Source organism: Crassostrea angulata, chromosome 10, assembly GCF_025612915.1.
Source record: "Crassostrea angulata isolate pt1a10 chromosome 10, ASM2561291v2, whole genome shotgun sequence".
Lineage (NCBI taxonomy): Eukaryota > Metazoa > Mollusca > Bivalvia > Ostreida > Ostreidae > Magallana > Magallana angulata.
In genome coordinates this window covers 50,337,434-50,402,194 of record NC_069120.1, presented here as the reverse complement: position 1 = coordinate 50,402,194, position 64,761 = coordinate 50,337,434, and the positions used below count along the sequence as shown (strand labels likewise).

Genomic DNA, 64,761 nt, shown 5'->3' with positions numbered 1-64,761 from the left:
TTCAGAGAAAATTGTCAAACTGCAAGAGTAAAAAATAACAGGGTGTATGACTTCAACAGTCCGGCCTGATGCACAACGTTTCCCATGCAATTAATCTAAGACTTTATCCAATTCCAATTAATCGTTTCAAACCACCTGAATGCTACAGATGTCATAAGCACTGAATACATGTAAGGAACTATGTACATTATTTACATTTTTGTCAACCGGTTTCTGCAAAATATACTTACTACATGATCGTGTTCATCTGCTAAAATGCATATGAAAAGAAAGACAAAGATTTTTGGAACACTTTTCAGCATGTTGAAGATCTGACCAACACTGGATGGTCTCCAATTGATCAGATATTTAACGATGTTGCCAACGAAGTTGACAATCGCTATTTTCCAATATGGCTACTACGGAAGAGCCACGTCATGTGAAAAGGGAGATAATTCGATTTCATAGAATCAAAGTACCGAAAGTACTGATAAGCAGGGATCATTTGAGTATGGACATGTGCGCGTGTAAAATTATCTTAGACATTCCAAGTTAAGGAGGCGGACTTAAGTTTTCATTACGCATATTTTTGCTCTTTCTAGTAAAATAAAGTGTATTTATACATTTCATGCATTTTTTTCCGATACCATTTATATTATTAAACTGAACACAATAAACAAAAATACGGTACATATAATATTTTTTAGGGTTTTAACGAAAATTTATTTTTTGAAACAATTTTTCCGTTGTTCTGTAGGTTGCTATTGTGCTTTTATGACGTTATGATAAAATGAAACTTTGTAGGAGTACGTTTATAACTTATAAGAAATTATAAAGTAAGTAAATAAGAGAAAAAGTAAAATGTGTACGACTTTTAATTTTTTTTTACATAGAATAATGCCATCCCCAGGGTTATTTTCCTTAGTTTTTGATGAATCTACTGTAACAATCTACATTTGTAGGTCTCCAAATATATAACAAAATTTGGTGCATTTTGATATTTTGAAATGACCCATATTAAAAACCAGACGGTAGATTATATATATATATATATATATATATATATATATATATATATATATATATATATATATATATATATATATATATATATATATATATATATATATATAGGGGAGAAAGGGATATGTACTAATCACATATTGCAATCTAAGGAAAATCGCTATTATTACATTTTTTAAATCTGCTTAATTAGAAGTACGAAAATGACAATTTCCTATCTATACTCCTATATTAAAGTAATAGATAATAGACTTGAATTTTTGGGCTTTAATCGAGAAATCTGAAGAGTACTGTCTTTTGTTTTATATATTTTAAACATCATTGGTACTTGAAGATTACCAATTTGTTATTATTTTTCTCAATCAAGCTTCGCCAATTAATAATCAACGAAAATTCCTTTAAAAAATCTGGAAATTATCTGGAATTATTTTTATTGTTATTATTTAACGGCTTAACTAAAGAGTTACAAATTTAATTTTTTGGTAAATTGTATTGTCGATTTTATTTCCAATCATGAGAAATGAAAAAAACCCAAACAAAACCAACCGATGTTTTTAAAATAAGTAAATTTAAATTTATCTGATTTTTGGAACTAAACTTAAACAGACTGATTATCCAAACATTGTTTAATGAACTGATCAATTTACTGATATTTATTAAAGAATGACAGAAAAAAAGAAATGATAATTATGTTTCTGATATATATGACGACAGAAGCGTCCGCTAATCGACCTGACCGCATACATGTCTCAAAATCTAAACCTTTAAAAATATTCGCTGTTTTATATTTAAGGAATGAATTTAATTTCTACTTTATATGTTATACGGTGTAACATAACTTGGGACAATTAATTTACACTTCATAAACCAATGCGGTTTATAAAAAAGCGGCAACTGTTTCAAGCCACGTTATACTTTATGACGTAGGTAGAAATAAAATTTATTCCTGTAAATTTAATTTCTACGACTGAAATCAGAAAATAAGGCCCATTATTTAAAAAAGGACTTCAATTTAAATGTATCGTAAAGCCGATTTAAAATACGTTTTCCACACTACTCTTAATGTAATGTAGAATATAAATGAATTTGTTTAGCCAATCAAACAAGGCGTTACAACCAAGGTACTTCTCCCTGGACTAAAAATTAACAACCGGCACACCTTACTAATCATAACACTCTAAATCATGAATTTTCCCTCGAGTGACTATTTTTTAAGGTTACATATTTTTAACATCAATTATTCTACACAGCTGCCATACCGTTACCTCTTACATTAATCGATAAGATATATTGTTATACTTTCATGTTAAATACTGAAATCTGATTGGTTAAGACGCAGTTAATAATATTTTCTATTACCCTCAGCGTTAGCAACGCACTTAGCAACGGGTAACATTAAAAAATGTTACATGCGCGAAAATTATGCGCGTACGGTTCGCTGTAGAATTCACGTTATTCCTATATAAAAGCAGTAAAATTTTCTTAAAAATTAAGACATTCAGTATAACAAAATAAATAGTGCCTGTTTGGGAGGATAACAGTATATAAATAGTGCCTGTTTGGGAGGGTAACAGTTGAAATTGACACCCCGAGATTTTTAAGAAAATTTTACTGCTTTTATATAGGAATAACGTGAATTCTACAGCGAACCGTACGCGCATAATTTTCGCGCATGTAACATTTTTTAATGTTACCCGTTGCCAAGTGCGTTGCTTACACTGAGGGTAATAGTAAATATTATTAACTGCGTCTTAACCAATCATATTTCAGTATTTAACATGAAAGTATAACAATTGAAATTGACACCCCGAGAAAACCATTGTCAACCTCCGCTTCGCGTCGGTTGACAATGGTTTTCTCGGGGTGTCAATTTCAACTGTTACCCTCCCAAACAGGCACTATTTATATACTGCCACATCGTAAAACATACATATGTATATATTGTATAGATAACAAGCATAAAAATATAAGTAAAAAATGTTTTTTCAATAAGAATAATATACTAGTATGTTCGATTCTTCTTTGACTTTATTTTTGCTGAATGCTTCTCTTCCTTCATATGCATCATTTATCATTTTCTTGATATAACGTTTAAGCTCTAGTGTTTGATTTGCAAACAAAATTTTTATTTTCTTTGAAAATGATTCAAAAAATGTCATTTCGCACGATATATAATGGTTGCTAACATGAAGAAAAATTACATAACACAGTTGTTTAGTGACTGAATTTGTAGAAAAAAGTTACAGAATGTATACAAATTATCGTCGAAAATATTCGAAATGTCATGCAACTTTCCATAAAAGGCTCCATGTTAGTCAACCATTCTCTCTCTCTCTCTCTCTCTCTCTCTCTCTCTCTCTCTCTCTCTCTCTCTCTCTGTGTGAGGTTATCTTTCATCCATATATCGTATGGTTACATGGAAATGTTGTTATTCATGTAGTATAATATAATGTTTTTATCTCATCAAAATATCAAACGTTATCGTTGATGACGATGCGGAAAAAAGGAGGAGAGGAAAAACATATTAAAACATAAGTTCAAAACACGGACGTTTAATTCTAAATGTGATGTTAAGGAAGTATTGACTATCGAGGATCTTTAGCAAATTGTGGAATTATTTCACAGTTAAAATCTAGTTTCCTTGTTCATACAATTATTTATTCATTCACCCACTTGCGCATAAACTAAGCATTCCAATATATCCATACATGGCTGTATGTAAATGAATTATATAATTTATTCAATTATAATCTTAACATCATTGTTTCAATATGTAATACAAATAATTCATTGACGACTACAAATATTAGTTCACGCAAGGTAAATGTTTTGCACAAAGCGGCTATTGATTTAAAAATCACCGGTACAACGACTTACTTGGAACAGTAAGCATTGAAGATGGAATAAATAATGATGCTTCGAATGTTTCATAATCACAACTCTTTAAATACACAAGCATTTGTTTCTACCAATTGCACCCTTTAAGTCAAATGGTCAACGAAAACTACACGTTGCATTGAATTGTCGAACACTCTTATCCGTCTTGCATTGAGTTGTCAAAAACTCTTATCCGTCAGTAGTTGACGTAAATATCCCCCTTCCCCTGGGCGTTGACGTACAAATCTTCCTCGCTTTCGTCGTCCTTCGTTTCCTCGGCAGCTCCATCCTGATTTGGTGAGAATCCAACCTTAAGCGCACGCAGGAGAAATTGGTGTTCCTTCTGCAATCAAATACAATGTGACTCATGCATGTAATAAACTGTACCTTATCGATCACGAGTTATATAACTACTAGTTAATAAATGTACTGTTCTCAAAGAGTGATACTTGAGCCAGGGCTCAAATGCAGACCTGTAGATCTACCTTGAACCATGGAAAATTTAAACAAACCAACGTAAATTGGACATTCATTTGCTGAGTATATGTTTTAAAACAATTTTGAAAAATTTTACCCATTGTCATTTGTTCAGAAAAAACGACACAAGAAAAAGCTTGATATGAATAAAAGCATATTGTAAACAAAAACATGGCCCGAGATTTGTTTCTGAACTCCAAAGTTTCCTTGGAAATCGACTCGTGACACTCAAATTGTGGTAAGTTATTAGAAATTCCAATTAATGATGGTATTTAAAATGAAAAGTAAATACTTTAAAAAATTTTGAAGTAAAATCAAATCAATTTCCTTTAAAGAAATGAGTGACCTTATAAGTAGCGTGTATTTTTATTTATTTAATATGTATTTTGGCTCAGCTACTTGTCTTTAACTGAGATTTTCCATACAGATACAATTTGCTGTTGACTAGAGCCGTACCCTGGCGTTAAGGATGTACGCCCGTTGAGATCTCATCTTGACGACTGTGTCGATAATATCAATGATATTGTCCCCGGACCCCTGCCTCAGTAAAATGTCCAGTGAAATGTAAGTACCAATCCGACTGATACCGGGTCTGAAAGAAAACACAGCAACAGACATCACTCGTATTCATATACTAGTATACCGACATTTTTGTATTTTTCGCATTATATTGATACTATTACTGATAAAAACGTCACCAATACATCTAGTGCATGATACATTATCATTGTTATCGCAAATCAACAATTGCTTTGACACAAAATCCAACGCCCCTTATTTTTGGTTAGTTTTTCTTTTATATGATATTATTTGTATTCGAAAATGATTTGTACAGACAATTGCCATTTGGGGGTAACAATTTTATTCAATTTGATATCTATTTGTTTACTAAACCCTCAAACGACTTTGAAAAATGATTAACATACCCAGAGTGAATGATGATAGGTGCAGCGTCTTCAAATGTGATCGAGTTAACACTGGTCCGGAGTTGAAGTAAGGTGTCGATTTTCATGTGTCGTTTGGCATCTCCCCATGAAGTCATCTGGAAATGGACCAATCTTCGTGTTTCTTCCTTCTGTGAAATTAACAAACAAAATTTAAGAAGTCTGACACTCTGTACTGAATGAATTGATCTAATTATTGAGATATAAAGCAGTCATGTCATTGTATGTATTGTAATTGGGTAGAACCTATGAAAAAGAAAAAAAATATATTATTGCTTTGAGGAAAGACAATGTTGGGTCATAAATTCAAAATTTTAACGCAGGGTTCTTTGTTTTGTCTCAAAATTGATCATGGAATGACAATTACTAATTTTGATGAAATTTGAAGAACTTAACATATACTCCAAGCCACGTATAAAACTATAAAATTCTTTTATAACAAAGAATACAATGCTATGTTAATAATGTACTAGTATTTTGACTTGAAAATGATACAATATTATACCAACCTTTATACATATGTATGTTTAGAATTTAAAGACAAAAAAGATTAAATATTTCTTTCTTGAACAATGATTGTACAGTCCAAGCAGAGTGTTTGGATCCCATTAGAAATTGAGAACTGTAGTTGCTTTGACGATTGACTTAGTTTCTTATATGTTTCATTAGAGACCATGTTATGCTTGCTATTAGTTGTACAAACCTTCCGTATTATCATCTGTCTGACAACGTAGTTATTACACTGTTCAGTGTGCCTTATTATGATAAAGAAAGGGCCACATTCCCCTGACTCCTCGGGCCAGTATTGCATACATTTTTTCTGAAAAAAATAAAAAAAAGTTTCAGCGTGGAAAAACAATGACGATATCATATATAATACGAACTGTTTCTTAAATCTGCAATTGGACACGGAAAGGAATGAGAAGGAATCATCACAGTATTGCGATTTAATGACATTTTCAATTTGATATGCTAGTCTGTGTTGTTTACTGGATATTTACAAAACTTGAGATGATAATCCTAACGTGTACATTGAGTACTAGTATGTAGAGATATAAATTCAGTTTTGTTTTATTTAAACTTGATCCTTAAATAAATGTGTTTTGTTTTTTGTGTGCACAACACAAAACAAACTGTGTTTATACATATAGCTGTTGTCTTTAATGTTTTTATCATTTGAATTCTTTTTAAAATTCACCAGCTTTATTATCGTATTTTTTACCATGAAGTAAAATGCACGTGTTTCTGCTTTTTGGTGTGGCTTTTCTGCATAGTTGACTATTTAATATTATAAGTCACATTCATTTTTACATGAGAACACATCTTGTATGCATTTGTTTTGAATTTATTTTTATTTGGTCATGTGGTGGAGACGTTCTTTTTGTTAACTTTTATTCTGATTTTTTACAAAGACACATTTTTTTTAATGTTTTTGTTGAAAAATCATTTTTCTTTTGTAATGTTCTTGGTAACATTATTTGACACGTGACCTACCTTATCCCCCTCTCTCAGGGCTGTTAGCATGACCACACACTTACAGTTGGACTGCCACACCATTCTCCAGAAATCTAGCTGAGTGTCGTTGGAGAACGGGCCTGTAAACAGATAAGGTCATTGAATCCTTTACACAATGCTTTATATAAACACGAGCTATTTTTTCGGTAAAAGAAAAAAAAGACACAATGTAAGACACACACAAAATAAGACCCCTAAAAAACCCTAATGACCACATTTCGTTTTTATGTTTTAAGCATTTCATACTGCTATGTTAATAAAAGCCATATTTTATTTTCACAAACACCTACTTATATATTAAGTAATACTACATTGATCTTTCTTGGAATAACTTGAATTGTATAAAAAATGGCACAGTGTCTCATAGTTTTTGAAGAGGAAAAATGTGTTCGCAGCCGTCGTCTACAACGAAATTGATATATTTTATGTGATACTACATGATAAAGTTATAATGTGAGTTTCATCGTGGGCGACAGCTCCGGACATAGTTTTCTATTTAAGATAAAAAGAACACTGAAGATTTGGTATCGTCTGCTCAGTTTTATGAAAATACAGAAAAATGTACTGTTTATGACGTCACAAATACCCTTGTGAAAGTTTAATCAGGTACCTCTTTATATATTCTTAGTTTATGAGTATTGTTTTGTAAATATATATTACATTTTAATTGTTCTTGAGATATTTTTAATAATCAATCTGAAACATGGCAAAATATGACTGAAACTTACCTAGATTATTTACAATTATATATTTTGAATGATATTCATTACATCCATATCATTAAACAATTTTGAAAGAGTTGCGGTTTAAAAAATCATATTGTTTTTATTTGAAAACAACCCCACATTCTAACAGTCCCCTGTAAACAGAGCAATTACAGCAATGAAAATAGTGAACAAAATAAACGCTGCTGCGTTTGACTACATACCTAACGTGAGAATGTAGGCTCTTTCATTTTGGTGTCCCTAGCAATGAACAATGAGAAATATGAAGAAATGAATTTTCAATACTGTATATTGATATCCATTGTCATTTTCCTGCTATAGGCGATACCAAGGCTTACCGATATATAGCTTGCATTTATATAATCCCCGCGGTCATCTCCATTTTCTAAGGGCTCCAGAACGAAGCGATTCCGATCATCTACAGATGGTCATTGAAATCCATTAACTTTTATTATGTTAATCATATATCTAATCATATATCTATATAGGTCAAGGTAGAATGCAAAAGTCATGTATAGTTCGATGGAAATATGATAATATATTAAAAAGAAAATTTTGACCTTTATTATTTTGAGTGATTATCTTAGTACATGTAATGACAATAGTTTCCGTACATGGCAGAAGAGTCGACGATCTATTTTTAGCTCTATTTTCTGCCCTTTCTGCCTCAAAACACCTGCCCATAAGCCACCCCGGAAGACTCTGTAAAACAGAATAATGTTTTCTATAGATAACAAGTACATTCACTCGTTTATACCGCATATCCTTTTTTTTTCGCTTGTCACAAAATTTGCGAAAATAGGAAAAAGTGTGCAGCATTTTTAATTTGCGTCAGTAGTTTTTTACAATTTGAATGCTTTCTTTAGAAAATAAAACAGATTATAATTACTGCGTATTCAATAGTTTGCGATTTAAAAGAGATCGCAGAAAAAGCGAAAATTAGATAATCACAAAAATTACTGGATATACGGTAAAATGTACAAAAGAAATGAAGGCATTTACAGTAAAGATAGGAAAAAACCCTAGAGATTAAAGCTGTAAAATAAGCCCCACCACTAGACTCTTTAACAGGAGCTCTTCATTTTGTTTTTGGTCAATGTATCTGAGGAATTCAACGGGTGACATTTTGACAGTGAATTGTCCATCAATCATATGGATATACTCCACTGGACAGTTGCTGAGGGGAGAGGTGGGCATCTGGGGGTCCGCGGTACCCTCTTGATAACGATTGCTTGTTGAATACGTCATTATAACATCGTTCCCAGTTTCCAAATGGAGAGGTTGCAATGGGGTTTTGAATAATTTAAATAACTTCTTTCGCCTAATACAAAAATGTAATATATATGAATAGCAGAAATATAATGTGTCCTGACTGATTTTCTTCGAATTTATTACACATTTGTATGTATGATTTAAAAAAGAAACACATAATTCAAACAAGCTATTAGAACAAAATCTCTGCAAACATTCATCAAACACTCATTTTGTCTGTTAATTGTTGTTTGGTTTAGATTTTAAGTCAGTACCAAAAATTGTATTTAAAAAATTCTTACCGCTTGATTAGAAAACCTATGACGCTTACAACAATGAACACCAAACAGAGAGAGAAAACAACAGCTATTATCACATTTTCTAAAAAATTAAAAACAAGGGTTTAATGTATAGTATGACAATTTGATTAATCTTGAAAGTTTTAGAAACAAATATCACTTTTATCTTAATTAAGTTTTCTCTAACTTGAAATGAATTTTGATAAATTGCAAACAAATAACTGTCATTAGAAAATTTAATACATCATTGCACTGTTATGAAATAATGTATTGAATAAGCTTACAGTCCATTAGAAGCTGCGTTATTCAACATGACATAACATAACACAACGTTACGTAACGTAATGTAATATAATAAACACACCTTGTGAGCACCTTCCCTCATGTCTATCACAAGTACCATCTGAGCAGACGTGATGACAATCTCTATGACACATTCGTCCAAATTTACCCCTTTTGCAATCATTTTTGCAAGTCCCATCAACAGCAGAGCATCCGTTTACGCAGTTGGGAGGACAACTGATACAGGAAAAGCTGTGAGTGTTCTCTGGACATTCTGTAATAAGGTACACATAGGTGCTAGGCAAATGTAGCATAAAAAAGAGAGTTCTACTGGAGAATCAAATAAGACAGCAAGTAATGAGATGTTAGAAAAAAGAAGGAAGCAAAATGATAAAGATAAGCAGCTCGATGACATAGATGTCAATTGATGAGGTGTAATAATTGTGTTTACACATAGAGGCACATAAGGGAATTAAATAAAACTGAAACATTGAGAAAACTATACCAAACACACAGAAGAAGATTTCTATCACACAATTTGATAACACTAAACGTGTATATATAGGATGGTCAATTTGAATAAAAAAAACCCTCCCAATCACAGAATAAAAAAAGGAAAGAAAAAAGAAGGATGTTAATAAAAGCATAAATCAAAACACGTAAACAGGAAACTGGACCAAACTGTACCAGAGGATTCAATAAGCAAAGCAATTATGAAGTTATAAAATTAGATGAGATAAAATTAAAATAAAAGAGCAATAAAAGTTGAACGACACAAAATGCATTAAAACAAGGACTTGTAAGTATGCAACAGTTTGGGATAAATTTAAAAAATGCAGAAATGGGCTTTAATCTAATCACAGATGTAATGCAGAAATGTTTTGATCCAAATATATCTTGTTACCCTTGAACACCTTTGATTTACCGATTGGGATAATTTCATTAAGAACCAAGGATCCGTTACCAACTTTCCTCACAGTCACCGTATCACCCTCCAGTGTTTGCTTACACGTTACATTCATATTGATGAAATCATAACCTGATGGTGTTACGATTTCTACACACATATGCATGGGGCTATTGGTGATCCCATAGCTGACAAAGATACGTTGTCTGCCTGTAATTAAACAGTGGAAGGTGTCAAATAAATATGCACAAAAAACCCTATAACATCATGTTTTGATAGATAGTTCATTTTCTTGTGTAATTTACCGATGATACAAAATGAAGAAGAAAGACTATAGATCTTTAGATATGAAATCATTCGTTTTATTCTCATCAAATTGTCGAAAACCTTAGTTAACAAAATATGATATAAAATAAAATAATATAAAAATACCTTTACCAACGACGACAAACATTGAGCTTATTTTGTGGGGTCTGTCAAACTCTCCCAACCAAAACTCATTTAATCCAATAGTAGTTATTGATGAGGTTAATACATTCCCGTCCACAGCTTTTTTTGGGCCATCGCTAATGCTATACAAGGAGCTTTGATTATAAGTGGTAAAGTTGACTTTTAACCCTACAAAGAAATATTGTCAATTCTTTTGTTTTACATTTTAAATTTTGTTGAAAGTATATTATTACTCAGTCGACACAAACTATATTTTCAACGAATATAGCTGGTAAGCTAAAATTAAATTTTGATGGCAAAATAAATGAAATACAAAATGTTATGTTATTTTATAAGTTATTTTATCTATTTCGATTTTTTTTTTATTTTAGCATCTACGTGTAAATAAATAAGAAGTACTGTTTTTCAAAGTAGATGGCAGACAGGACATACCATACAAACACTAATTTAAGTTACATTACAGCTCATTCATTAATATATTTTAAGCAAGGTCCCCATATTTTTCAAATGAAAATAACATACTGGAATCTTTTGATTTATCTCTTTTATCCGTACAATCATTTATATGATATTATGACCATTGTCTTCATACAAATGATTAGATCGTACAGCAGACCCAATCATCATTTGATTTGAAATTTCTATTGTGTATCTTAAATAAAAGTGATGTTTTGAAGATTGTTGGGAAATAACGAATGTGTAGATACATGTTTTGGTATGAAACATAAAACAACAAATATGTGTTGTTGTGTAAAAAAAAAAATTGATGCCTTGTTTTACTATTAATGAAAAAATGACAATCACAAACCGTGAATCATCTCAAAAATCCATAAAACGAAATAAAAATTCAAAGCAGAGCAACACGGACCTCCAAATAGATAGAGGTAGGACCATGTGCCTAGGAGGAGTAAGCATCCTCTGCTGACCGGTCGCACCCGCCGTGTGCTCCTTTTCACAATTGGGCATGTCATAATCGAGGTTAATGTCAAATCGGGAATGTGTCATATAATAGGGAAAAAACAAAACATCAGTTAATTTGGTTTGTTTGTGATGGTCAAAATACAAACATATGAGCAAAAAAGGACCTCCATATGTTTGGAGGTAGGAACAAGTGCCTAGGAGGAGTGAGCATCCTCTGCTGACCGGAGGTGATTAACTATGGTCTAACAATTAGTATGAAAAACTTCCACAGGGTCAGCATGCGACCCAGAGGAAGATTGTATTTGCTGACAAATGTCTTACTATTAAATGATATAAAATCAAGAGAACCATCTATTTATTTGTTTGTAATTTTATATACTTTATGCTATGAATTTTAATTCCACTCACCATGTACAGAAAAAAGTAAACCAAGAAGAAAACAGACGGCCACATCCATTCTGATAGGAAATATTATAACAATTCAGGGAACAGGAAATGTTTCTAAATATATTATGAATCGTGAAATTAACAACAAAACAAAACGATTTTACTCATCATGTGTGTGATGCACATGAACTCTGTCTTTGGATAACAAGTTCTTGGTATAATATTTACGACACTTCTATTTCGAAAAGTGAATTATATACTGGTTTTACAATCATTATCGTGTAATTTTTAAGCAGCTCCTAATTCTATTTTTAAGTTAAACAAATTCATTTGAATTAATATTTCCTTATTGTACTTAAATACAGAATAAATCACAGTTTTAACTCTATGTATATATGAAAAAAGTGCTTGTATTCTTATTTGAATAACAGCAAATTATTTTTATCTTGTAGTAAGTTGTAAGAATTTAACCTGTTGTGTTGTTGATACAGTGTGTGTTCATATGATTACTTGCAAATAGTTTTATCGTTACCATTTTTATAACGCTAAAATATTCTTGGAAACCTTTACGTTCACCCTTGGACAAAACCGGAAGCAGGAAACAGCTGTTATAAGTCGGTTGGGATGAATTTCAGAATCATATGTAATTGTGTTTTCAGAAAATCATATGAATATCAATAGATAATTTTATTGTTATCATGAAACGTCTGGCGCAAATATAAAAAAATGCCAAAAACTATAGTAGATTTTAGCGCAACAATAAAATTTATTGGCTAGGTCAATGATAGCAACAGAAATTATTTACCGGTAAATATACTGGTCAAAAAATCTAACGCCCCACTTTTATATTTTTCATTATTTACAAAACTTTAACATCAATCTTTGCAACTATCGAACTTTCGACTGCTGTTTATAATGTTGAACTGTTAATGTAAAAAAAATGTAATCGAGTAAGTAATTACTCGACCATGACCGTATTTGTTGAAATGCGTGGAACGCGAGTTCGATATGTTTCTCGGATGTGTATTTCTAAACGATTTAATTTGATCAATTCCCTTCTTTTAATTGATTACAAAAAACATAAAATCAGTTAGATAAAATGCAGTGCATGTCTGCCCAAGAACCTTCAAGATCAGTTGGTGTGGTCCAAGCAGAGCGCGATTCAAAATTAGTTTGTTTCCTTTCACAATTTTTTGATTCATTAATATTTACTTTAAACTTTTCAAACTGAAGTCATAAACAATAAAGCAGCTTTTTTAATTCATAAGTTTATCATAGTTCGCTAGATTTTTTTAAAGTCACCACTTATTCTAAGGATTGACTGGAAATTCATTGCAACACGTCAATATGACCGCTACATTTGAGTTACTCACCTTTCTGATAGACACCACACAGCAAGCCCAACTGCACGACACATTTTAGTCCACATCATTAGCCTTTTATGGACGGGACGATATAAATCCAAGAGAAGGTTTTTTTTTCAATCCTGGAATATCTATGAGATGCTGTAATTTGGGGGAATGGGGAACGCATGAGATATTAATGTTGCGATTTTATATTGTAGGGTACCTGTATCTTCTAGATTTTTTCATAAAGCCCTTCAATAAATTGTGGTTGGGTTTTTAATAAAATGCTTTGTTATTCTATATTTTTTGGTTGAATCATTGTCATGTTAACATAGAATTAGAATTACGAACAGTGTGATACAAACACTTGCCTGGGCGTTAGAAATTTTAACTAGTATATATAAAGTTGAAACGGTGGTTCACTCTATCAAATCAAATGAATTTAAATACTTTTAAATAGAAGTAGAAGATTATTAAAAATCAACCAATCAAGATTGCAAATACTTATAAATGTACCTTATTCACTTTTTAAATTAGAAGTGCCGTAAATATGATACTAAGGATAAGAAAGCCAAAGACAGAATTCAGGTGTATCACATACATGACGAATTAAATTTGTTTGTTTGTTTTTGTTGTTGTTGTTGTTTTTTTTTTTGGGGGGGGGATTGTTGTTGTTGTTAATTTCATGATTTATGATATATTTAGAAACATTTCCTGTTCCCTGAATTGTTATAATATTTCCTATCAGAATGGATGTGGCCGTCTGTTTTCTTCTTGGTTTACTTTTTTCTGTACAGGGTGAGTGGAAAAAAATTTCATAAAATAAAGTATCTAAAAGTACAAACAAATAAATTATTTTCTTGAGTTTATATCCTTTAATAGTAAGACTGTAAGGCATTAACAAATTATATTTATTTTACACTAAAACACATATTTGCTGTTCTATTTTTCCAATTTAATACTAGTATTAAGTATGTTATCTAACCAAAATATTATTCTAAACATTTGTTATTTACCGACAACCTATATTATATGACTTTTAATTGAGATACAAAACTGATGGTAATTGGGTCTGCTGTACGATGTTATCATTCGAATGAAGACAATGTTCATAATATAAAAAAAAAGAATGCACAGATTATTGCGATTAATTAAAGAATTACTGTGCATAATCATTATTTTTAAAATAAGTGAAGGTCTTGCCTAAAATAAATAAATAATGTTAGTTAATGAGCTGTATTGTAAATCAAATTAGTGTTTGAAGGTCTGTCATCTGATTTGAAACACGGCAAATCTGAAGCTAGCCTGTCTTATTTATTTACACGTAAAGGCTTCAAATTAAAAAAGACAAACTGGAATAGATCAAATAAGTTGTTTTAAAACATTTTTTGTTTCTGTTTTTTAGCCATCACAATATAATGAGCATAATGTACTTTCAGCAAAATTTAAAAAGCATAACAAACAATTTGACAATATTTCTTTGTAGGGCTAAATGTCGACTTTAGCACGCGTAATCAAAGCTCCTTGTATGACGTTTAATTATTCAACAAGGCTCTTTAAAACGAAAACGTTTAAAACGCGCCTAAATACAGACGGTATTTATGTGTACTTCGTCGACAGTTTCAGAGGGTGTCTTCCCACTTAGCCTACATTTTGAAAAAATACAGGTAAAATACAGGTAGATTTGTGTTGGCTAAGTGGGAATGGGGCGCAGGTGGAGAACAAAAGAATTTAATTACAGGTAAGCTATAGTCTGTTTTCAGTAAAAGTAGGAGAAATAATATATATTTGTTAGCCTACAGAAGAATACATATGAATTGAGCTTCTATCCCAGTAGTTTATTTTATTCTATTAACTCAGATGAAAATGTTAATTTTTAAAAATGAATTGTTACATATTCCCCAATAATTCATGCCCTTAAATAGGGTACAAATATCATGTTTGTCTATTTTCATCATAAATTGAGAAAATTATATAAGCTGACTTAACTTAAACTTTGCATTGTAAAAATTTTGTAATTATAAGAAACACGTTTGAAATTTTAATTATACATCATATATGGGTCATATTTCAATTTTTTTTCAATTTTCTTTGGTTTCTATGATTATTTTGATTAATTCCGATCTACAGAATATGTAATTAAAAAATCACAAAAACGCTATAGTAAAGTGCTTATATTTTTAATCGTGTATGATGATCAATACATTATATAAATAGTGTTTAGATATCTATTGGCAACAGTTGTCTTTAAATCTTAGTTTTGTAATTTAAATAAGACATAATTCATGAATTATAAAAAGGTGGTGTTAAGAAATGATTTATCGAAAGTAAGATACATTGTATGAACTTATGTCAGTTTTTAAGGATGTTCTGTATGGAGAGCAGTTTGTGTCAGAACATTAATTTGGTTTTCTATATTCATTATAGATTTTTACCACGCACACACGCGTTTCAACTACTTTCAACACAACTGCAACTGTGTATGACGTCACACCCCGGTGAACAAGCAGCTGTGTACACTGTGTACAAGTACTTTGTGTTGAATATATTATTGATGGTTATCTATCTGTCAATAAACTTCCAAACGGAGCTGATAACACTCACTTCTAAGTTTTCACAAGGTATAATGTATTCACGAAAAAAAAATCAGCATTTTTAATTGTGATCGGTTTGACTGATTTCCACTTAACTTTCAAATAGTTAATAACGATGCATTGACCTAGGCCTGGTTGCGACCCGAGACTTTGACCTAAGCTAAATATCACAAACTCTTCCGGTTTAGGTGAATTTTCCTCAGAGCTTTTAGATCTTCTTTTTAATTTGCAAATGGAAATAACATTACACTTATGGAAGAGAAAAAAACGTATATCGAAGTAACGTTTCCTCAGATCGTTTAATATTTTAACAATGTCGAGGGTAAAATAAACAACAAATTTAATGTTATAAGTGGCGTATGTGGAGTAAAGTTTTTGACATGAGTTTGAGTAAAAATATAGATCATATTTCTTATAATTAGACGTTTCACCAACTCTAGGTCCATAAAATATGTTCTCTCTTTAGTTATTTGTCTCTAAACTTTGATACACGTCTGATGAATAATAGTATGATATTAATGTGATCCGCCATTTATAACGCCACTGCGCATGAGTGCGGAAAAACTCCGCATTGAAAAAAAATTGGAAGAACAGCTTGTTTATAACATAAAATCACGTTTTTAATGTCTTAAATTAGATAATTCTTAATACACATGATACTCGAAGCATTATTTTTCCGATACTCATTAATGTAGAACAATTTAAATTGTTAATTATGTGTAATAAAGGTGAAACATGATTTTAGCGTCATTGACACGGTAAATGGAGTAAATACCCCTCTCCTTGAGGGATGCATCTACTGAAAGTGTTTATTTATTCTATATTCAAACTTTCCTCTAAACAAAAATCCACTTGTGGTTCATAACTTATAAATTCATATAGTAAAGACAAGGTACACATGGAACACGAACCTGTCTCGCAGACCTCTACAATTTTGTGATGGAAACTTAAGTTCAATTCGGCTTTAATTTCATCAATGTACATCGCCTCCGATGACAATCTTTCCTAAAAAGTTCTTATCCTTGTCAGTGTGTCTCTGATGGATGTCACGTGACCTATTTAAGGCTGACAAATAAAAAAAATCTCATATCTTTGGTATGTTATTGACTTGGACAGCGTAATTTATGTGAAAGTACTATCTTTAAATAAAGTAATAAAGCACAAAATCAGATTTTACTAACTAATGTTTTTCACTAAGAAAAACGCCACATATATCTTTAATGTGATTACAACGAGTCGTAGAAAAAAAGCAAACGCTAATGTTCTAACAGTGGCTTTGGTTGTTTTCACAATGGTTAATTTGACCATGTTAAGTGTTTTTCTTTTTAAACTATCACCAAAGAGTAATATCAATCATATTATGCACGCGCAGAAAAAAATCCAATTTAATGTTCTGATGTTTCGTCAATGGTAATTGATTTCAATCGTTGTCGTCTTATTTTATCTGTGCTATTGATGAAAAGACACATCAGTTACGAAATGTTGAAAATTTCACATTATTTTATTTTGTGATTTTCAAATCATTCTATTTATCAAGGTGAACGCTGTTGAGTGTAGTCATCCAAACTGCATAAACCGGTCATCTGCTGTTGATGTGACTTGTAATGATTGCAAGAATGGTAACTTTGGATGAATGTGTCATAGAATATGCCATCAGGTCTGTTTAGATTACACTTGTGATAGAAATGAGGGAATGTGTTCAAATGGAAAATCCCCTCAAAGTCAAATGAACAAATGTGACAATTTTAAAATGTGTATATGTATAAAATATGTATACAAATGTATATGCCATATATACCTGTGTGAAATGTCAAAGAAATAAATAACTGATGGAATTATTTCTCCAAAAAGGTTTTCGACTTTCTTGTAACTTGGGCGACTTCTGTGAAATCAAAAAGAGTATCAAATTAATTAATTTGAGCTATTGAATCACTAAAAGCTGATAGTGCAAATGCAGTAAGTTTAAGTGGATAATTTTGACCCTCTGATACGAGAAATAACTTCTGTCGAGAAAAAAAACACATCAGAAATCCGTTTCATCAGGTTTTAATTTTAAAGAACTATAAGTGATTTTTTGGTATGATAATATTAATTATATGCTGTTGTTGATAATGACACTTAGTTTTGTACATTTTAAGGCAGTGATGTAACATATTAAAACAACATTAAGAACATTTTTACTTTGTAAGATTTTTTTTATACACGAACCTATACAAATGCATGCTACACATTGGGTTGAGAACCTCAAAGGCACAATATTGTACACCAATACGTCAAAATAATACGCATCGTTGAATTTAAAAATAACATCTTATTTCAAATGATTTTTGATATAAAATCTATACTTATAAATGAAGACATTTCGCTAATAAACTACGAAACACCTATACCAGAGTTAGTGTTTGCACATTTGGTATTTCAATACGTCTGATATCATGTCCGTAAACTATAATTTAATTTCACCTGATAAATGATTTTTGAGAATTAAATCAAAAACTTCTATCATTTTCGGTAAATAAGCCCGAAATAGCAAACATGAGAGTAAGGTGGTGGACACGCTTTGGTGGATCCAAGTCAGCGGGAGTTTGCATCAAAACATATGTTTGCAATGAAGTAATATTAGATGTTTACGCAAAGAGTTAATATGTTTTAAAAAACTAATTAGGGTATACAAAAAAATTAAAGTTTGACAAATGTTAGATAAATAAAACGGGTCAATTTGTTTTTTGAATGCACAATCTTAGTTTTGATGGATAAACGCGTGCGAAGCACGACCTTTGGTGAGAAAAATTGAATAGAACTTTCCACAACGGGGTAATGAAGAACACAGGAAGACTTCATCAGGCTTTGCAGACAGTTTCCTTCATTATCAAACATTTTAATTTAGATTTTTCATTCCTGCTGGCCCCTTTAAGAATCCAGCTATGCAGTTATTTATTTCAATTTTAAAGAATATGTCGGGAATGCAATTGATAAAATTTGTGGACACAGTATATACAAAAATGTCACAAAAACTATGGTTTACATTATAAGTAGCATAGCCTCTTGTTTAAAAATAAAAACACAAATGCTGTGTATGATTCTGCTATGTCACATAATTATTGATAACATTTTATATCATAAATAATTGAAAACAAGATTTTTTTCAATTTAGATTATGTGCATTTGACGTATTGTTCTATTGTACTGTGCCTTTGAGATGCTTGATCTAATATGTGACATTCATTTGTATAGATTCGTGTATGGAAACGTCTACATAGTAGACATGTTCTAAAACTAATGTGTTTTTTACACCAATGCTTAAAATGTACATAGATTAGTGCCCCCCTCCCCCCCCCCCCCAAAAAAAAACAACCTAGTTTGTTAAGCAAGTTTTGGGAATGTGAATGGTTAAATTATTATTTCTTATAAAAGTGATGATTTCCTGTTATATGTGATGAACTAGCATGAGTTTTTTGCATTCTAGAAAGAAAAAAAAACTGGCTAACTTTAGAAAAAATAAAACTTTAATACAGCATAATATCAGTTAAAACAAAACAGAGTTTTAAGACATCAAATTGTGTCAGAATCTCAAAATATTGTAAAACAACCATAAAACATGTCAAAAAACTGTAAATATATGTACATTGATAAGAATATTTAGGATCACATATGTTATTTTCAATCAATGACTAAACAAGTTTGAATATACAATATGAAATGAAAAAAAATCTCAGCAAATAAAACAATAAGGAGTGTAAGTTTTAATTCCAAACTCATCGCAGACAATGTGAGTAATCATTTACGTCAGATAAATACATTTTTGTCCTTTCCCAAATTGGCATTTTGATTAAGATTAGTAGGTGTTTAAACGTTAGTCATTTGTCAGAAACTGTGTTTTTGGAAGATGTTATACTCAAATATGTACATTGTTAAGAGAACAATTTCTGGCTGTGAGAATTATATCCAGTTATCGTTCTAATATACATTATTATATGCAATGTTGAATAGTTAAGAAAAGGAAATAAAACAATTTCATTTTCATGAAATACGTAAATAGCATTAACTACAAAAAGTAATGATACATGTTAATGAAAACGCACCACTGATTGAATTGCGAATGGCCTCTGCTGTCGTAATGAGATGACGCAAGTTTTGACATCGACAGATCCTTCTTTGAACCCCTTCTCCAACAGATAGTCAAGGGCGATAAAAGTTCCTGTTCGACCAATTCCAGCGCTGTTAAAATAACGAATAAACTTTAAACAAACAATTTATACATATGACTTAATATTGCACATATAGTTTTCTCACTATTCTGCAAAACGCTGTACTCATCCCTTATAACCAATTTTAATTCCTCATCACAGTAATACATAAGCATACACAATAATACGATAAAAAAAACCACATCAAAATTCGGTAATAAAATTAGTAATATCTATTGACCTTAGAATATGAATATTTTTTTTCAGTAAGAACTTTTATAACAATATAAGACCTTATTTGTGATATATTGTGCTATATTTGGAGCTCAATATTTTTAGTAGTGATGAATCTTAATATTGATTTTGCCTTTCCAGTACATATTTGACAGAGACAATTGGAGCCCTCTTTTTGTTTTTTTAAGACCAATTTCAACTTTTTATAGAATTCTGGGCTAGGAGGGATGCCCTTTGCTTAAATAGTTAGTTTGATTGAATCATATGGTTGACGTACAGTTAGTGTATGTCAGAGTTCTATGACTTTAGGCAATTCTTGCATGTGTTATCTTTAAATAGTGATAACTCGTAAAGTGAATTGAATGAATAGTGTGGAATTATCATATTATAACTATTTAAGGATGTTTGACATAAACATTCGCTGTATTTAATTAATTTTTAAAGATTCTCGTTTAAAACTGTATTTCCAACTTTAAAAGACCAATTAAAGCCTTACATTTTTTTAAGAGGAAAAAAATTAAACAAAATCAGTTGCTAACATTTTAGCAATAAACCTTTGCTATTACATTTAATCTATTACACACACAGAGCCAGAAATATATGTCAAGAGGAATAACTGTTATATTTTAAATTTATTTTTATTTTTAAAATTTTTTTTGTTCTAATTCTAAACATTATTTCTCTATTTCATGAAAGTACTCCATTGATCTGAAAAACCTTAAGGACAGAATTGACATTGTTATACCTGTTTTCTATATTTGCTATTTTTGTGCTGTTTGATATATTTAAAAATTGCCATCTTCATATTGTATATAATATATGTGTCTGTCGATACTCTTAGTGTAATTATGCTACATAAAATGTCAATGACATGATAACATTAAACGAGAATAAATAAAACAAAAGCGATGTCATATCGTAGATCTGACCATACCTTCCATGTACAATCATTGGCCCTTCATCAGACCGTAAGGAATTCTTAGTGAGGTTTCGGAAACAGAGAAGACCCTCTAAGCTCTCTGGGACCTTTGTGTCTGGCCAGACAGTAAACTGGTAGTGATTCACTCGTTTAGTTTCTTCTCCCTAAGTATAATACACTGTATATCAAATTGTGTATAGAGAGAGAGAGAGAGAGAGAGAGAGAGAGAGAAAGAGAGAGAGAGAGAGTGAGAGAGAGATGTTTTGGACAGTAGCTCTCCCGTCATACGTCGTGTTTGATGTTTGTCTACAATCATTTTGTATTTACATGAAACTTCCCACCTGAAACGTGTATTTTATGACCGCATTTTGCGATGTTCAATGTCTAAAAGTTTCTATTTCAGTCAATATTTTGAGTACTAAATGATGTGTACTTAGACGGTGCCAAGCTGTTCTTGTGTAAAATAATTTCAATGCATTCATTTTCAGTACAATGTACTCGACAATATTAACCGATCCTTTCCTTTTGGCGTAGTTTATTGGTAACAATATTTTCTGTTATTTGGAAACATTTAGTGCCATCAATAAGCATTTCCGTTAGAACTGAGTCTAATTTGATTGAAGAGGAAATAAATACATCATGTAGCCAAATTATTTCGTGGGAAAGTCTAAGCGTTCATAGGAGAAATCAGCATGCACCTGAATCAATCAGAAATAGAAGATTTTAGATACATAACCATAACTACCTTTTTTTTGTATGTAACATTTAAAATTGATGTTGAGCTAATTTTCGGATACCTTTCTTACAATAAACTTTCGATTTGTAAACGTGTCGAACACTTCTCATTTTGAATAATCACATGAAACGGACCATATAAGCCTACGTCGTCGCACCAATACTGCATGCATGTTTCCTAAAATTGGAAAAAAATAACTGGGTTGTTGTAAACCGTAATTCCTTTTCTGTAACGAAATATCTAGACAAACATTATAGTCATTACATAATTTTGCAATATCAGGTATTACTCGCGTTTGTCACCCGCGTTTGTTACACAAATGCAGGTAAATCATGCATACATACCTTACTGTCTTCCGTCAGACAAGTAAGCATGACAACCCGTCTGCTTTTTACCTGCAAAACTATTCTCCAGAAATCAACAACAGTTTGCTCAGTGAAGGGACCTGTGCAAAGAAGAAGCACAGTTAACTATCATAAGAATCATACCTTTTCTTGAAAAGAATATTCAATAACTTTTTAGATATATACGTCACAATACTGTAAATTCCTAATTAAACGCAAGGAATTAATATCCGCGTAAAATCGCGAGAAGGCCGAAGAATTTTAAAATCTCGCTTTTAATTTTCGAACATATGTAAACTACATGAAACTATGATAAAATTTCGACATTCGCGATTTTATGTTCTTGCGATTTGATGGAAAACCGTTGAATCGTGGAATGAAGTACTTGCGTAAAATAAGGAATCTACAGTACGCATTAGGCAAGTTCATACCTTGAGCTGCAATGTATGCATCTTCTTTGCAAACTCCCTAGGAAAAAGTAAATTGATATGAAAAAGAATGTAAGTATTACCTAAGAGCATGATAGGATGGTCCTGAAACGTTTATTCATTATTGTAGAATGCTTATGTTGTTATCAAAGGTTAAAGCTGTTGGTCACTAAATAATTACTTTATCATTGAATAATTTCAATTCCTTACATCTAAAAGTTACGTTACCTGGATATAGCTGGCGTTTATATAGTCTCCAGAATATGAACCTCCAGATGACATTAGAATGACTGAATTTGCATCAAATAGAATAAAAATGGAGGCAAATAGCACAAGCATTAGATATTAACTGCAAAACATATAGAAACTGCGTCTTTTTAAATACGTACATGGATATATTTTCTTTAAAAATTAAGCTCCAAGGAAGATAAATACCGAGTCATGCATAAATAAGATGTCTCCGCATGACCTGGTATCTAGATTTTATGATTTTTTCCGAAGACTTAAGTACTTAAAAAATCTTCACATCAAACATTGTTTACTTGTATAATTTCTGTTTTACAAACAGATGCCAAACAACATTTGTAATAATTTATCAGCACTTTTCAATAGTAACTTTTTCTGTGAAATGCTTGTAAATCATCTAATTTGACCGGCAAATTAATTAAACCAGTTAATTAACCTTAAATTCGGACCGGAACTCGGTAGTCATCATTTTCTGGCGTGTTTCTTTAACAAACTGTTCTATTGGTTTAGGCTTTGCATTTATACTGTTAAACGTCACCAAAACTTGTATAGCCTGGTTATACGGATCGTCTGAATTCCATATGTCTCCCTCGGGTTCGAGAATCACCCTGCTACTGCTTAAGCTGAACCTGGTCCTCTCAGTGCCGTGCTCAGAGAGATTGGTTCGGGGTTCGAAAAACGCCTGGATAGTCTTGCTACACCGGAATCGTTTATAAAACCTACATTTAAGACAAAACTTTATATTCACAGATACTAACAATTATTCAGATTAATATTATCTCTTATGTAATCAGTTAAAATCAGCGTATTACATTTTTAATTTCAAATGATAATAAAAAAAAAAATAAAACGACAAATTATAACTATGTAATTCGGACGAGTAAGTTATACCATATCATTTTAAATCAAGTTTACAAACATTACATTTATAAGTCACTACTTTTTTAGATAACTCAAAATAATTTTTTTTTTATTCTTTATACCTTTCCACTTGAAAGGGAGTAGAAATCCAAGGGAACACAAAACCCAAAACTCTATCTTTCTATCTTTGCTGTTATCTAAATCAAATTGAGATAAAGAGGTAAAGGAACTTTTTTTCAGACAAAGAATATACTCATACCTGTACAATTCACATAAACATTAAACAATAAGCGTATCTACTGGTGTCTCAATCTCTCACAAAGCACTTCAATTAATTTCATAATCAACAGCTTAAATAACAGAATGATATAAGGGCTATGGTTGCAACAATATGGAACATAAACTAAATCTATCTATCTATCTATCTATCTATCTATCTATCTATCTATCTATCTATCTATCTATCTATCTATCTATCTATCTATCTATCTGTCTAATTGTAAATACTATTTATTGTTGGATGACGGTGTGTCTCAGTTGCATTGAAGCTTCTGGTAGAGTTACACTCCTCGGTCAGTTCATCACAAGAACCAGGTACACACCCTTCAGAACAATTGTGTTCACACGAGGCTCCATAGTTGGATTGATTAAGTTTGAGTTTAAAGTTTAAAATCACACAAGTTAAAAGATCCGATGTCGGTTCTATTTACGATGATAATATATCCATGAAATGCTGTTTTACAGGCGACATATTTTGAATATATAACAGATCAAGATGTATCGAAGCACATAGAAGTCGTTCTGAGTGCTCTTTGGAGAAATTCCTCACTTCTATTTTAAAGTTCCCTGTACCAAGTAAAATTTAAAAATTGGCTTAAACGTCTAAGGTGTACATATGACAACGATTTTATATAGACATTCTTTTCAAACAAAATAACTATTCTAAACATGAACCTCCTTTCAATCTTAGTTCTAAACTCTTCACAGTAAGTGTTTGATTAAACTGTATTTTTCAGTAGTTACCAGCACCATATTTTGTTATTGCACACGTGAATTCATTGTAATCCACAGCATTTTCGGCTCCAAATTGAACAGCTGTAAGAGAACTTTGCGAGACTTTGTCTCCAACAAAAGTAGACACCCCTGAAAAAATGCCTTAAACAATTACTGGGTATACAATCATGTACTGGGTGCTCTTCATCAGACAAATTTTCATATAAGTAGGAATTTAACATTTCAATACTTACCTTCAGTAAAATGCGTCAAAAGAATGACCAATACTTCCAAGAATACCCACTTAAACTCCATTTATATACAGGTGTCCATCGTTTAGTAGTATTGTAAACATTTCAGCAATTTTCATTCACTTTTTTATAGATGAGACAGTCTAGCCATTGACACCATTATCAACACTTGCAACAATATAAAACATGTTTCACATGGTTTTGTTTATTTCAAACTTATCTTACATTAAAATTATTTATTTCGTTTTTGCATTAGTTCTCAAATGTTCAGTTTCTCCTTAAGGTAATGATCAATACCTCACAACATAGATAAAATACGTGCATAATTTTTTCATGTTTCTCAAACGTGTATTTGGGGATATGTCCTTAATAAAGTTCACTTGTCTTTTGGTATTATGAAAGCTAGGGCCATTGTTCAAAAATAGAAACGGCCTTTTTCATACATTAAGGATATTAGCTTAAGCCTATAATTTGACATTCAGAAAATATTTTTTGATATCGTATGTAAATTAATTTTTTTTCAAAGCAAATGCCTTCATGCTTTATGTACTTTTTAAAAAAACAAGTTAAACATGTGTGATACGTATGTGACCTCACGTACGTTCAACGTGATTTAAGTACCACGTGTGTTTAACGTACGTTAATGAACATACGTGAAACGTATGTTACACGTGTGTTAGACATATGTGATACGTTCCGTACGTTTTACATAGGTGGATCCTGAAAAGGCCGGTATTTTTTATTAAAATATATTGAAATATATTTTTACAAAAGTTCCCTAAAATAGAAATTTGCATAGATATATCATTTCAACACTCAAAAAAATATGCATAGCTTTCTTGTAAATAGAAAACATGATTTTAACAAACAGTTGATCAACCCTGATTATTTAAACGTATGCGGAACATTTTGCTGTGTATCTGATTTGTCTTAAAGATAAAACCTCTATTCAACTATGTTTACTGGTTTTAAAGACTGTTTAAAGAATAAAACTTTTCTTCAACGTATAATTTTAATTCTAAAAAAGATGTTTGGGGGGAAACATGTTTATGCTCATTTTCAAGTGTTAAGAATAAAGATGATATAGCTCTATTTGAAGGCCAAATTATTTTCCTTTGTGTATTCATCTACCCTTTTTGCGCTGAAATCGATCTCGGTGATGATTTCATTTTGGATGTTCATGGACTTTCAGAAATTAATACTAAAATTCGGATTAGATTTCACCTTACAACGCAATGATGTTTATACAGGAAAAAGTAAGCGGTCTATGTTTTCAAAAAGAGAACGCAATCGACACAAACCGGACATGTTTTCATTCCGTTGAATAATAATTGATTGCAGTTGTCTGGATTTTTAATAGATTTGTTTTAAATGAATTTCAAGGTCAGCTTGGTTTCTTTGTTAAAAACATCTTTTATGTCTCAATTAGATCGGGTATGGTGAAAGCGTACTTACGTGTGAATTTCGACAGACGTTTAAACTATTTATACTTCAATATTTGCTAATTTAGAAGTAAAAAAAGAACAAAATTGATTACACGATCAGTTTGTACTATTCTCTGCTGACAAAGCAGAAATGTCTTTGTTTGTAAGACTCAATTTACATTGTATATTGGAAGAGCTTGGCTTAATTCCGCAAGTGAAAATACAACTTATACTCATAGCTCTCTTTCCAAGAAAGAAAATAATTGTCAGTTTTGGATATTTTCAATATTCCCAACACCCAAATAAATTTAATTTGAAATACCTTACCTTTCTTTGATACTTAAACTTCATAAAAATCCTCAAAAGCAAAGATATATAATGGGTTTCAGTCAATTTTCTACAAAGCCTCTTTCTTTACTCCTTCCAAAAATATTAATAGCAGCAAAGGGAAAACCTCAAGAGTATTGTGAACAAGTATATGCAAGAGGCAGTATAAATCAGATGTGGATACTTTTAAAGAATTCCAAGGAACTTTTTGAAAACTTAAAATCCGAAAAATTTACCAACATTAATAGCGTCAAAACACTTTTCTACACTTATTACAACCATCCCCACGATAAATTAAAGTGTTGTCTTTTTGACATAATTGATAGCTGCGCTTTTTTATAAAAAATGGATCACGTAAATTTACTGACCTTGTCATCGGGCATTTGTAGAACTATTTTGGTAAAAGCCATTCGGATTGTGCATACAAGTACTCCGAAGTTAACATTATAATAATATTTGAGTTTGTAATAGACAGCGTCTTTGTAGTTTTTGGAAATGTAGTCTTCCAATAATCTGTTGAAATTACCAATTATGCACCGTTGATAGCAGACCTATATATGTATTATATGAAGCAGAAAGTATTCAAAAACGTTTACGTGAAAAAAAAAATCACTCGCTTTGGCCTTTAATTCAACATTCAGGTTTATTGACGACGTATTATCAATTAACTATTGTTACTTACATACCTACGTCGACTCGATATATTCCAGTGAACATGGAAAAAAGATACCCCATAATCTGCGTCATCTGTTTCATATCTTAATATTTTACTGGTAAACGGACATTGATGGTAACCTAACAACAAAACTTTATTATAAACGTGATGACTTTAATTTTTCTATGGTCAACTTTTCTTACTAATGTGACAATATACCTTCAACACCTGCATATGATATTTTTGTTTCTCAGTTACTTCGATACGCAAGGGCATGCTCTTTGTATGAACAGTTTTTAAGGCGAGGCAGGCTACTGACAAACAAGTTGATCAAACAGGACTACCAACAGTCTCGTTTGAAGTCATCTTTTCGTAAGTTCTATGGTCGATATTGTCAGCAAATACAATCTTTCACTGGATTGCATGCTGAGTGACGTTTTTCATACTAATAGTTAGACCATAAGTAATCACCTAATTGTTTAAGGACTTTTTCGTTTTTCCCGATTACGACAAAGAGCACACGGTGGGTGTGGCCGGTTAGCTGAGGATGCTTACTCATGAAGGACACCTATTCACACCTCACTTTTTAAAATATATCCGTGTTTGCTCTGCTTCTGTTTTGAATTTTGTAATTGAAATTTTGAATTTGAACACTGTTCGTTGGTACCACATGTCATTTTTTGTGATGTATGGATAATTATCTTAAGCAATGAATTTGTTTTGTTGTTTTGAATATCGTCGGTCTTTAAACACACCAGGACGTGCAGAAAAAATGATTACCTCGCGTTAGCTTATATTTATCTTCATATTCATGTTAACTTGTATCAAATAATTTCATATTGTTACTTTAAAGCAAATATATACGCTCTTGGTCAGGTTTACGAACATACGTGTAACAGTCATATTAACATGTTGTTACGTACGCTTCCGCTACTTACATATTGGGCCAGAAAACTTTGTCGAGAAAAATGATCTTAAGTGAAAAGGAAAAAATTATTTAAATTAATTAATCCATGGAGGGGGTCTCGTCTTACAGTACTTATTAAAGAACAACTAAGTTAGTCAGATATTCAATAGTTCAATAATCAATTGGATAATTGCATGTTCACTATATGGGTCCTGTGATGAGTTGCACTGGTCATCTCAATGTTCCCAAAGTATTTGACAAATGCCGATAGCTTGACAATCATTAAGACTAATGATATTGAGGCATTTTTAGTAAAATAAAAATGATGGTGGAGAAAACATTTATATAGTGAACCAGTTTTTGATTACATAAAATCATCTTTCTAATATGATGCAACCAATTAAAGAATTGTTTTATCAAATGGTGTTTTAATGATAAATAATTTAAACCTCAAACACTAAATGTATTTGATTCCATAATCTTATTAACAATCAAGGTATGTTACTTTTGGGATTTAAAACCGTCTATAATAATGATTCAGGTACTTACCTGTCCTAAATACGGACGTTTGTACTCTAGACAACTGGATTTATTGATATCGATGTCACATGGTTCACTTCTGTGTTGACATTTAATTTCAAACCTTTCCAAAACTTAGCAATTGAATAAACCGTGCATTTCTCTAATATAACGTTAATCTTTGTGCACGAGATCAAACATTTCATTAAGTAAATTGCACAATATCCTAAAATGAAAGGTAACTACCATCGTTTCAAAAACGAGTCGGTCATTTTTCGTGTTTGTAAACATCGCTACTTAATTTTATCCGCCAGCATACATAGATCGATTTTATTTGGAGTTAGCCAGTGAGAATTTAAGAACAGATCTTGGGTGTGTTAAAAATTCTCCTGATTTTAACATAAACAACGCGGTAAATTTTTTTTCATCATTAAAGCTTTTTTGAAGTAATATTATATAGCACCTGATCCTACAACTATATTTAGAGGTCCGTGTTTGCTCTGCTTCTGTGTTGTCTTTTTCCTTAAGACTTTTGATTTTGAACTCTGTTATAGTTTTCACCACATGGCATTATAGTGATGAAATAAGGTTAGACAAAACAATATGTACAACAAACTTCTGTTAAAATCAAATTAAGCAATGGTTGGTGATAAATTCATGTTTTAACCGATCAAAATACGCGGATGTATTCGTGTGATTTTGCTATGGTGCTTATTCTGCGAAAGTAAAGTAAATCTTAGAAAATCTTTATTTGTCATAGTTATATATTGCAATTTAGTAAGTTTGAAAATTATTTAGAACACTATACCAGACATATTTTTACAGAAGTATAAAAAATAATTATGGTTTACCTTTGAACTGACAGTGTGTCCCAATGAAGCCTTTGTTACAGTTACACTCCCCAGTGAGTTCATCACAAGATCCAGGTACACACCCAGGGGAGCAGTTGTGTTCACACGAGTCTCCATAGTGGAACTGGTCACAGTGTCTACAGGTGCTGTCTGATGTACACATTGAACACAGGTCATCATGGCTGCTTAGTTCACACACTGCAAAACACACACACCAATATCTTAGCTTTGTTTCAACTTTCTACAGATTTCTGCTTTACAAGAAAATATTGTAACCTTTTTGAAATTATAGTACCTTTGAGTTTAAAATCACACAAGTTTTAATATCCCATGTCCGTTCTATTTACGATGATAATATCTCCATGAACTGCTGTTTTACAGGCGACATTTTTTTAATATGTTACAAATTGATATTCAAGATGTATCGAAGCACAAAGAAGTCGTTCTGAGTGCTCCTTGGCGGAATTCCTCACTTCTATCATGTAGTTCCCTGTACCAAGTAATATTTAAAAATTGGCTTAAACGTCTAAGGTGTACAAATGGCAGTCCATTTTATAAAGACATTCTTTTCAAACAAAATAACTGTTCTAAACGCTCACCTCCTTTCAATCGTAGTTCCACACTCTTCACAGTAAGTGTTTGGTTAAACTGTATTCTCCAGTAGTTACCAGCACCATACTTTGTTATTGCACATGTGGAATCATTGTTATCCACAGCATTTTCGGCTCCATGTTGAGCAATTCTAAGAGAACTTTGCGAGACTTTGTATCCAACAAAAGTAGACACCCCTGAAAAAATGCCTTAAACAATTACTGAGTATACAATCATGTATTGGGTGCTCTTTATCAGACTAATGTTCTTATGAGCAGGAATTAAATGTTCTAATACTGACCATCAGTAAAATGCGTCAAGAGAATGAACAATACTTCCAAGAATACCCACTTTAACTCCATTTATGTAAAGGTGTCCATCGTTTAGTAATATAGTAAAAATTTCAGCAATTTTCATCAACTTTGCAATAGATTGCAATAAATAGCCTAACCATTGACACCTTTATCAACACTAGCAACACTATAAAACATGTTTCGAAATGATAAGGAAGCATTTATTATACCACTGAATCACGTGGTTTTGTTTATTTTAAACCTATCTTACATTCAAATTATTTATTTTGTTTTTGCATTAGTTCTCAAATGTTCAGTTTCTCCTTAAGGTAATGATCAATACCTCACAACATAGATAAAATACGTGCATAATTTTTTAAAATGTTTTTCAAAGGTGTAGTTGGGGATATGTCCTTATTAAAGTTTACTCAGTTGGCTGGTCTTTCGGTATTATAAAAGCTAGTGCCGTTGTTAAAAAATAGAACCGATTGCGGAAAATAGTACCTTTTACATACATTAAGAATATTAGCCTAAGCGTGAAATGTAACATTCATAAAACATTTTTTGACTGATATCCTATGTTATATGAACGAATTTATTTTTCAAAGCAAATACCTTCATGTTTCAGGTGCTTTTTTTTTTTTTTATCAAAACAAGATAAATTTGTTCACAAATTAGATAACATGAAGCAAATTAAAAAAAATTGAACACTTGTTATTTTATCTACGTACGTACAAAATTTTCTGAAATATTAGTATTGTTTATATCTTAAAGTCCTTATCAATGCAAATAAAACCACCCACAGTTAGGGTCAGAATTGGCGTATTTTTTTTTATTAAGAAATATTAATATATATATATTTTGACAAAAGTTCCCTAAAATAGAATTTTTAATAGGTTTATCATTTCAACACTCTTAAAAATATGCTTAGCTTTCTTGTAAATAGAAAACATAGTCTGAACATACAGTTGATCACTCGTATTATCTAAATCGCATAAGATTGGTTTTTTGGATATTGCTAAATATCAATTATCGAGATCGGTATTTGGAAATTGCAGTCACATACATGAATAACTGATTTGTCTTAAAGATAAAACATCTATTCAACTATGTTTACTGGTTTTAAAGACTGTTTTAAAAATGACTTACTTTTCTTCAACGTATAATTTTAATTCTAAAAAGCATTTTTGGGGGTGAACATATTTATGCTCGTTGCCAAGTGTATAGAATAATACGAAAGCCTATTGAGCTCATTTTCGTAGGTAAAAAAAATATTTTTTTCGCGACTAAACGCGAAACTCTCGCGAATAAACGCGTAACTTTCGCGATATAACGCGAAACTTTCGCGATATAACGCGTAACTTTCGCGAATAAACGCGAAACTTTCGCGATATAACGCGTAACTTTCGCGAATAAACGCGTTAGTTTCGCAAATAAAAGCGTAAGTTTCGCGAATTAATGCGAAACTATTATATAAATATTGTCATTTCATACAGAACCCATATGAAGAAAAACGATGGAAAACAAACACATTTTAAGTTTTATATGATAAATACTTATTATTCATCATTATTATAATATCCGTGTTATGTTGATTTATGAAGACAAAATTATCTTTTTGGCATATAGATATTAATAAATCTGATAAAACTTTATCATAACATTTTTATATGTTATATGTCTAAAGTAGATAATAAGTTTGAGCATCATATTACGATTTTCAGTTGTTCGCCGACCCTGTGTTTGAACAGGCATTAATTGATGATCTTTTTCTTATAAAATTGATATAAATTTAGCCGTCACAAACCTTTTAAATCTTAGTATTAATTTTTAAATGACATATGTGATAAATTTTGAGGACGAATTTACGTCATCTAGATTTGAACAAAAGCTTGAAAATTTCAATTCACAGCTTGACATATCTCTCTGATATAAAACTAGACGTTAAGTTATTTTGCAGCGATATAATATATATCATAACGTTTTAAACAATGATATCCTTTAAATTATAAAATGATACCTAATTAAACGTTTAATTCGAATTAAAATGGTTATAATTAAAATATTTTGCTGCCCCATCTTCAATAATACAGCACCCATTACAATGTGAGAAGCACGATGCAGTATGTTCTTTGAAAATCAGTACTAAGATTTTAAAGATTTCCTACGTTTGAATTTATGTTAATTTGTATAAGGTTAAATCTAATTCATTTACATCTTTATATAATATTATTTTGTTTGATTTAAATTAATACATTTGTTTTCAATAATTATTCTTCATAGGGTTTCTTCTATGAAATAACAATATTTATATTTAAGTTTCGCGTTTAATCGCGAAAGTTTTGCGTTTATTCCCGAAAGTTTCGCGTTTATTGTTTCGCGTTTATTCGCAAAAGTTACGCGTTTATTCGCAAAAGTTACGCGTTTATTCGCGAAAGTAACGCGTTATATCGCGAAAGTTTCGCGTTTATTCGCGAAAGTTACGCGATATATCGCGAAAGTTTCGCGTTGATTTGCGCAACTTACGCGTTTAATCGCGAAAAAAATTTTTTTTTACCTACGAAAATGAGCTCAATGGGATTTCGTAGAATAAAGATGATATAGCTCTACTTGTAGGCTAAATTATTTCCCTTTGTGTATTTATCTACCCATATTGTGCTGATATCGATCTAAGTGAGAATTTCATTTTGGATGTTCATGGACTTTCAGAAATTAATATTAAAATTCGGATTAATTTCATCTTACAACGCAATGATGTTTATACAGGAAAAGTAAGCGGTCTATGTTTTCAAAAAGAGAACGCAATCGACACAAAACGGTCATATTTTCATTACGTTGATTAATAGCTGACTGCAGTTGTCCGGATTTTTAATAGTTTTGTTTTAAATCAATTTCAAGGTCAGCTTGTTAAAACATCTTTTATGTCTCAATTAGATCGGGTATGGAGAAGGCGTATTGACGCATGAATTTCGACAAAAGTTGAAACCTTCTATTTTTCTATATTTGCTAGTTTAGAATGAAAAAAGAAATAGATAGATAACACGATCAGTTTGTACTATTCCCTGCTGACAAGACAGCATTGTCTTTGTTTGTAAGGCTAATTTTATACTTTGTATATTTGATGATCTTGGCTTAATTCCGCAAGTGGAAATACAACTTATACTCATAGCTCTCTTTCCAAGAAAGAAAAAAAATATGACAGTTTTGAACATTTTCACTATTCTCAACAGCTAAAAAATCACTTTGAATTACCTTCCTCTCTTTAATGTTTAAACTTCATAAAAATCCTTAAAAGCAAAGATATAATGGGTTTCAGTAAATGTTCTACAAAGCTTCTTTTTTTTACTCCTTTCCAAAATGTTAACAGCAGCAAAGGGGAAATCTCAAGAATACTGTGCAAAAGTATATTCAAGAGGCAGTATAAATCAGATGTGGATACTTTTAAAGAATTTCAAGGAACTTTTAGAAAACTTGAAATCCCAAATTTTACCAAATTCAATAGCGTCAAAACTTACAACTTTTCTACATTTTATACAACCATCCCTCACGATGAATTAAAGTGTTGTCTTTTTGACATAATTGATAGCTGCGTTTTTGGTTGTTTTTTTTTTTTATAAAAATGAATCACGTAAATTTACTTACCTTGTCATTGGTCATTTCCAAAACTATTTTGATCAAAGTCATTCGAATTGTGCATACAAGTACTCCGAATTTGATATTGAAATGATATTTGAGTTTGTAATAGACAACATCTTTGTAGATTTTGGAAATCTAGTCTTACAACAATCTGTTGGAATTCCCATGGGTACCAATTGTGCCCTGTTGTTAGCATATCTATTCTTGTATTCATATGAAACAGAAAGTATTCAAAAACCTTTACGTAAAAAAATAAATCACTCGCTTTGGCCTTCAACTCAACATTAAAGTATATTGACGACGTATTATCAATTATCAAATGTTACTTCCATACCTACGTCGGCTCGATATATTCCAGTGAACATGGAGACAAAGATACCCCAGAGTCTGCGTCATCTGTTTCATATCTTAATATTTTACTGGAAAACGGACATTGATGGTACCCTAACAATGAAACTTTATTAAAAACGTGATGATTTCAAGTTTTCTGTAGTCAACTTTTCTTACTTAAGTGACATCATACCTTCAATACCTGCATAAGTTTTGTCTGTATTGTTTGCATGTTTTGATAAAGGCAAAATAAATTTTAGTTACATCATTGATACTATAACAAAAAACCATATGCCTTGGTAATTGTTCTCTGTGGTGTCTCAAAACATTAATTAGCCAACCAAACACTTTTTTAACATTGTCATTGTTTTTAATAGATTTCACAGTAATCTTAATGTTCCTTCTATCAGGTGAATCGAAAACAAGTTCATAACCTGGTCGAAAGCAGAGGTATTTCAAAATTTTCCTCCTCTGAGTTGGTCCAGCAGTTGCAGAAAGGGCAAGAACAGGGACATTTGGGCACAAAGATCGTAATTCCTGAATTTTTGAAAACCATTCCCTGAAAGGATCTTCATTCATTCTTCCCTCTCCCCTGAAAATTAAATACAAAATACATGAACAATTTCCATTACATTAAGATTCTCTTTCATTTTGTGTTTGATAATATTTTGGCTTTTATGTACTATTGTGGTCCTGTGAAAGTAAAATATCATTGTCCAGTGGGATGCGAATTTTAAGATACCAATAGACTGTTATCAAGACAATAGAAGTTTCAATAGGGTAGGACTTCCATTTGTATAAAACATGGATATATATGAATGTTAAATGTTATGATAAAATGAATAATATAAGTTATAATATAGAAATGTGAATTAATTAGTTGCCAAAGCGTGACTGTATGAGCCTCATCTACGACTAGCAATTGAAGCCGCCTCCTATACTCCGACGATTTCAACATCTCCCTCCACCGACTCTCGCCAACCAGTCTCTCGGGGCTTCCAAATACAAATTCATACTGCCCAGTCTCTATTCGTTCGATCTCCTCACTATTCTTCCCAATGTAAGTGGCTGAAAGTCCAAATTTATTTAATTTCTCAACTTGTTCTTTCATTATAGACAGGAGAGGTGCCACGATGACGACGATACCTGGTTTTATTACTGGAATGCATTCGTAAATCATTGACTTTCCGCTACCAGTACGGGTACCAACAAACACATCTCGATCGCATAATACAGCATTAATTGCTTTCTCTTGATTTTCTCGTAATTCGACTTTAAAGACGTCGTCAATTCTTTTTCGAGATTTATCGGTCAACATGTTTTCACTGTTTGTTTTGCTCTTGCCGTAACGTATATGTAACCTGTTATCTCATTGGATGAATAATAGGAAGGTGTAAGGGGCGCAACTCTAGTTGTTCGCTAGATGACGTGACCGCATCACCGAGTTTTCGTAATGAAATCCGCCAAGGGTTTATGGGGAGCAAAGTGGACCGAAAACCCTTGGCTAGCGAAGATGTAATTCGATACGCAAGGTCATGCTCTTTGTATGAACAGTTTAAAAAGCGGGGCAAGCTACTGAAAACAAGTTGATAAACAGGACTATCAACAGTCTCGTTCGAAGTAATCTTTTCGTAAGTTCTCTGGTCGATACTTCAATTTTTCTTTTCTATAGTTAACTTTTCTTACTTATGTGACAATATATCTTTAACAGCTTCATATGGTGTTTTTGTTTCTCAGTTAATTTGATACGGAAGGGCATGCTCTTCGTATGAACTTTTTATAAGGCTAGGCAAGCTACTGACAATTTTTCTATAGTCAGCTTTTCTTACTTAAGTGACATTTATACCTTCAACACCTGCATATGTTGTTTTTGTTTCTTTAATTCGATACGCAAGGGTATGCTCTTTGTATGAACAGGGGCAGGCTACTGACAAACAAGTTGATAAAACAGGACTATCAAAAGTCTCGTTTGAAGTCATCTTTTCGTAAGTTCTCTGGTCGATGCAACGACTTTGTCAGCAAATACAATCTTCCACTGGATCGCAAGCTGAGTGACGTACTAATACTAATGGTTAGACAATAGGTAATCACCTAGTTGTATACGGACTTTTCCATTTTTCCCGATAACGACAAAGAGCACACGGCGGGTGTGACCGGTCAGCTGATGATGGTCACTGCTGAATGACACCTATTCCAACCTCAAATTTTTTAAAAGATGTCCGTGTTCGCTCTGTTTTGAATTTTTTATTTTGAATTTTGTCATTTTTTGTGATGTATGGATAATTGCCTTAAGCAATGAATTTGTTTTTTTTTAATGCCGTCGGTCTTTAAACACACCAGGCCGTGCAGAAAAAATGATAACCTCGCGTTAGCTCATATTTATCTTCATATTAATGTTAACTTGTGTCAAATGATTGTATATTGTCGCTTTCAAGCCCATATACAGGCTCTTGGTCAGGATTAAGATCAAACCCGGAGCAGTAATATTAACATATTGTTATAATTACGTATGCTTCCGCTACTAAAATATAGCGCCAGAAACTTTGTCGAGAAAAATTATCTTAAAGGTATATGTGGCGTATTTGGAGTAAAATTTCTGTCATGAGTTTTAGTAAAAATATACATTCTGCTTCTTATAATTAGACGTTTCACAAACTCTAGGCCCGTAACAAATGTTCTTTCTTTAGTTATTTGTCTCTAAACTTTGCTACACGTCTGATGAATATTAATGTGATCGGCCATTTGCAACGCCACTGCGCATGAGTGCGGGAAAACCTAGTATTGAAAACGCGATGAAAGAACAGTTTGTTTACAAATCACAATCACGTTTTTCATGTCTTAAATCAGAAAATTCTTATATCAGCTGGTACCCGAAGCATTATTATTCCGTTATTCATTAATGTAAAACGATATAAATTGCTAATTATGTGTAATAAAGATAAAACACTATTTTAGCATCAATGATACGGTAAAATAAGTGAATATCCCCTCTCCTGAGGGATGCATGATTGTACTGAGAGTGTTTATTTATTCTTTATTCAAAACTTTCTCTAAACGAAAATCCACTTGTGGTTCATAACTTATAAAGTAGAGACATGGAACACATGGAGCACGTACGAACCTCACTAGCAAAACCCATACATCGTCATGATAAAAACTTATGAAACTTAATTTTAATTCGGCTTTAATTCCTGTTCCATCAATCTACATGGTCTCCGATGAGAATCTTCCCTTTGTTCTTATCCTTGTCAGTCTGTAATTTTTTTTCTTTCTTGGTCAAATCTGTCAAACTTAACGGTATTACGGGTATACCTATCTTTTTCGTCGTCGCCATTGTTGTTGTGATAGACCGAGCGTGGTATCACATGGACGATTTAAGGCGGGGTTTATTCAAATGCTGTATTTATTGTGGACGCAAAACTAATTATGAAAAATATTTGTTAATTTTCTTTTTTACCTGATTGATATAAACTGCGTAATTTATTGTGAAGATATATCTTTATATAACATATTTAAATAAATCAATCAATCAATATTTTTTAGTATGAAAAAATACGCCACATATACCTTTAAGTGAAAAGGAAAAGATTTAATTTAACGTTTATTTTTCATAAATACATATTAAACTGGTTATGTAAGTTTGAAGGTTTCATTTAATGTTAAAATAATAAATATATTCAAAATGCGTCATGAAGTTTATATTTGTGCTCATGCGTTATGGCAGGTTAAGTGTGTTTACAGGAAATTGAACGTCGCAGATTTCCAATGCAAGCATATGGGAAAATACAAACACAAACTAGTTGTGCAGTTGATTGTCAAACAAAGCTCAAAAGTTTGTGAATGTTCAAAGTTGTTGAAAAAGCTATATAAAACAAACCGAATTTGCTAATTGCCAGTTGCGAATGTTACTGGTAAATGTTTACCATTTGATCATTCAGAACATTAGAGAAACATGGTTTAATTAAAATATTCGCAGTTAGTCTTAATTTTTGTCTGCCAATAGTTAGTTCGGCCAGGAACATTGCCAGAGGCACCTCAAACTTATATCAAGATAAAACTCCCACCTTTTTTTCTGTTGAATATATGCAGCCAAGACCCCTCTTTAATTGTTTGGCTCAGTAAATTTCTAAGAAAACGGTTTTTATAAACATTGTAATTACAGTTGATATAAACAACTGACTTAAGAGAATTTAAGAAACGTTTTATATTATATTATATTATATATTTTATAACCTTCACAAGCACAACAACTCATAACACACTGTTTTGGGGCAAACATGCGATGTTTGTCATGGTGGGCGTTACTTTGACTCTTTCCTAAACAAACATAAAAATCAATTTTTTATATAGAATTGTTTTTTTTTTCATATAAATTGTTTAATGTATAAAAATCGATAAATAAAACCTGACAATAGGTGAAAAAATATAAATTTCTTTTATAAAAATAAAATATGTAACAACAGGATTTGGAGCTAAAAAAGATTAGTATAGAGAATTGACTGATAGGACAAACGGACCCGGTGCCACCACCACTATTATTGGTAATTAAAATCATTATGTTTATTTGGCATCTAAATAAAAATATCTATTATCAATCATGAAATTCATGTTTTGATAAACATAAAATCTGTTTGTCAAAGAATAACGTAGTATATCTGTCTTTTATAGATCCTTTTTATTCGATTCTTTTTCAGACCATGCACGAATAATAAGACAATTTTTTTCTTCAAGAAATGACGGTAATGTTTACCTCACGCAATACATTTTCCTGTCAATTATTCATTGCTCAAACTGCTTTTTGCATCAGAACGGCGTCTTCCTGCTCCAACTCTTAAATAGTGATTAATGCACTGGAATGTACTGTTTACTTATAAATTATGTTGACCATACAAAGAGAGACTTATAGGACTGGGTACGATGTGTTTGTGAATGTTTTTCAAACCATTTTTGTAAGGCACCAATGGGTATTTTTTTAATTCAAAGTTTACAACAGCTTATATTCATTCACATAGTTTACATGCATGTACACACACATGCACACAATTCGGCACACATACACACATACAGTTTTGACGGACATTACTCTATCCAATGACTGTGAGATGGTTTTCCATGCACAATGCTATTCAATAAGTGTTGTTTTCGACTTCATGTCATGCCTTTTAAAATCATATTTCAATTTTAATTAATTTAGATTTTGTTTCTGTTTTTTTTTAAACAGTTTGCGACCATCTTTTCCACTTTTAAATAAGAATGTTTGGTGTATAAAATAATCGCAAATCTTAGAAGATATGTTATTCAATCAGTCATATGTCCTCATGTCTAATTGATAGGTAGGATCTGAAATATTTCAAATGTGAAAACACGCTCTTACTTTTTAAATCTTTCTTTTTGATATGTCATTGCAATAATAAAATGAAATATTTAATATATTTTTATTCCAGAGTAAGAAAAAGAGAACAAATAGATAGTCACATAATTAAATTATAGCGATTTTCACTCACTTTTTAATAGTAGAGATGACCTAACCATTGATACTTTTACCATTAATGTTATCAAAATGTTTTGAAATGATAAGAAAGTATTAATTATTACACTGCATCACGTGGTTTTGATATTTAAAACTAGCCTTCATTCAAATTATTTCTTTCGTTTTTGTATTAGTTCTCAAACTTTATCACATATAGATATAACTATTTTATGGAACCAGAAACTGTAGTTGTGCAGATGATCGTCAAACAAAACTTAAAAGTGTGTGTGTATGTGTGTTTAAAGTTGTCAAAACAGTCATTTGTAAAACAATCCGAATTTACTAGATTGTAATCGATAAAACGTATTCATATTAGCGAGGATTGGACCATTAATCACATACATTGTATGGAATTCAGTGTACTGAAGTATCAAATCCTTATTCAAAATCCCTTTCTGGCATCAAGGAGTCATGATGAAAATAAGCTTTAATTGTTATAGAATAAGAAAATAACAGTTTACCTACTTGAATTTGAAAATTGTTCTCAAAGCATAGCACCCACCCTTCTTTCATCAATGTTCGGTATTCAGCACATCTCCGTGTTGAAACAAATTTCGAAGTTCCTTCCCTCAAAGAATGCTTTATGTTAAGTTTGATGTTATAAATCAGAAAAATTGATGTGTTCAATTTTAATTTTAACACACCGCTTAATTAAAAAACAAACTTTGTTGATTCAGCAAATTTCTCAGTAATCATTGGTGTTAGGCCAGTAACCAAAGTGTCTTGTTCGAAACCAGACTGAAGCTAGCAGCCACTAACAGCAGCCCGTAGAAGCTAGCAGCCAATACGGAAATTCATCAAATTCTTAGAGTACTCGAACAGAAAATTATATTGTACTTTATTACCGGCATATTTTAATTCATATCAAGAATATTAATGTCTAAATAATTTTTCTGAGCATTGACAACTTCGGAGGCAGTAAAGCTCGCCTGGATGAAATTATTATTGTGTTTGTGTCTACTAAATTCAAATGAATATTGGTATTTGTATATACGTATGCTTAAAAATTGATCTCCTAGACTGTTAACTCTTCTTCGAAAATAACATGCATCAAAAAGCATAAAATTCTCGTATTATTACATGTACTAAAGTGGGACGATCATATAATTTAAATTTTGATTCTCATTAATAAACTTGTCTCAATCGCAAACCTAAACGTAAGGAAATTAAACATGAATTTGAGATTATTTTGTGTCAGCCATGTTTTGACGTGAACCTTTAAAATATTTAAAAGAGAATATTTTGCTCACCCGAACTTTGTCATATTTTAGCATTCCACGATGATACGGGGTGAAAGGCGGGAAATAAAGCTTACAGAAATCTTGATCACAAACAATTCATTAGAAGCTGCGATATATATTATGTAATATAAAAGACGGACCTTGTGAGCACCTTCCCTCATTTCTATCACAAGTGCCATCTGAGCAGACGTAATGACAATCTCTATGACACATTCGTCCAAAATAACCCTTTTTGCAATCATTACAAGTCCCATCAACAGCAGAACACCCGTTGATGCAGTTGGGAAAACAACTGATGCAGGAAAAGCTGTAAGTGTTCTCTGGACATTCTGTAATAAGGTACACACACAGGTGTTAGTAGACAAATGTACCATAAAAACAAAAGATCACTGCTATGAGAATCAAAGTACTTAAGTTCTGACGGGAGTTGATTTTATCGATTATCATTTATTTTAAAATCAGCGATATATGATTTTGCATGGCAAGTAGTATCAGTATTCACACTATTTCTGAGAAATTGTATGGATCCAGGCAAGACTGAACTCTAGTTTTGTTCAACCAAACGCTCGACTGTCGGATATTAACGGAGACATCCGAGCGTCTGGTTGAACATGACTAGTACATTGAAGTCTAGCGCATGAATACATACATTCAAAAAATATCTTAACTATTTGTACCATTTAAAATCTTACTATTTTCATGGTATTAATAGATAGGTTTTCTTGAAAAACAATGCTTCAGAATACATTGCATTTGAATTTATCATTATTTTCAGGAACTAAGTGTTGTCAGCGGTATTGATTTGTGCTTAGGTCCAAACACTGTTTCACTTTCGGTTTGCCCGAGTAAGTGCATAGGAGAGTTGATTAAAATCAACTCCCAATAAAATAAGACATAACATGTAAAGAGATGTTAGAAAAATGCAGAGAGCGAAACGAAATCGGTAAGCAGCTTGGTGACATAGATGTCATGTAATGAGGTGTAAGAATTGTGTTTACACATAGAACACATGTAAGGGAATGAAAAAAAAACTGAACCATTAAGAAAACTTTACCAAACACAAAAACTTAGTTGTGTAAAAAGATTTCTATAACACAATTTGATCACACTAAACGTGTAGAGATAGGATGAAAAATTTGAATAAAAAAGACTTCCAATCACAGAATGAAAAAAGGAAAGATAACTAGATCGTTCTCGTTGCGAGCAACGAGTGGGTCTCCCGTCCGATTTTTGAGTAAATCAGATAAAATCCTTCAATTTTATAAATGTATTGTTAAGCAACGCAAAATATTAGGAAAAAAAAAATTCGGCACCCGGGGCTTGAACACGGGTCGCCTGGGCACATTTCCACGACTCTAACGACTGAGCTACCAGGACACTCGCTTCAGAACTTTGATGCTTAATATCTCGGGAACACATCAATCGATTTTAAAACAGATTACATATTTTGAATCAGTAAAAGAGTCTCTATCCATAAAAAGCAAAAAGTTGAAAAAATAGATTTTTTATCTTTCCTTCCGGTGACGACCGGAAGTGATGGCGGACGTTTATATGACAATGTTGCAACAAGTAAAATTGATGTCTATATTCACTGAAAAATTCAGCCCTATATCTTCATTCGTTTTTTGGATCTCTAGCCGACAAAATTGACTTTTAAAAATCGCAAACGGACGATAACTTCCGACCGGAAGTGATTATCAAAAAATTGAAACGGCGCCGTTACAAACTTCAGATGCCGACACATCAACCCTTAAAATTTGAAGAATATCGAATGAGCCATCTTCGAGAAATCTCCTGCACAAAATTTGTAAGACAAAAAAAAGAACAATAACTAGACATGATCTCGTTGCAAGCAACGAGGATGTCTTCCGTCTGATTTTAGAATTTGAGATATATGTTCGATCTTGATTATGCTATTTAACAGCTAAACATGATTTAGAATAGAAAAACGGTCTACATTCTAGGGGCCAGATACCATTTTGTTTCAGGGATAAGAGCCTGTTCAACGAGTGCTTAGAAATTCGTAACCGTTCTTTAGATATCTGAGAAAAAAAAAACGTTTAAGGGGCCAATCCCTTATCTCCTTATTGGAGCCGCTGAACCAAATTTTGAAAGTTGCATTTTGTAAAGTACATCATTTTGAGCATCTATTCTTCTATACTGCATTTTAAAATATTTTCCTTTTTGAGATATAGGTTGTCATAGTTTATGGACTCTTGACCCCTAAAAAATACTTATTACATAACACGTGAAAAAATCATTACATTACTTGGACACATAACTGTAAGATAAACATATTTGCTTCTATAGCCTTTCATTAAATTTCCCATAGCAAAGAGCTACAGATGAAAGATTTTAGAGCCCTTTAGTTCCCTAATTTGCGGGGCCAGTCCCTTTTTCTTGATATCAAATAAAAGGTCATTTAAATCTCAACACATTTTGTTCAACAACTGTTTCGAAATTCGTTACCGTTCTTGAGATACATGGGAAAGAAAGTTTAAGGGACTGATCCCTTAACTCCTTATAGGGGACGTTTAACGAAATTTTGAAAATTGCATATTATTTAGTACATCATTCTAAGCATCTTTTCTTCTTACTGCATTTCAAAATATTTTTCCTTTGTGAGATATTGGTGATCAAAATTCTGGAATTTTTGCCCCTAAAAACCCCGTATTATGTAACACATGATAAAATCATTACATTGTTTGGATACATAACTGTAAGATAAACATATTTGCTTCTGAAACCATTCACAAAATATCCCTCAGTAAAGGGCTACAAATAAATGACTTTAGAGCCATTTGGTCCCCTAATTTTAGGGGCCAGCCCCTTTTTCTTGATATCAAATAAAAGGTCATTTAAATCTCAACCCATTTTGTTCAACAACTGTTTCGAAATATGTTTCCGTTTTTGAGATATATGGGAAAGAACATTTTAGGGGCCGATCCCTTAACTCCTTATAGGAGCCGTTAAACGAATTTTTCAAAATTGCATCAAATACATCATTATGAGCATCTTGTCTTCTATACTGTATTTCAAAACATTTTTCCTTTCTGAGATATATGTGATCAAATTTGTGGACTTTTGGCCCCTACAAACCCCTAATTAGTGATGGGCAATCGGACCAAAAATCATAATCGATTATTGGAAATAATCGGACACATGTAATCGATTAATAATCGATTATAATAAAAAAAAATATTGTTAAAAGTGCATGGCTTATTATAAATATAGCAGAGTTACAACTAATAACTTGTGTATTGATTGCTTCCTTTGATCACATTTAAATAACTCTGAATTTCAAGTAACGAAATTTAGTTTATAATGTCTCCAAAAAAGAATGTTTTAAAACCTAATTAGATACTTTTAACATCACCACCAACACTCTCTGTGCAGTTCTTAAAACTAGGGGCGTTTAGGTAACTATTTCTATATCCTATAATTTTTTTGCAGTTTTTAAAAATGATTTATTTGAAATAACAAAACACTTGATAACTACAAAAATCTGTAAGCGTATTTGAATATTGAAAAGAAAGAGTATTTTTCCAGACATGCAATTTTTACACTGTCTGTGACTTGCTATTCAACTTGATTTCCGTTTGAGGGTTTTTCTTAATTTGTAGAAAATAAAAAACTCCCAGAAATCTGACAATGTAAGTCCTGAGGATGGATAATCAACCCGATCTCCTTTATTTCTCTGAAAATTGTTACTGTTACCATTCACGCTATCAACTACCGCCATTTTGTTTTTGAACTGCAGATAATAAAATCTGAACCAAAAACTGACCAAATTCCGGATTTTTTTTTTTTGGTTAACGATGTTGGCGACTGTTATTTTGAAATCGATTAGTAGCATCGGGGGTTTCAGAACGAGAGATGATCGATCATCGGCGACAATCGGTTCATCACTACCCCTAATTACGTAACATATGATAAAATAATTACATTGCTTGGATACATAACTGTAAAATAAACATATTTGTCATAGCCCCCTTTTTCTTGATATCAAATGAAAATGAAAGGTCTTGAAAATGTGAACTTTTTTTTGCATTATATGTGTAAACAAAATATTTTTCAGAAAAGAGATAAACTAAGAAAACCATGAAAAATTACGACGTTTTTTTAGTCTCAATTTTTGGGACCAGGCGAGCTTTAACGCCTTTTGAGCGTGACAAATATGAATCCCAAATTGCACATCTACAATCTCTTGTCTACAATCCCTGAAAGTTTGAACTCAATATCTGTCACCGTTTAGGAGGAGATCCCTAGACAAGGCGACCCACTAAACATTGCTAAAACGTCATTTTCTCAAGAAAAGAAATGACGTCATCAAAATGAAAAAATGTATATTACGTTCGGATTAATATCTATTATATCTGAAAGTTTCACGAAAATCGGTTCAGCCATATCCGAGAAATCGCCTGCACAAATTTTGTAAGAAAAAAAAATTAATAATAGGGAAAAAGAAACCGAACAAAAACAACAAGCTCTTCCGTTGGAAAACGTAAGATCTTAATAATAATAAGAAAAGTGAAAAAGAAACAATAGAATAATAGAAGGGTCTTCCGCCGAAGACGGAAGACCCTAAAAAGACGGATGTACCAGAGGGTTCAATAAGCAAGGCAATTATAAAAGTTTAAAATTCAAATGAGATAAACGTAAAATGAAAAAGCAATGAAATTGAACGAAACAAAATTCATTGAAACAAGGACTTGTAATATAAGTATGCAACAGTTTGCGATATATTAAAATAATGCAGAAATAGGCTTTAATTTATTTACATATGTAATGCAGTAATTTATTGATTCAAATATATCTTGTTACTCTTGAACACCCTTCATTTACCGATTGGAATAATTTCATTAAGAATCAAGGATCCGTTACCAACTCTCCTCACAGTCACCGTATCACCCTCCAGTGCTTGCTTGCACGTTACATTCATATTGATGAAATCATAAGCAGGTGGTGTTAGGATTTCTACACACAGATGCGATGGTCTATCGGTAAGTCCATAGCCGACAAAGATACGTTGTTTGCCTGCAACAGGGGAAGATATCAAATAAATATGCACCGAAAACCCACGACGTCGTGTTTTCATAGACAGTTCAGTTACTTCTGTATTTAATTGATGATAAAAAATGATGATGAATAATCTGACTAAAGATCTTTAGATATGAAATTATTCATTTTATTCTTATCAAATTGTCGAAAACCTTAGTTAATAAAATATGACATATAAAAAATAAGAATACCTTTTCCAACGACGACAAACATTGAGCTTATTTTGTGGGGTCTGTCAAACTCTCCACACCAAAACTCATTTACTCCAATGATAGTTATGGATGAGGATAATACATTACCATCCACTGCGTTCATGGGGCCACTGCTATTGCTATTCAAGGAGCTTTGATTATACTTGCTAAACTTGACTTTTAATCCTACAAAGAAATAATGCAAATCGTTGTTATGCATTTTAACTTTTGTTGAAAGTATATTATACTCAGTTGATACAAACTATATTTTCAACGAATACAGCTAGTAAGGCAAAATTAAATTGTGATGCCAAAATAAATAAAACATAGAACGTCTTATACGTTATTTTATCGATTCCGATTTCTCTTTTTTGTGTGTAAATTTAGCATCAACGTGTAAATAGATAAGACATCCTAGCTACAGAACTGCTGTTTTTCAAATCAGATGACAGATGGAACATACCATACAAACACTAATTTAAGTTATACTACATCTCATTCATTAAAATATTTTAAGCAAGGTCTCCCCATATTTTTCAAATTAAAAATAATGTACATTTATCTTCTTATTGATATCTTTTATCCGTACATTTATTTATATGATATTATGACTATTTTTTTCATACGAATGATTACATCGTACAGTAGACCCAATTATTATCAGACTTTAAATTCTAAATTGTGTATCTTAAAAAAGTAATATTTTTAAGGTTGTTTGTAGATAAGGAATGTTTGGAATATTGTTTTGGTTAGACAACATACTTAACAATGCATAGGAAATATAGAACAGCAATATGTGTTGTTTTGTAAAACAAATATAATTTCTAAATAACTCACAATCTTACAATTGAAAGGTATAATAAACTCCAGAGAACAATTTATTTGTTTGTAATTTTATATACTTTCTCTTATGATATTTAATTCCACTCACCCTGTACAGCAAAAAGTACACCAAGAAGAAAACAAACGGCCACATCCATTTTGAATAGAAATATTTTTACAATACAGGGAACAGGAAATGTTTCTAAATATATGATGAATCGTGAAATAAACAACAAAACAAACCTATTTTACTTATCATGTGTGTGGTGCACATGAACTCTGTCTTTGGATTACTAGTTCTTGGTATCATATTTACGACACTTCTATTTCGAAAAGTGAATTATATACTGGTTTTACAATCTTTATCGTGTAATTATTTAGCAGCTCCTAATTCTATTTTTAAGTTAAACGAATTTATTAGAATTAATATTTCCTTATTGTACTTAAATACAGTATAAATCACAGTTTTAACTCTATGTATATTAAAAAGTACTTGTATTCTTATTTGAATATTAGCAAATTATTTTTATCTTGTAGTAAGTTGTAAGAATTTAACCTGTTGTGTTTTTGATACAGTGTGTGCTCATATTATCACTTGCAAATAGTTTTATCGTCACCATTTTTATAACGCTAAAATATTCTTGGAAACCTTTACGTTCACCCATGGACAAAACCGGAAGCAGGAAACAGCTGTTATGAGTTGGTTGGGATGACTTTCAGAATTATATGTAATTGTTTTTTCAGAAAATCATATGGATATCAATAGATAATTTAATTGTTATCCTGAAACTTCTGGCGCAAATATAAAAAATGCCAAAAACTAAAGTAGATTTTAGCGCAACAATAAAATTTATTGGCTAGGTCAATGATAGCAACAGAAATTATTTACCGGTAAATATACTGGTCAAAAAATCTAACGCCCCACTTTTATATTTTTCATTATTTACAAAACTTTAACATCAATCTTTGCAACTATCGAACTTTCCACTGCTCTTTATAATGTTCAACTGTTAATGTAAAAAAAAATGTAATCGAGTAAGTAATTACTCGACCATGACCGTATTTATTGAAATGCGTGGAACGCGTGTTCGATATGTTTCTCTGATGTGTTTTTCAAAACGATTTAATTTGATAAATTCCCTTCCTTAATTGATAACAAAAACATAAAATCAGTTAGATAAAATGCAGTGCATGTCTGCCCAAGAACCTTCAAGATCAGTTTGCGTGGTCCAACAGACCGCGATTCAAAATTAGTTTGTTTCCTTTCACAATTGTTGTTTCATTAATATTTACTTTAAACTTTTAAAAATGAGGTCATAAACAATAAAGCAGCTTTTAAATTTATAATTTTTATCATCGATCGCTAGATTTTTTTAAGTCACCACTTCGGGAATGGGAAACGCTTGAGATATTAATGTTGTGATTTTATATTGTAGGGTACCTGTATATTCTAGTTTTGTTCATAAAGTTCTTCAAAAAATTGTGATTGAGTTTTTAATAAAATACTCTGTCATTCTATATTTTTTGGTTTAATCATTGTCATGTTAAAATAAAATTAGAATTACGAAAAGTTTGATACAAACACTTGCCTGGGCGTTAGAAATGTTAACTAGTATATATAAAGTTGAAACGGAGGTTCACTCTGTATTAATTTAAATGAATTTAAATAACTTTTAAATAGAAGTAGAAGATTATAAAAAATCACACGAACAAGATGGCAAATACTTATAAATGTATATAATTCACTTTTTTTCAAAGTAGAAGTGCCGTAAATATGATACCAAGGATTAGAACTCCAAAGATAGAATTCAGGTGTATCACACACATGACGAATAAAATCTGTTTGTTTGTTTTTTGTTGTTTGTTGTTTTTTGGGTTTTTTTGTTGTTGTTAATTTCACGATTCATAATATTTTAAGAAACATTTCCTGTTCCCTGAATTGTTATAATTTTTCCTATCAGAATGGATGTGGCCGTCTGTTTTCTTTTTGGTTTACTTTTTCTGTACAGGGTGAGTGGAATAAAATTTCATAAAATATGGTATCTAAAAGTACAAACAAATAATTTGTTCTCTTGAGTTTATATCCTTTAATAGTAAGACTGTAAGGCATTAACACATTATATTTATTTTACACTGAAACACATATTTGCTGTTCTATTTTTCCAAATTAATACTAGTATTAAGTATATTATTTAAGATACAAAACTTGAACTTAAAAACTGATGATAATCGGGTCTGCTGTACGATTTAATCATTCGAATGAAGACAATGTTCATAATATCAAAAAAAAAAAAAATGCTCAGATAATTGCGATAAACGAAAGGATTACTGTGCATAACCATTATTTTAAAAATAAGTGAACGTCATGCTTAAAATAAATAAATAATGTTAGTTAATGAGCTGCATTGAAAATTAAATTAGTGTTTGTATGGTCTGTCATATGATTTGAAAAACGGCAATTCTGAAGCTAGCCTGTCTTATTTATTTACACGTAATGGCTTCAAATTAAAAAAGAAAAATTGGAATAGATCAAATAAGTTGTTTTAAAACATTTTCCGTTTCTGCTTTTTAGCCATCACAATTTAATTTTGCCATACTAACTATATTCGTTAAGAATATAGTTTGTGTCAACTGAGCATAATGTACTTTCAACAAAATTTAAAAAAAAAAACAAAAGAAAACGATTTGACAATATTTCTTTATAGGGTTAAAAGTCAACTTTAGCACGTATATTCAAAACTCCTTGCATAGCAATAGCAATGGCCCCATAATTGAAGTGGACGGGAACGTGTTAACCTCATCAATAACTATAATTGGATTACATGAGTTTTGGCGGGGAATGTTTGACGCACCCCACAAAATAAGGGCAATGTATGTGGTCGTTGGTAAAGGTATTGTTAATTTATTTTATAGCATAATTTATTTACCAGTGTTTTCTACAATTTTGATGAGAATAAAAGTAATGATTTATGTTAGAAAATCTTTTGACTGATAATCTATCATCATAAAATCAATTTACATTAATTTAACAGGAACTTGATCGAAAGGGTCGGATCCAGTCGAGTTGCTTGCCGTGGATCATCAGATCAAACGAGACGGGAAGCGCCAAGTTTGGTCTGATAATTCACGCCTATCAACAAGACCTGATCCGGTGTAACGTAGAATAATGACCCCCGAGGAATAATGACCGGGGTCATTTTTCGACGTAGAATAAGGACCCCCCGTTCATTATTCTATGCCGAAAAATGACCCCCGGTCATTATTCTACGCAGAAAAATGACCCTTTTACCTGAAGAATAAGTGTCATTTTCAAAAAAATGAGCACAGTCTACATGAAGAAAAGTGACCTCCTTATATAAATTAAAGTTTTTCAGTATATTTTTTTATTATTTGTAAAATAGTCTTTACAATATTGTAATTTTTACTGCAGTTTACAGAAAGTAGCAGAAATTATAATTCATATTCAAATAAACTTAAAGTGAAAGAAGGGGTATGGCTTAAAAAATAAATATCCTTCCGTTATAATAAGATACTGACGTATTGCATCGGGGTATGGTTGTCATCCTAACGATTACATTAACATGCATCTCATTATTACGAGTAACACCACATTAAACTTATTTTGAGATACAAGACACTATAAAACAAATTTCTGTTAATTGGCGATGAAAGAGTAGACTCGATATTGTTCATGAATTATATTTGCATTGACGATTTCCCCCTACTACAAACTGCTGGGTATGCAGGTGCATCACCCAAAATTAATGATGAAACTAAAATTATGAGAAGATCACTCCATTGTTAGGCATAATAGCCAAGCTGAAGTTAGCGGGCACTAACAGCAGCCGTTACGCCAGTAGAAGTTAACGGCCAACAAGAAATATCGTCAAAGTACTGAGAGTACTCGAACAGAAAATATATTATACTTACACATCGGCATAGTTTAATATCAAGATGATTAATGCATCAATAGTTTGTATGAGCATTGGTAACTTTGGATACAATAAAGATCGTGTGATCAAAATCAAGGCGGGTATAAACCCCTAATATGAGCCCGAACCCCTTATCAACGCTTTTAGAAACAATCTCTTCTTATTATAATCGATCAGTGTTTATTATCTTTAATTTGAGATTTAATATAGTCAGGTACTCTTGACACACTTGCTCTGAAAGAATAAAGTCTATTCATGATCACAAATACAACATTACAATAAATGTTTAGAATATCGATGTTCGATATTACGTAGAAGAAAACAAAACTAACGTAAAATGATCACTTTCCCTTAGAAATATAAATAAGAAGTATTCATATTCCTACGTTACCTGCCTCCTTAGTCTTTTCCCCAAAAAATATATACATGTATCATTCTTCGAGTGACAATTTATTCACCAATGAATATTGTTTTTATTATTTCAACAATTATTCTTTCATGATTATTGTTCGTTAACTATCACACAATGTCCTCGTTGTGTATGAATTTGTTTTTCTTTATTTGCGTCATTTCCCGCCATATGTCGACGAGAGAAGTAACGTAACTGTTAACAATCAATTTGTGGCAACCTAAGAGTGTTTTGTGTGTGCTTGCTACGGGTATGAAAAACTATATACAGCGATTTATTTACAAGTTCGGTTTTATAACTTCAAAATCAGTTGAACAGAGTGAAAATTAAAGTAATTTCAAAGTCGTATTTTGGATACGGGGTAACCAATATCTATTCTTGTTTTCAGGGTGGGGGTGGGTCTTTTTTCTATGGGGGTCATTTTTCATCATGTTTAACACGAAGAAAAATAATCCCCGGGTCTTTTTTCTTCAGAAAAATCCAATTATTCTTCAGCAAGGGGGGTCATTATTCTACCTCGAAAAATGACCCCGGTCATTATTCTACGGGGGTCCTTATTCTTCATTACACCGGCCCTTTCGATCAAGTTACTGTTACAATGATAACTTTATTATATACCCTTGTTTAAGCAAAAGTTTTAACTTCAAAAACAGTAATTTCAAATAAAATCATTATTTAAAAAAAAACAAAAAAAAAAACTTCAAAAACATTTTTTGGTTGTATGATTGTATGACGTTTAATTATACAACAAGACAGAAAAAAAAAGAAAACTTAAAAAACGCGCTAAAATACAGACGGTATTTATGAGTATTTCGCCATCAGTTTCAGAGTGTAGTGAGACGGAATAGGAAACTCACAGAGGGGTGATTTGAAAAACTAGATCACACTCTGTATAATTGACAGTATCAAGAAAGGAAAATTGATGGGTATATAATAAAAGGCAATATTCATCAATAGTAAAATACAGAAGTAAATGAATTGTGTCCATCAAAAGCACGATGTCTCCTAGTGCATACTATGTCTTGTCAGCTATGGAATCACCGATAGACCATCGGATCTGTGTGTAGAAATCGTAACACCACCAGGTTATGATTTCATCAATATAAATGTAACGTGTAAGCAAGCACTGGAGGGTGATACGGTGACTGTGAGGAAAGTTGGTAACGGATCCTTGGTTCTTAATGAAATTATCCCAATCAGTAATGTCAAGATTGTGTTTAGTGGTAAGAAAATATATTGATATGCTTTAATGATATCAATGGTTTTGCCCCCCCCCCTTCCCACTTCTTTTGGAAATTTGAATCTAACCACATCCAATAATTTTTTTTGCTTGTCAGGCTGTTTTTTTTTAGAAGTCTAGCCCCCCCCCCCTTTCAATTTGGTTTCGACGCAAATGTTACAGAAATCCGGAGAACAGCTTTTCCTGCATTAGTTGTCTCTATTTTGTCCGCTCTTTCTATTTAATATCTTATCATGTCAGTTAGACATGAATCGAATACGAATATCAATGTATTAACTATTGTACGATTTGTGCCGCCATTTTATTCTCTCAACAGAGATTGTGTTACACAAGCTTCGCTTACACCTCCGTCTACGCTCAATGTAGAAGATTCTTGTACAAGCTCAAAACGATAAGAAAAATGTATTTAAAATAAATGTATTTATGTTTTTTTTTCTTTAAATATAATTATACGATATTCAATATAACCTTTTATCCTTTTATTCATTTTTACTTTATAGTTTCTTGGAAGACTATTTTGCAGAGGTAAAAATTAATATCTGATAACATGATCTAGTTTGACAGATGTTTGAAAGTTATAAAAATCAGATTTTGCAAACTTCTGATTCATCGTTGATTTTACACATTTCAGCAGCAAAGTCATCCCGTATGATAGTTTTAAACTTGCCACCTAATTAAAGTCGTTTCCCGTTAATATTTTACTTTTTAGCTGATTGTACAGGATAAACAAATAAAAAATGCCATGTGATCACAATGCTTGTTTTGATCATGTGACAGACTATTTTACCGGCGTTAAGTTTGATATATAGTGCGCCATTTTTGTCGTATTCAGTAGTATATATGATTATTGGCAACAGTTGTCTTTAAATCTTAGTTTTGTAATTTGAATAAGAAAAATCATATACCATCGCAAATCATGAGAGATTCTTTTTATCACATGTTTTGTATGAACTTAAGTCGGTTTTTAAGGATGTTTTGTATGGAGAGCAGTTTGTGTCAGAAAATTATTTTGGTTTTCTATATTCATTATAGATTTTTACCACGCACACACGCGTTTCAACTACTTTCAACACAACTGCAACTGTGTATGAAGTCACACCCCGGTGAACAAGCAGCTGTGTACACTGTGTACAAGTACTTTGTGTTGAATATATTATTGATGGTTATCTATCTGTCAATAAACTTCCAAACGGAGCTGATAACACTCACTTCTAAGTTTTCACAAGGTATAATGTATTCACGAAAAAAAAATCAGCATTTTTAATTGTGATCGGTTTGACTGATTTCCACTTAACTTTCAAATAGTTAATAACGATGCATTGACCTAGGCCTGGTTGCGACCCGAGACTTTGACCTAAGCTAAATATCACAAACTCTTCCGGTTTAGGTGAATTTTCCTCAGAGCTTTTAGATCTTCTTTTTAATTTGCAAATGGAAATAACATTACACTTATGGAAGAGAAAAAAACGTATATCGAAGTAACGTTTCCTCAGATCGTTTAATATTTTAACAATGTCGAGGGTAAAATAAACAACAAATTTAATGTTATAAGTGGCGTATGTGGAGTAAAGTTTTTGACATGAGTTTGAGTAAAAATATAGATCATATTTCTTATAATTAGACGTTTCACCAACTCTAGGTCCATAAAATATGTTCTCTCTTTAGTTATTTGTCTCTAAACTTTGATACACGTCTGATGAATAATAGTATGATATTAATGTGATCCGCCATTTATAACGCCACTGCGCATGAGTGCGGAAAAACTCCGCATTGAAAAAAAATTGGAAGAACAGCTTGTTTATAACATAAAATCACGTTTTTAATGTCTTAAATTAGATAATTCTTAATACACATGATACTCGAAGCATTATTTTTCCGATACTCATTAATGTAGAACAATTTAAATTGTTAATTATGTGTAATAAAGGTGAAACATGATTTTAGCGTCATTGACACGGTAAATGGAGTAAATACCCCTCTCCTTGAGGGATGCATCTACTGAAAGTGTTTATTTATTCTATATTCAAACTTTCCTCTAAACAAAAATCCACTTGTGGTTCATAACTTATAAATTCATATAGTAAAGACAAGGTACACATGGAACACGAACCTGTCTCGCAGACCTCTACAATTTTGTGATGGAAACTTAAGTTCAATTCGGCTTTAATTTCATCAATGTACATCGCCTCCGATGACAATCTTTCCTAAAAAGTTCTTATCCTTGTCAGTGTGTCTCTGATGGATGTCACGTGACCTATTTAAGGCTGACAAATAAAAAAAATCTCATATCTTTGGTATGTTATTGACTTGGACAGCGTAATTTATGTGAAAGTACTATCTTTAAATAAAGTAATAAAGCACAAAATCAGATTTTACTAACTAATGTTTTTCACTAAGAAGAACGCCACATATATCTTTAATGTGATTACAACGAGTTGTAAAAAAAAGCAAACGCTAATGTTCTACCGGCGGCTTTGGCTGTTGTCACAATGGCTAATTTGACCACGTTAAGTGTTTTTCTTTTAAAACTATCACCAAAGAGTAATATCAATCATAAGTAGTTGTCAATCATATTATGCACGCGCAGAAAATTCCAATTTAATGTTCTGATGTTTCGTCATAGATAATCGATTTCAATCGTTGTCGTCTTATTTTATCTGTGCTATTGATGAAAAGACAGTTACGAAATGTTGAAAATGTTGAATTTTCAAATTATTCTATTTATCAAGGTGAACGCTGTTGAATGTAGTCATCCAAACTGCATAAACCGGTCATCTGCTGTTAATAGGACTTGTAATGATTGCAAGAATGATCACTTTGGATGAATGTGTCAGAAAATATGCCATCAGGTCTGTTTAGATGACATTTGTGATAGAAATGAGGGAATGTGTTCAAATAGAAAATCCCCTCACAGTCATATGAACAAATGCGTAAATTTTAAATGTGTTTATTATGTGTATACAAATGTATATGCCATATATACCTGTGTGAAATGTCAAAGAAATGAATAACTGATGGATTTATTTCTAAAAGGTGTCCGACTTCATTGTAACTTGGGCGGCTTCTGTGAAATCTGAAAGAGTATCAAATTAATTGATTTTGGTTATTGAATCACTACAAGCTTATAGTGCAAATGCAGTAAGTTTAAGTTTTGACCCTCTGATACGAGAAATAACTTCTGTCGAAAAAAAAAAATCCAAAAACATCAGAAATTCGTTTCATTAGGTTTCAATTTTAAAGAACTGTAAGTGATTTTTCTGTATAATGATATTAATTGTATGCTGTTGCTGATAATGACACTTACTTTTGTACATTTCAAGGCAGTGATGTCACATATTAAAATCAAACATTAGTTTAAGAACATGTTTACGCTGTATACACCTATACAAATGCATACTACACATTGGGTCAAGCACCTCAAAGGCACAGTTTTATAGAACCAGGCTCGGGGCGAATTACATTGTAAAGTACTGCATTACATTACCATTACTTCATGAATTTGGGCATTAAATTATCATTACCATTACTTGATTTTCTTGAAGTAATGCATTACATTACCATTACATGAGAAAAGTAATGCATTACCATTACCATTACTTTGTTTTAAAAAAGCAAAGCTAATAAAGAGTTTTTGCAAATGTTTCAAATATAAAACACTCTTTAACATATCTACAGGTTCATGCTCAGTATCAGGTTCAAATTCAATGACTATACAAGAGTCATTCTTTATTTGCTCAATATATAATCATCTTGTTGCATTATGAACAACATGCGTATCAAATAAGTTAAATGATATTTATTGACATTTGGCTTGATAAAATGTAGGATACGAAATAGAGACACAGAATTACATGCATAACAAAAAACAATTTATGGAATAGTGTTGCAGTTATTAAAAGCTAAATAGAGATATTTCCCCAGATTACACAAATCTCTATGATTTTGGACACTTATTTGTATCAATTCATAAACAGATGGTTTTTCCCAGTTATATTTCTTAAGATACGATGTTTTAATCATATTTCTTTCTACTGAGGACACTTTAAGACAAAAGATTGCTGTTGCACTTTATGATCGAAGTTTCAAAGGGTTCATCTTTTAACTGCATCCTGTTAGTTTGAAAATCTTCCGAGCTATACTAAATAAATGTTTTACAGGAGCAATCGAAGCTTGGACTGAAAAGTACTGTTTGACGATCTTTATCTAAGGATACATGTATATCAAGTGCAATAATAGAAAATTACATGAATCTTGTATTTTCTATCAGTCCAAACTAATGTACAGTGTACTTAAGATACAAGAGAGACAGAAGAGAGAGGGAGAGAGAGAGAGAGAGAGGGGGAGAGAGATAATAAGTAAGTAAAATTATTTTCAAATGGGTTATAATATTGGAAGTGATATTTATTTTCATCATGGATGGACATTGCATTCATTTTGCTTTTAAAAGTGCATGTGTCTCCTATTCTATTGGGACATAGCGAAGGGAAGGGGATTGGGGTGTTTAGCACTTCTTATAACAATAGATTGTTTTGATACTTAGATTATCCTGGGGGCATAGTGTGTTGTTGACACATTTCTTATTAAAGTGCAAACTATTTGGAGTAAATTGTTTAAATGATTGAAAACTCTTAATAACAACACGCTTAAAAATGTTATAAAATTGTGCTGTTATATTTAGTATTATTAACAATTCAAATATGAATTTTAATTTTTTTTAATAATACCATTAAAACATTTTTATCTCAAAAATTATTTCTTTCTTCTTTATAAATAAATTTAATCAAATTCAATTTCTAATATTCATTTTTTCATCACATTTTTAAAAGTGAACATGTATAAATAAGCATAGTAATGCAAAGTAATGCCACGTAATGCCAGCATTACATTAGATTTTGGAAAGTAATTAATTACATTACCATTACTTGTAATGCTAATTTTGTGGCATTACACATTATTAGCATTACTTTGAAAACATGTAATGCATTGCAATGCATTACCATTACATTTAGCATTACCCCAAGCCTGTATAGAACAATACGTCAAAATACGCATCATTAAAATTAAAAATATCATCTTATTTCAAATGATTTATGATATAAAATCTATACTTATAAAGGAAGACATTTCGCTAATACACTACGAAACGCCTACACCAGAATAAGTGCTTACACATTTGGTATTTCAATAAGTCGGATATGATGTCCACAAACTATTTAATAATTTAATTTCACCTGATAAATGATTTTTGAAAATCAAATCAAAAACTACTTTCATTTTCTCTAAACAAGCCAGAAATAGCAATCATGAGAGTAAGGTGGTTGACACGCTTTGGTGAATCCAAGTCAGCGGGAGTTTGCATCAAAATATATGTTTGCAATGAAGTTATACTGAATGTTTACGCAAAGAGTAAATATATTTACTAAGAACTTATTAGGTTATACAAAGGAATTAAAATTTGACAAATGTTGAATAAATAAAACGAGTCAATTTGTTTTTCGAATGCACAGTTTTAGTTTTGATAGATAAACGCGTGCGAAGCACGACCTCTTAATAATGAGAAAATTGGATAAAACTTTCCACAACGGGGTACTCAAGAACACAGGAAGACTGGACGAGTCCATCAGGCTTTCCAGACAGTTTCCTTCGACCGACAATCTATAGTTAATTAAAAAAAAATTCCAGAACGGAACAGCCCAGGAACGCGGCTAGACTAATTAAGGTCATGACGAAAAGTGAAGAGAGAGTTAACCGTTTATCAGATACCTTTGGTTCAAAATGTACAAATACCGGTAAATGTGCATACACTAGCGTTTTTTAATGTCAAACATTTTTGACACAACAGATTGGTAGTTCACTTTATACATTAATTTGTAAACAGTGAACAGAGTGGGTTCTACATCTATAAAAATAAATGATGTATGCACATAACATGGACATAAAAAACAAAATTTAGAATATAGAAATTTAAAATAAATACCCACGCAATTGTTTGAAAAAATATATAAAAAAGTTTGCTATTTTTTCCAGTCAACCGCAACAAAGCGAAATAGGGTAACATACATGTATATATTACCAACCGTTTTAATTTAGATTTTTCGTTCCTGCTGGCCCCTTTAAGAATCCAGCTATGCAGTTATTTATTTCAATTTTAAGAATATGTCAAGAAAGCAATTGATAAAATTTGTGAACACAGTATATACAAAAATGTCACAAAAACTATGGTTTACATTATTATTAGCATAACCGCTTGTTTAAAAATAAAAACGCAAATGTTGTATATGATTCTGCAATGTCACATAATTATTTATATTAATAACATTTTATATAATAAATAATTGAAAATAAGATTTGTTTCAATTTAGATTATGTGCATTTGACGTATTGTTCTATTATAATACTGTGCCTTTGAGATGCTTGATCCAATATGTGGCATTCAATTGTATAGATTCGTTTAGGGAAACTCCTACAGAGTAGACGTGTTCTAAAAATAATGTTTTTTTTTTACACCAATGCTTAAAACGTGCATAGATTAGTGCTCCAAAAAATCAACCAAGTTTGCCACGCAAGGTTTTAGAATGTTCATGGTTTTTATAAAATTGATGATTTCCTGTTATACGTGATGCACTAGAATGAGTTTTTGACTTCTGGAAGAAAAAAAACCGGGCTTACTTCTGAAAAAATTAAACTTTAATACAGCAGAATATCAATTAAAACAAAACAGAGTTTTAAGACCTAAAATTGTGTCAGAATCTCAAAACATTGTAAAACAACCATAAAACATGGCAAAAAACTATAAATATATACAATGATGAGAATATTTAGGATCACATATGTTATTTTCAATCAATGACTAAACCAGTTTGAATATACAATTTAAATGAAAAAAAATTTCAGCAAATAAAACAAGAAGGAGTGTAAGTTTTAATTCCAAACTCATCTTACACATTGTTAGTAATAATTTACGTCAGGTAAATACCATTTTTTCGTTTCTTAAAATGGCATTTTCATTAAGATAAGTAGGTGACAAAACGTTGGTCATTTGTCAGAAACTGTGTTTAGAAGATGTTCTACTCAAATATGTACATTGTTAAGAGAACACCGTATATATCTAAAGCACCATGATAAATATAATAGTGTACAAATCATTCATTTTCAATATATCTAAACAGATATGAATTTACGGGATAATATAGACAACCAAGTCTTCTTTCTATACAACACTTAAGAACGTTCTAAACGTTCTTAGTACTCTTTAATCGGTGAACGTCTTGATTTCAACAGTTCTTCATCGAACTATGAAAATTTAATTTATTACCAAATTGATTCTTTACTAATTTGATTTGAATCTACATTTCGTCCAAGACATGTAGAGCACAGTTCCAGCTGATGTTCGTAAAACCCTCAACAAGGGCGTCATGGAGGAAGGCATATTGGTCCTACAACGATTAAACAGATAAAAGAATATTGAATCGTTATACAAGTTGACCATGTTGCATGTAATTTCTGGCTATGATTATAATTCTAGTTTTCGTTCTTATGTACATTATCAAATACGATGTTAAATGATTTAGAAAAAGAAATAGAACAGAAATTCATTTTCATGAAATACGTAAATAGCGTAAACTATAAAAAGTAATGATACATGTTCATGAAAACGCACCACTGATTGAATTGCGAATGGCCTCTGCTGTCGCAATGAGATGACGCAGGTTTTGACATCAACAGATCCTTCTTTGAACCCCTTCTCTAACAGATAGTCAAGGGCGATAAAGGTTCCCGTTCGACCAATTCCAGCGCTGAAAAAATAACGTATAAACTTTATAGAAACAATTTATATAATTGACTTTATATTGTACATATGGTTTTTGCATTTTTTGCAAAACAATATACCGGTTCCATATCTTCATTACAATAATTCATAAGCACACACAGTGATATGATAAACATAGAATCACATCAAAATTTGGTAATAAATTTGAAATATTTTTAAACCTTAGAATATGAATTATTTGTTTTAAGTTTGAACTTATATTACCATATTAAGACCTTATTTGTGATAAATTGTGCTATTTTTCACAGGATGAATCTCTGCCATTCAGTCAATTGAAAGGTGACTGACAGGTAACTGAAATGTGACTGAATGGCCTATCTGTGTCATTCAGTCACCTTTCCAGACCATTCAGTTATCAGTCAGTTAACTGAATGGCAGAGCTTCATGCTGTGTTTAGAACTCAATATTTTTAAAAATGATATATAAATCTTACTAGCAATTATGCCTGTTTCTAGTTTTTATTTAAAAAAAAAACCCCAGAAATATTTTAAAAAGAAACTTCGAGCCTTTTTTTGGTTTTTTTTTAATTAATTAAACGTTTTATAAAATTCTTGGCTATTTTGTTAAAGATTTTTTGCATCTTTGTTTGACCTTCAACGTAATTGCATAAAATATGTGTCTGTGGATACTCTCAGTGTTATTATGCAACATAAAATGTCAATGTGATGATGACATTAAAAAGGAATTAAATAAATAAATAAATGAATGAAACACAACCAAAGGGGACGTCATATTGTAGATCTATCTGACCATACCTTCCATGTACAATCATTGGCCCTTCATCAGACCGTAAGGAATTCTTGGTGAGGTTTCGGAAACAGAGAAGACCCTCTAAGCTCTCTGGGACCTTTGTGTCTGGCCAGACAGTAAACTGGTAGTGATTCACTCGTTTAGTTTCTTCTCCCTAAGTATAATACACTGCACATCAAATCTTGAATCAGGAGAGAGAGAGAGAGAGAGAGAGAGAGAGAGAGAGAGAGAGAGAGAGAGAGAGAGAAAAGCTTATTTGGACGGTGGCTCTCCCGTCATACATTGTGAATTTTGTATTTAACTCTCCACCTTAAAAGTATATTTATGACCGCATTTTGCAATGTTCTAAGTCTAAAAACTTCTATTTCAGTCCATGTTTTGGTACTGTAAATGATGTGTACTTAGACGGTGCCAAGCTGTTCTTGTGTAAAATAATTTTAATGCATTTATTTCAAGTACAATGTACTCGACAATCCTTTCCTTTTGGCGTAGTTTATTGGTAACACTATTTCCTGTTATTTGGAAACATTTAGTGCCATCAATAAGCGTTTCCGTTAGAACCGAATCTAATTTGATTGAAGAGGAAATAAATGCATCATGTAGTCAAATTATTTCGTGAGAAAGTCTAAACTATTACAGGACAAATCAGCATTCATATGAATCAATCGGAAATAAAAGATTTTAGATACACGACTATAACTACATATGTTTTTTTGTATGTATGTATTTAAAATTGATGTTGAGCTAATTTTCGAATACCTTTCTTACAATAAACTTTCGAATTGTAAACTTGTCGAACACTTCTCTTTTTTGAATGATCACATGAAACGGACCATATTCGCCTATGTCGTCGGGCCAATACTGCAAGCACTTTTCCTATAATGAAAAAAAAAATTAACAGAGTTGTTGTACTCCTTTAATTCCCTTTCTGTAACAAACAATCCAGACAAGCATTAAAGTCATTACAATATTTTGCAATATCAGGTATTACTTGCGTTTGTCATCCGTGCTGCTTACACAGATGCACGTAAATCAAGCATACATACCTTACCGTCTTCCGTCAGACAAGTTAGCATGACAATCCGTCTGCTTTTTACTTGCCAAACCATTCTCCAGAAATCAACAACAGTTTGCTCAGTGAAGGGACCTGCGCAAAGAAGAAAACCAGTTAAATATAATAAGAATCATATCTTTTCTTGAAAAGAATATTCAATACTTTTTAGATATATACGTCACAATACGCATTAGGCAAGTTCATACCTTGAGCTGCAATGTATGCATCTTCTTTGTAAACACCCTAAGAACAAAGTATATTAATATGAAAGAGAATGCAAATATTACCTTAGAGCATGATAGGATTCTAAAGAAACCTTATTCGGTATTGTTGAATGTTTATGTTGTCATTAAAGGTTAAGGTTATTAGTCACTAAATAATTATTTTATCATTCAATTCCTTTAATCTAAAAGTTAAGTTACCTGGATATAGCTAGCGTTTATATAGTCTCCAGAATATGAACCTCCAGATGACATTAGAATGACTCGATTTGCATCATCTAGAATAAAAAAAGGAGGTAAATATCACAAGCATTAGATATAAACTGCAAAAAATATAGAAACCGCGTTTTCTTTTCAAATAAGTACATGGATATATTTTCTTGAAACGGTTTTTGGTTATATTTTCTCTTTTCAAGGCTTCTGTGTGCAGATTCATTAGACCGTTTGGTAGAACCTTAAAAGTAAAATAAAATAAGCTGCAATGAAGATAATTACTGAGCCATGGATAAATTTGATGTCTCTGCATGACATCTATATATAGATTTTGTGAATTTTTTCCGAAAACTTCAGAACTTGAAAAAACTTCACATCAAAGATTGTTTCCTTGTAACAGTTCTGTTTTACAAACAATTGACAAACAATATTTGTATGAATTTACCAGCTCTTTTCAATGGTAAACATTTTCTGTAAATTGTTTGTAAATAATTTAACTTGACTGGCAAATAAATAAAACGAGTAAATTCACCTTAAATTCCGACCGGAACTCGTTGGTCATCATTTTCTGGTGTGTTTCTTTAACAAACTGTTCTATTGGTTGAGGCTTGGCATTTATACTGTTAAACGTCACCACAACTTGTATGGCCTGATTATACGGATCGTTTGAATTCCGTCTGTCTCCCTCGGGTTCGAGAATCACCCTGCTACTGCTTAAGCTGAACCTGGTCCTCTCAGTGTCGTGTTCAGAGAGATTGGTTCGGGGTTCGAAATACGCCTGAATAGTCTTACAACACCGGGATCTTTTATAAAACCTACAATTTAGACAAAACATTATATTCACAGATACTAACAATTATTCAAATTAATATTATCTCTCATGTTATCAGTTAAAATCAGCATAATATATTTTCAATTTCACAGTATAATAAAAAGGACGATAAAGTGACAAATTATAACTGTGTAATTCGGACCAGTAGATTATACCATATCATATTAAATCTACTTTACGAATATTACATTTATAAGTCACTACTTTTGTAGATAACTCCATATAATATATTTTTTTTATTTTTTGTACCTTTTCACTAGAAAGGGAATTGCAATCAAAGTTAGAAATCCAAGGGAACACAAAACCCAAAACGCTATCTGTGTATCTTTGCTGCTGTCTAAATCAAATTGAGATTAAGAGTTAAAGAAACTATTTTTCTTAGACTAAATGATTAGGAACATAGATATGTGCATTAAGAGATCGATATTTAACACTGTAATTCTATCAGACAAAGAATATACTCATACCTGTACACTTCACATAAACATTACACAATAAGTGTATCTACTGGTGTCTCAATCTCTCACAAAGCACTTCAATTAATTTTATAATCAACAACTAAAATAACAGAATAATATAAGTTGGTTGCAACAATATGTTACATAAAATAAATACCGTAGAAATCTATCTATCTATCTATCTATCTATCTATCTATCTATCTATCTATCTATTTATCTATCTATCTATCTATCTATCTATAATATAACAATGGTAAAAAATATTT

General features: G+C 31.6%; 3 protein-coding genes and 1 pseudogene across 7 annotated transcripts in view; all 4 read right to left on the bottom strand.

Annotated features, from left to right (window-relative positions):
- The window catches only part of LOC128166788 (uncharacterized), a 17,711-nt gene extending 5,563 nt beyond the window's left edge, over positions 1–12,148 (bottom strand). Inside the window, exons 1-14 of the mRNA XM_052832169.1 lie at positions 12,059–12,148; positions 10,712–10,897; positions 10,298–10,489; positions 9,455–9,646; positions 9,094–9,172; positions 8,594–8,861; positions 8,155–8,242; positions 7,879–7,958; positions 7,744–7,780; positions 6,795–6,895; positions 6,004–6,120; positions 5,283–5,431; positions 4,813–4,948; positions 4,088–4,222 (exon numbers count right to left, since the gene is read on the bottom strand). Coding sequence (XP_052688129.1) covers positions 4,088–4,222; positions 4,813–4,948; positions 5,283–5,431; positions 6,004–6,120; positions 6,795–6,895; positions 7,744–7,780; positions 7,879–7,958; positions 8,155–8,242; positions 8,594–8,861; positions 9,094–9,172; positions 9,455–9,646; positions 10,298–10,489; positions 10,712–10,897; positions 12,059–12,107 — 1,809 coding nt within the window. The 5' untranslated portion in view covers positions 12,108–12,148. The remainder of the gene's footprint in view (positions 1–4,087; positions 4,223–4,812; positions 4,949–5,282; positions 5,432–6,003; positions 6,121–6,794; positions 6,896–7,743; positions 7,781–7,878; positions 7,959–8,154; positions 8,243–8,593; positions 8,862–9,093; positions 9,173–9,454; positions 9,647–10,297; positions 10,490–10,711; positions 10,898–12,058) is intronic.
- Positions 12,149–19,543: 7,395 nt separating this feature from the next.
- LOC128166028 (uncharacterized) lies at positions 19,544–30,948 on the bottom strand (annotated as a pseudogene).
- A 2,391-nt stretch (positions 30,949–33,339) lies between these two features.
- On the bottom strand, positions 33,340–47,872 carry LOC128167906 (ATP-dependent DNA helicase RecQ-like). 4 transcript variants are annotated; one of them, XR_008241271.1, is made up of 7 exons: positions 47,664–47,872; positions 46,733–46,918; positions 46,326–46,517; positions 40,705–41,809; positions 39,460–39,539; positions 38,774–38,835; positions 35,174–35,301 (listed from the first exon to the last, which is right to left on the bottom strand). XR_008241271.1 is itself a non-coding variant. In XM_052833892.1 (4 exons), the coding sequence occupies exons 1-4, from the start codon at positions 47,710–47,712 to the stop codon at positions 35,285–35,287; spliced, it is 444 nt and encodes a 147-aa protein (XP_052689852.1). In that variant the 5' UTR covers positions 47,713–47,872; the 3' UTR covers positions 35,181–35,284. The 4 variants fall into 4 exon arrangements, 2 of the variants coding, with proteins under 2 accessions (XP_052689850.1, XP_052689852.1); XR_008241270.1 differs by having other exon boundaries at positions 39,460–41,809; XM_052833892.1 differs by lacking the exons at positions 38,774–38,835; positions 39,460–39,539; positions 40,705–41,809 and having other exon boundaries at positions 35,181–35,301.
- Positions 47,873–59,790: 11,918 nt separating this feature from the next.
- LOC128167901 (receptor-type tyrosine-protein phosphatase epsilon-like) overlaps positions 59,791–64,761 on the bottom strand; it is a 6,061-nt gene continuing 1,090 nt past the window's right edge. The window contains exons 5-14 of one of the 2 annotated variants that reach the window (XM_052833885.1): positions 64,286–64,373; positions 63,737–64,019; positions 63,358–63,445; positions 63,193–63,269; positions 62,977–63,013; positions 62,763–62,863; positions 62,485–62,592; positions 61,722–61,870; positions 60,796–60,931; positions 59,791–60,571 (exon numbers count right to left, since the gene is read on the bottom strand). In XM_052833885.1, coding sequence (XP_052689845.1) covers positions 60,482–60,571; positions 60,796–60,931; positions 61,722–61,870; positions 62,485–62,592; positions 62,763–62,863; positions 62,977–63,013; positions 63,193–63,269; positions 63,358–63,445; positions 63,737–64,019; positions 64,286–64,373 — 1,157 coding nt within the window. In that variant the 3' untranslated portion in view covers positions 59,791–60,481. Of the gene's footprint in view, positions 60,572–60,795; positions 60,932–61,721; positions 61,871–62,475; positions 62,593–62,762; positions 62,864–62,976; positions 63,014–63,192; positions 63,270–63,357; positions 63,446–63,736; positions 64,020–64,285; positions 64,374–64,761 lie in introns of both variants that reach the window. The other variant, XM_052833884.1, reaches the window with a different exon arrangement.

Bases quoted from the DNA above. Each gene is read 5' to 3' on its own strand.
- LOC128167906 (XM_052833890.1), bottom strand. From the start codon at position 36,027: ATGTTGACCGATAAATCTCGAAAAAGAATTGACGACGTCTTTAAAGTC. The intron at 35,302-35,593 runs GCAACTAATTAA...TTTAATTTTCAG, and splicing joins GCTCATACAGTCACGCTTTG to GGGAGAGGGAAGAATGAATG.